Source organism: Notamacropus eugenii, chromosome 2 (assembly GCF_028372415.1).
Source record: "Notamacropus eugenii isolate mMacEug1 chromosome 2, mMacEug1.pri_v2, whole genome shotgun sequence".
In the NCBI taxonomy this organism is placed as follows: Eukaryota; Metazoa; Chordata; class Mammalia; order Diprotodontia; family Macropodidae; genus Notamacropus; species Notamacropus eugenii.
Window position 1 is genome coordinate 177,052,621 of NC_092873.1, and position 72,089 is coordinate 177,124,709.

At 37.9% G+C, this 72,089-nt stretch overlaps 1 protein-coding gene across 1 annotated transcript; it reads right to left on the bottom strand.

The window, feature by feature from the left end:
- Positions 1-14,839: 14,839 nt before the first annotated feature.
- Positions 14,840-42,275, bottom strand: MCHR2 (melanin concentrating hormone receptor 2). The gene is made up of 5 exons (XM_072638446.1): positions 42,068-42,275; positions 30,630-30,839; positions 20,323-20,517; positions 17,789-17,908; positions 14,840-15,688 (listed from the first exon to the last, which is right to left on the bottom strand). The coding sequence occupies exons 1-5, from the start codon at positions 42,247-42,249 to the stop codon at positions 15,364-15,366; spliced, it is 1,032 nt and encodes a 343-aa protein (XP_072494547.1). The 5' UTR covers positions 42,250-42,275; the 3' UTR covers positions 14,840-15,363.
- Between the last annotated feature and the right edge of the window lie 29,814 nt (positions 42,276-72,089).

Below are 72,089 nucleotides of genomic sequence, written 5' to 3' on the forward strand. Positions count from 1 at the left end.
TTATAATTCATTCATATAACTGGATTTCTAAACTTAAAGAATGGATTTGAAGTTCGTTGTTTAAAGTACAAATCTAGTAAAAAGATTTATAACAGAACTCTTTACATTCCTACATGGAAAGACAATATTTGTAACTCTTGAAAATATTCAGTATCTGGGTACTGGGTGGGATTACACACGCACACGCACATGCACACACACATAGAGACAGAGTTCACAGAGTGAATTGAAGAGGATGGGATCATATCTTTAAAAAATGAAATCAAGCAGTGAGAGAGAAATATATTGGGAGGAGAAAGGGAGAAATGGAATGGGGCAAATTATCTCTCATAAAAGAGGCAAGCAAAAGACTTATTAGTGGAGGGATAAAGAGGGGAGGTGAGAGAAAAACATGAAGTTTACTCTCATCACATCCCACTAAAGGAAGGAATAAAATGCACACTCATTTTGGTATGAAAACCTATCTTACAATACAGGAAAGTGGGGGATAAGGGGATAAGCAGGGTGGAGGGGATGATGGAAGGGAGGGCATGGGGAGGATGGAACAATTTGAGGTCGACACTCATGGGGAGGGACAGGATCAAAAGAGAGAAGAGAAGTAATGGGGGACAGGGTAGGATGGAGGGAAATATAGTTAGTCTTATACAACACGACTATTATGGAAGTCATTTGCAAAACTACACAGATTTGGCCTATCTTGAATTGTTTGCCTTCCTAAGGGAAGGGGTGGGGAGGGAGGGAGGAAAAGAAGTTGGAACTCAAAGTGTTAGGAACAACTGTGGAGTAATGTTCTTGCCACTAGGAAATAAGAAATACAGGTAATGGGGTATAGAAAGTTATCTGGCCCTACAGGACAAAAGAGAAGATGGAGACAAGGGCAGAGAGGGATGACAGAAGAGAGAACAGATTGGTGATAGGGGCAATTAGAATGCTCGGTGTTTTGGGGTGGGGGGAGGGGACAAAAAGGGAGAAAATGTGGAACCCAAAATTTTGTGAAAATGAATGTTAAAAGTTAAATAAATAAATATATAAATAAAAAAGATTTATAATATAATTTGAGGCAGCTAGAAGGCTCAGTGGATAGAATGCTGCCCTGGAGTCAGGAAGACATGAGTTCAAATGTAGCTTCAGACACTTACTAACTGTGTGGCCTTGGGAAAGTCACGTAACTTGTTTGCCTTAATCCATTGGAGAAGGAAATGACAACTTAGTATCTTTGCAAAAAACAAAAACCAACAGACATTGGTACATTAGTGTGTTATAGACCACCAAGGTCATGAAGAGTTAGACATGACCGAACAAGTATAGTTTGCAGTCGATCTTAGTGGTCTCTAAACTGTTTTAATCATGTACTCTATCAATAACAAGTTTTGAAATGCTTCCCCTATATGTGCATATTTATTTAGATATGGTATATTATCATATGCTAATGTATAATGTATGTTAAATGTGTAATTATACACATAATAAAACTTACATAAATAGAAATTTTAATGGGATGGAATATAGATAAGATATTTGATTTAAGGGCTATAGACAATCGCTGGAATTTATTGGGTAGAGGAGTGACAAGATTATATCTGTGCCTGTACATGAAGTAGGGGTTGAGGATGTCTGTGGTTAGAAAATCTTTCTCCTGGATCCCTAAACTCTGAAGGCAGTTTTCACACTTGATATGAGGGCAGAGTGCCATTGACTGGACCTTGTGGAAGAGGTATGTAGGTAGGAAGAGTGCATCCAGCAAAGGAGACACTAGGTGAAAGAAGCATGGAGAAGCTATCCTAAGCAGGAGACAGGACGGGGTTAGCGGTGGATAGGAATAACGGATGCTGAGTCCTAAGCTAGGGAAATATGTGTAAAGTGCTTTAAAAGCTTTAAAGTACTATTCAAATGTTGGGATTATCATAATGATGATGAAGGTGATGATTCCATTGCCTCTCAAAAACCTCTGTCATTCACTTTTGCCTCGGATACTCAGTACAGACTCCTAGGCTTGGCAGTTAGTTGGCAATTGACCTCTAAAGCCAGACTCTTACTTGTCTTTCCAGCTTTATTTTACTCTACTCCACCTCCTCTGTCCTCCCCTTCATTTTCAAGCGAATGAGGACTACTAACTCTCCTCTCATTTCTTTCCTCCACTCATTGTCCCACCTCCATGTTTTCATACAGGTAATCGCTATAGAACACTTGTGAATGGAAGGAAGTTAGTGAAGACTTCTCAGTGCTTAACAAAAGGCTTTTAGTAGATGGTTAGGCCTAAGTTTCGGTTTCCCAGAAATCGTGTGACTTTTGGGAACACAAAACTTTAAGTCCTCCCCCTCCTTGGGTTGCCACATCAGCATAACACAACTCCCTTGGGTTGTCATATCAACATAACACAATGCCCCTTGGGGTGCCACATCAACAATGCCTAACGTTATTTTAGCTTTCTAGTGGTTATTCCACTGCTTCCTTGTCCACTATTCACAAGGTAGACTGTCGCATTTAGATTGTGAGCCTGCTTCCCAGCCAATGGGAGTAAGAGGCCAGCAGGGGTGGGGTGGGGAGGGGCAGGATCTGCGTTAGGGCTGTATAATCTCTATTTTTGCCTTCTGTAATTGTCTCGCTCTCCTGACTACTCCTCAGAGAGAGGATGTCCTTTCTCACGAGATCGTAAGGTTTCTACCTAGAGAAGTCTCTGATTTTCATTTGAGTCTGTGGTCTCTGACTCACACACTTGTGCCTATTGAATGCCTTCTTTTTGAAGCCCCAGTATGGCACCATGTTCTTTCTAGCACCTTGTTTCACAAGGCATTTATGAAAGTATGGAACATCAGGAGTCCTCTAGAAGAAAACACAAAGCCCACAACAAGACAGTGAAGCAAACCACCTTTTTTGAGAGGACATTTAAAATATGAAGGTCAAGGTTTTTACAGGATTCTTTTCTGGATCAAGTAGGACCAGGCATTGGGGAAGGGTTCAAGAAACTGACCTGGGGACTAGTGCTGAACTGTTAGTGGGGAAACAGGGGGTGGGTGAGAAAAACTCCTGGAAATTGGCATATAATTTATATTTAAACTCTCTGGTACTGCGAAAGGGACTTTAGGTCATTATTGCTAGTCTACTCTGACAAGGTGATTCAGGAGTTTCGAGTTCTCTGCAGTTTCTTCATTTAGCAGAGTAGAGAGGCTGTTTAGGGTCATTATACAACCCTTCTAGGGGCATGTTCCTAATCTGCACTTACACTCTCATGCTGAATCCTCAGAGCATGACTGACTTTTTCTCCTCTCAAGGTTGCAGAGATAATGCTGAATATCTGGGCTTTCTAGTATTGTTATCCACAAGCCCAATATATGCTTCCCATTGACAATTATTAGTCAGCTACCTCGACTTTTAGAAAAGATGCGTGTGTGTGTATATGTTATATATGTGTACATATGTGTATATATATACATGCAACATACACACAAAACCCACACACATTGTAAAAACAGTTAATATAAAACAACCCCCCGCTTCCCCTCCTCTCCAATGTCCCCCAAGGGAGTGGACTCAAACTTACTAGCAACTTATATGTCTTGAAACTAGTGACTTATATGTCTAAAAATATAGCTGTGGGTGGCCAAAGGGTAAATGCTTGTCTCCTATTTACTGGAAGTCTTTTGTAGAATCCTTGGGAAATTTCTCTTAAGCATAGCTCTCTTCTGGGCTCTGAGGGTGAGTGTTTCTGTTGAGTTCACTGTTGGCATTTTTCTTTGTCATGAGGAAGCAGCACTCTCTAAAACTGTCACAATCCTCATGTGACTATCTTTTTACCTCGGTCTATAGGCACTTGATCTATTGCTGGCCACTCCCATTCCAGGCTCTGGTCACCTGAGGAATGAGCTAAGAAGCGCCTTTCTTCTCAGAGGCTTAGTTACAATTTCCACACTCCTAAACTGTCCTGCTTCTGGAATGCTAAATTGACTTGCACTCTTGTTTTTGTTTTGTTTTGTTTTGTTTTTTTAATATCCCCATGGGTCATCATTGATTCATTTAACCAACAACACGCTACTTTCCATGTGACCTCATATGTGCTTATCCAATGGCTTAAAGCCCTTATGATCTTTTCACATTGATTAAAGACTTATTCCCAACTAGCTCACTTTTAACTGATTTAATGAATATGTCTGGTCTTTCTCTGATTAGTTGGGGTTGGAGTAGACCCCTATCTTATACCTCTATAAAACTTTCTCTTTTGTTCCTAGTTGAAGGTTTTTCTACCTGTTCAAGTTTTCTGAAAGCATCTTCTTTGCCCTCCCCATACTCTATCTTATCTCACCCATATTTGTGATTATGCCATATGTGTCTTATTAGGCCATAAGCTTCTTGAAGGTAGGGATTATATACATTTTCATATTTTGGTCTCCAGTGCATGCTAGTCTTTGGAACATAAGAGTTATAATAGTAGCTGACATTTATACATTGCTTTAAGTATTACAAAGCATATAGACTTTCTCATGGGGAAGTTGTAAACTATTAAAATGTAAAACATGACTAAGACTTTTGGAATACCCTTTATACATTATCTCATTTGAGCTTTACAATAACCCTTTTGGGGATGAGTAGAACAGATATTATCATCCTCATTTAGGTATATGAAAGGACTTGCTTTGGTTACCCAGGTAGTAAGTTAATTTGGAGGTGAGATTTGAATCTAACTTTTCCTGACTCCAAGCCTAGCACACTCCAAGCCTATTCCATTCTGGTTTTTGCTGTTTACTTGATTTGAATTATTTCATTTTGTTCCTCCAAATGACACTTTCCCAAATTAGTACAAATTACTAAGGATTTACTCAATTCTACAGACTATCTGTAGGAAAACATACACACAAATACACATTCAAAGAAAGAAAGGAAGAAAAATAGTACTGTCCAAGAGAAGACCTGACTGATTCAGGAACCTGAAAAATGGACACTATATTCAACTTCAGCATTATTTTGAATCTCACCACTGACTTACTCTTATTGACTTACCTTTCTATAATTGTAATTCAAAACTTAAAGTAGTTGCAATCTCATTTGTGAGTAGTCCTTTCACAGACACAGATCACAACCCTTTGGTACCTTGTTATGCCATCTTTGGGAATTTTAACCAGAAATGTTCCTACCTCTGTTAAACTAAGTGATGAGCTTCCCAAAACTTAGTAGATGGGAAGCACAGCGATGCTCAGAAAATATTAATGGAATCATTAATCTGTTAGATAGATGTAGACATTTTTTTTAAAGGGTTGTGGCTACATCATGAAAATCATGGATTCATCGATGTATTCAGATTTCTCAGAATAATAGGTACTTGGAAAGAATGACAAGGAGACAGGTAGAACATTGTTTCACTGTGTGACACACAGTGCATGTTTAAAACCACTTTATGTTAAGTATGATAAAAAACACCAACCAGACTTACATTTCTCTAAGCATGCAAACTTTTATTAACATTATAATTACCATTAACCTTAGGAACAAACCATCAACTTGATTCCTAGAGGTTCCAAAAAATGTGTTTACAATGTTCCCTTTCTACCCAGCCACAATCTGTGGGCATCCCTCAGAGATGGCATTCTGACAGGTGCCCATCAAATGACACTCTTCTCGAGCAAACGTGAAATATTCAAATCTTCAAATGTGAGGACCCAGGAATCTATCCTATTTATGACTCAGGAACAGACTCATGGCTGGGGTTTCTGGGGTTTTGGCTAAGGGATATTTACAAATTACATATAAATTTTGATTGGTAATTGACCACCTAAGCTTACGATAAAAAGAAACTGTCAATCAGAGCTTGAGTTTCCCAATGTTGTCAGCAAACGTTTATCAGTTATTCAGCAAAATTAAGACACAAACATATACAGTTAACAATTGTTTACCAAATTTGGGGAACACACATTTATCACTAAGTTTTTTTAAACCAAATATGGGGAATACAAATTTCATTGCCAAAGTATACTACTCAAATCTGTACATTATAACAGAAAAAACAATTTACATAACAATATTAGTCACAAAATAGAGGCTTTAAAAGAAAATGGAGGTGCTCGTCTTAAGTTAATATACTTATGCTCACTACATGATGGAGGCGCATATCTGTGGAATTTAGGTGTCCTCAGATGTCTTTTCCTTTGTGTTTATTAGTCTATTTTCCTTGGGCTGTGAGTCTGCCCCTAGAGGGTCATTCTTCTCCATGTCATACTTCTAACTCTCCTAGACTTTCTTTACAATGCCCTAGAAACCTCTTCGCCTTGGAGTCTCAGTCTGGCCCTAGACTTCATAGATTGGAAGCACTCTCCATCCCTGAGACTTTCCTCTGATTGATTGGATCTTCCTAGAACTTTCATTTCAAGGAGGGTACCTGGACCCCCCACATCTTTATTCCTTTCCAGGCTGCATTCCTGACTCTCCTCCTGCACTTTTCTCTACAAAGCCTCCACCCTTCATATCTCCTTCATATCTTATCCTTCCACCCCAAACTTTTCAGCTTCCTTTTTTAATGTGTTGTCTCCCCCCATCCCACATTGGAATGTAAACTCTTTGAGGGGAGGGACTGTCTTTCTTTTTGCACATATTCCCAGAGCTTAGCACAGCATGTGACAAATAGTAAGCATTTACTAAATATTTGTAAATTTGACTCAGCCATGCAACTAAGCAGCCTCAAGTTCAGTTGTGCATCACGTCTCTGGGGAATGACTTTTGATGAATTCATGATGCAGGGTCATGAAAGGCTACATCTTTGATTTATTGCCTTTGAAATCACTTTCCCTTTTTAGTGTAGGGCATGACTGAGACATCTTAGAAGCTAAATAGCTGTGAGGTCAAGTAACTTGAAAATAATGAGAAAAATAGGCTTATCAGTTGGAGTATAAGGTACTTTACTAAAACTATTCATGCCAAATATTTCCCCTATGTAATTGTGTCACATTATAGAAAATTTCCTGAACATGAATTGGAAGGAACATTTAACCTTTAATTAGAAAAATAAGCATTTTCAGCTTTTTTTCTTATTGAAAAATGGATAAAATAACTTACTACATGAAATAAAAGATATATTTTTGAAACCTCATACCCATAGAAAGCCATAAATTTGTAAGGTAAAACTGCCCAACTAGGCTAAAATAAAGTTTCCTTTGTACATTGAAGTGATCTGATTTATGTTCTAGGTGTTGTTTGTTTGGAGTGATGACTTGATAGTCATTTACGCTTTTTTTGTGAAGCTGTACTTGAAAACAATCCAAGAAAATGAAATGAATAAAATTATTATTAATACAATTAATGGTTTGTAACATCCCTTCAAAAGCTGAAGTACTTAGGGCAACAATGGATCAGAGTAAGAAATTATGAAAGAGCTTAGATTAGTACAGGTAGAGGGATGAGTCACCCTTTTGAGGACTAGCTTGGTCTGGGAAGGTTTCAAGGAGGAAAAGAGGAGATTGAGTAAAATAGGAAAGACCAAGTTATACTTCAAAAAGGTCCTTTATGGTGCACTGGAAAGAGTGAGGTTGGAGGACAAGAGTTCAAACTTTAGCATTGCTATGTACTACCTTTAGTTTCCTCAACCTTTTAAAATGAGGGTGTTGGACTAGATGACATCAAAGATCCTTTCCACCTCTAACTCTGTCATTCTGCTCTTCTTCATTTTTACCTCAAGACTAAAATCTCCTCCTTTTCCCCTCTCTCATAGTTATTCAGAAAGAAAGAAAAAAATCCAATTCCTTTTGGAGGCAACATGCAGAATGGGTTAGGAGCAAGGTCTTCCCAGGTTAGGAAAGAGTTAAAATGTTTGGCAGACATGTAGGCTACTGGGGAAAATTCAGGTCACAGTTTTATAAGTAGTAATGAAGAGATGAAGCCCATGTTAGTTACCTGAAGACCATATTGTTGACCTTTGACTTCTATTCAGAAATAAGAAGGTATGGTATTCTCTGAGACAGAGACTCAGAAGGCCAGGCTCCTCTTGACAAATCAGCTGTTAGTCAATTTACTATTACAGACACTCTAGAGGATATCAAATTGTTGGCTCCTACCAAAAGGATTGATTGTTCTGTCCTATAGATAGGCCAGGTGAGTGCTTAGGTGGCACATTTCAGAAGTACAGAGAGGGCACTCTTTCACAATGGAAATACCCTCACTGGTTCACCAATGCATGAAATTAAGTAGACTGCCCCAGCAAACCAATGGAAACTTTGATACTTTAACTTAAGAATCTTATCTTTGTTGAAGCAATTTTGGGCACAAGTAATTTATACTTTAGCGTGAATGAATTTTATATCATTTCCATGGAAAGTGTGCTATATTTGGAGTCAGAGAACATGGATTTTAAATCCAGGTTCTGCCACTTACTAGCTATGTGATCTTGGGCAAATCATTTAATCTCTCTAGGCCTCAGTTTCTTCATCTATAAAATGAAAGTGTTGGATAGAGAAGGCCTCTAAGGCCCTTTCCAACTCTAAATCAATGATCCTATGATCCTGCAGGCAGCTTTTAATAGAGAGAGAAGAAACCAGCAGCGGAACTGATAAGCTTACATTTCCCATTTTTTATCAATAGTTAGAGCTTCTAGGTAATTGTGAATTTCGACCACTGCATCCTTAAGGCAAAGTCTCACCTTGAATAATGGCTGTCTCTGTCCCTCCAGATTTCTATCTCCTCATTTAGAAGGTGGTAAATGTCTTACCTTTCAGAAAAGTAGCCTATTACTTAAGTTAATAACTTCAAATGATGGTGGAGACATTATTTATTCAGGGAGGTTATTCATGTATTTTGTAATACCATGACAAGATACATGAAGCAGAGAAACTGAAATAAGTATTTTCTCAGCTGGATATCTTGGAACCTTTCAGGCAGAATGTTCTAAATGGAGTGTCAAAACCTTTCCACTCAGTGATTAAGATGACATTGAAGATTTCCAGTCAAAATGTTGCTCCGTACCTCTGGGATGCCTGCTTTTAAATCATCGGAAATGATCCATGCCTTTATGCTTTCCAAATAGAGGCCTCTGCCTACAGTTTGTAAAAGTGTTATAAATTCCTCAAATGAAAGATGTAAAAGAAGTGTAAAATGGTAATAAACCATTTATAATGTAGGGCTACAGTTCTACCTGAGGGGGGAGAAATACATGGCAAAGAGGACAAATAGTTATTGAACACCAACTACAGGCAAAATGCAGTGTGGGATACATAGTTGTATATAAAAGAGTCACTAATGTAATTGGGGAGATAAGGCATAAGCACAGAAAAAGCTATATGCAAGATTTAAATGAGCATACAATAAATCCAAAAGTTCAAGAGCTTCCACAAGACAGTACATGGTCATTGTACAGTATAGAGACTAGGGCTGTCAGGGTGGAGGAGGGGAGAGATTACTAGAATCCAGAAGGGTCTGGAAAGGCTTCTTGGGGGCTCATATGATAAGAGATCTAAAGCAAGAATGGACTTTAGAGATCATTGAGTCCAACCCCCTCACTTTCTGATGAGAAAATGAAGCCCCCCAAAGTTAAGTGACTTGCCCAATGTCACACAGCTAGTAAGTGACTGGAATGGAATTCAAACCAGTTCTTCCTGAATGCAAAAATAGAACTCTATTCAAAAGAGGAGTCTTAAAGGGTGTAAAAGATCTGGTTTCATGGGAAGGAAAAAAGAAATTATTCAAGCAAAGAAAATAAACTTCAGTAAAATCTACTTAAAATGCAAACTACAGGGTTTGTTGTTATTGTCATCTGTTTGTTGGTCACCCTGGCCTCTGGGGGTTTTAACTGTTGTTAAATTGTTTTTCAGTCATGTCTGGATCTTTGTGACCCCGTTTGGGTTTTGTTTGGCAGAGACACTGGAGTGGTTTGCTATTTCCTTCTCCAGTGTATTTTATATGTAACTGTAGCTGTTTTCCTCCCAGCCTGATGTCTTTTTTTTTTTTGGTCTCATTAAAGGGGCCATGCCCTGGCTACTTCTTAAACAGGCCTATTCAATGAATGGGTGTTGCCTCACCCTAAGTGAGGACCTACAAAGACCTTGGCCTAAAGGGACCAATGTTTCCCAGTGCATCCTGGGTCATCTCCAGTCATCCTGATGAATATCTGGTCACCTGATTCAGATGGCTCTGGAGAAGAAGTGAGGCTGGTGACCTGCCCAGCCCTCCCTCCCTCCCTCAAAACAAAGTCAAATGCAAGTCATATCATCATTTCTCTGATGGCATGGTTGTCTTCAGCAACAAAGGATGAACACAATTTTACAGATGAGAAAACCGAGGCAAGCAGATTAATATGATTTGCCAGGGTCACACCACTAGTAAATGTCTAAGGTCATATCTGAAATTGGGAGATGAATTTTCCTGAATCCAGGCCCAGAACTCTATCCACTAGAGCACCTAGCTGCCTCTGTGCTTACCTGATTGATTTATAAAATTGGTGTCCTAAATCTCTCTTCCCAAACTTTCTCTTCAATGCCCAGAAACCTTATCACACTGGAGGCTCATTCCAGCCCTGGACTTCACACAGTGAAAGCATCCTCTGCCCCTGAGGCCTCTGTTTCTGATTGACTGGTTCCTCCCAGAACTTGACTCTTCCCCTGGATTTTCTCTATAATGAAGCTCCACCCCTACTACAACCTCCTGGTACTTGCACCTCTCATTCCCCTATCCTGCCACTCCCACTTCAGCTGTCTTTCATGAGTTTTCTATTAGAATATAAATTCTTTGAGGGCAGGAACTATCTTTCTGCTTGTATTTGTAATTTAACACTTAGGAATTAGTGTGCAGCTTAATAAATACTGTTAACCTGTTGACTAACATCATTTTATTACCACCTCTTGGGGAATTTTTCTGAGGTCAAGAGAATATTTACATACAGCTGAGCAGGAAGTAAGAGCTTCAGTTCCAGGGCACTTGCAGAGCTTATTAGAGGTTCTATGAAGCTTAACTGAGGTGTTCAGTAGTAATCAGGCAGAAATGTCTCCAATGACTTAGGTGCCTGATTTCATCATGTGGTGACCACGACTGAAGCCTCCAGTAGGCCCTAACCCTTGATCTCAACACCTGTTAACTTGAATAAGTCCCATAACATTTCTGAGTCTCAGTTTCATCTGTAAAACGAGGGGTTTGGACTAGATGCCACCAAGATACTGGAAGGATCTATGATCTTATGAAACGAACACTTAGAGTAAAGGGGTTCCCTTTTCAAGCCATGAAGCTTTGTGGATTTTTCTTTGAAACATTTTTCAATCTGTCCCTTCTTCCCCATGCTCAGTGCCAATATGCTTATCTGGATAGATGCCTAGATTATTTTAATACCCTCCTAGCTGGCTTCCCTGCTTCCAGTCCCTCCTCCTTTCATTGCAAATGTTCATTGTCGGACCTTAAAATACTGCTTTCATTATGTTGTTCCCTGGCTCAAAAGCCAATCCAACCTCTTTAAAGTCCTATGTGACATATCTAAATTCCTTTGCTTGAGTTTTAAGATTATCTCTATAATGTGGCCCCACCATACACACCCAACTCTATTTCCTACTCTCCAAAGACCAAACCTCAGCTCCAGGAAGTCTCTTTCCTCACTGGCCCTCAAAGACACTACTTGTTTATTCCCAATAACTAGAAGAATGTTACAATAATCTAGGCAAGTGTTTAGACAAGTGTGGTACCACTAGGAATGGAGAAGAAAGGATGGCTACGAGAAGCATTCTTCATTTATACTGCCCTCCTCCTCTTCTTTTCATGCATCCAAATTCCATGACTAATCCCAGAGCAAATGTCATTTCTTTCATGAAGCCTCACTTCTATGCTTTTGTGGTTGCTCCAGTCTTCATCCATTTCCCCTTTCTTTGAACTATAGCACTTAGACTATCTACCACATAATTTAGCCCTCAATTATATATTGTCCTGTATTGGTCACCAGTTACTTCCTGTTTGATAGCTTTGGTTTTTTCAACCAGATCGTAAGCTCTTTGTTGGGAAAGCACTATGTCAAAAATCTATTTCCCCTCATGGTGCCTAATGCAATACAGGAAATGGTATCCACCAAGCTAGACAGAGGTTATAGATAGTCATAAAATAGAATGCCACAGTTTGAAGGGGACTTAGAAATCATCTAATGTTTTCATTTTGCAGATGAGAAAACTGAAACTTAGAAAAGAGGAATGACTTTCCTAATGTTACAGACTTCATTAGTGACAGAGCTGGGGCTTGAACCCATCTCCCAGTTCCCCATCCAGAACACTTTCCACATCTAGGCTGATGCTTTTCCAGAACAGATTATAAACTCTGTTAGAGAAGCAAACGATACTAGTGCTAGAGGACATCTGCTGAAAGTCTCAGTCTGCTAAAAGCAGAGCATCTCTTAAACTCTTGATTTACTTTAGTTAAGAATTTCATTTCTCAAAAGGTAGATGAAGCAATAAGAGTAAGTACTACTTTGTAAAAAATTCTGATAACAAAGAACTAGATGGTGATGTAGAAATTGTAGGAACCCAGGAAGAAAACGACTCATCCTGGAATTTGTATTATTGAAAGAATGGGAATGCTGTTCATAGTCAGATAAAGACATGACTTTAGTAAAGAAGTTTACCAAAATATTAAGAGAAAAAATATGATCATGTAAACAAAAACAAAAACAAAAAAGGCATTATTTCCCAGGAGCAATATGATTTAGAGGAAAATAAAATTCTTATAATGCAATCATGAATAATTCCAAATGGGAAAGAAACATATGTGACTGCACAGTGAGCTCTCTGATGAGCTCAGATTTTAAAAGAACATAAAAAAAGATGGAAGGAAGAACACATAACCCAGGAATTTGGAAGAGCTATAGAGAGCTATGAGCAGAAAGTTAATAAATTTACCTAACAGAGGGAAGGAGAGAAGGAAGAGGAAAAAAGAGAAAGATCAGAGAGGATGAAACCTGTAAAGGGATCAGGGTCAAGCCAAATGACGTTGATATATCCTGCTATGGCTCATGTGTTTTCACTGCTTCTGGTACTCAAAGGAACTTATCCTGACCAGGCTATAAATAGACACAAGTTGAGCTAAGCAAATTAAAATTTGGAATGGCTTAAACAAGACAAACTCAAAAGTGAAAACAGCGAAGTAAGCCACAGTGATAAGCAATTTCACATAGTTATAAGATTACTTGACATGATTTTTGAAAGTCCTAAAGAAAACCAATATCCCAAACATGAAATGACTCAACTAGATCTGAACATACATGGAGCGGGGTGGAGGGAGAATGCTAGCAGGAGCTCATAAGATAACTTGTAGTAAGAGGCAGCCTTGTGTGGTGGAAGGAGCTCTCAAGTCAAGAGAACTGAGTTTGGATCCTAATTCTGATATTTAGGAACTGCGTCACTTTGGTCACTTTACCTTCTCATTTGTAAAATGACATTAATAAAGTTACTCTAACAGGGTTGATATGGGGAAAGCACCATGCATATCTTAAAGTCCTATGGAAGAGTGAGTAATACAATGTTGATGTATTAATCAAATGTATAGAAATAGTCATTAATTTTACTTAGAATTATGCATAAATATGTTTTATGGGGAGAAACATATATTACATGAAGAAATTTTATCATCCTTGCATGGTTGCATACAAATGTGCTTGTCTATAGAAAAAAATATACAAAGGTACCAAAAAAAAATCACCTGCTTTATTCATACTTCATTAGCCACCATATTAATTTATAGGCAAAGAGAAGGGACTCTTTCCTCAGCCTATTAAGCATTATTTCATGTTTGATGTTTGCAATTATTTTAAGATAATTGAAAATATTGTTAGAAAAAAATTCATTTGTCAATAGCCTCCAAGCAGAGTTGAAAATTTTTATAAAACACCAGATTATTTAGTGCCAGTGTTTAAAAAAGACAATGACAATAAACCATAGTAAGTTGTTAAATTACAAAATCTCTATGTGATTGCTTGTATTAGGTCTTAGAGATTTCCGTGCTTGAGCACTAATAACCATACTCAGAGGGCTAAGAATGAAGGTTTGGAGAGCCACACCCCAAGGAATTTAACCAGCCTTTTTAAGTGCAAGATTTAGGCATTTGAGGCAAGTATAAATTTTACTGTGGTAGCTACAGTGCTAAAAGGAATGGGAGTGTAGTTCACCTCAGGTGGTTGCACCCACTTTGTTGGCACCATGCATACCTGAAATTAGACATTGCAATAGGAAAAAAAAGCCTAAAATTATTTTTAAATGGTTTTCTATTGCATCAAGCTTCAGTTCCAAGCACATTGTCTTTCAAGTACTGTCTGTATTTAATGTTTTACCAGTCTGATTCACTAGAGAGAATCTGAGCCCTAAGGGGAAGGTAGATTATTAGAATCTTTCCTGAAAGGCTGATTAAAGATTAGATCCAAATGCTGGTGATACAAATCATTTATGTGTTTCAGTAATAGAGATTATTTTATAGATTTCATTTGCCATTTGACACAAGCAGTACTTTTTGCTCTAAAAACCATTAATATTTCTTCAATTTATGCACATATGCACTATATATATAATATATGTATAATGTGTATCAAGAGGAAAATGGTCTGTAATGAATTCCTGCAATTTGAAAATGAAATACTTTTGACTGTTTATACAGGCATGCTCCTAAATATGAAGACTCGATGTCAGGTGTTGGATTGACAATCTGAAGGAAACACTGCAGCAACAACAACAAAAAACAATGACAATAAGCAATAGCAAGTTATTAAACTAGAACATATACTTGTGACCTCTTGTATTAGGTCTCAGTCTTAAAATACTAGGCTCTAGGCTCTAGACTTAGAGATTTCAATGCTAGACTTTTGAGCTAGATTCAGAACATAGAGGAGATAATCCTGTCTTTGCTTTGTTAGTTTTTTTCTCAATATTACAAAAAAAAGAGGGGAGGAAGTCAGAGCACCCTGGAGCCTCACTATGCACTAGGTGCTACAGTGAGGAAATGAGTGTGAGACCCCTTCTTAAAAGGGATTCAGATTCTTAAGTACTAACAGGACCTCACTGAAAGGCAGTCTGGTGGCAAGGACCTTGAGGACAGCTATGGGGAGGCCATAGTGTAGAAGGCTATGTGGCCAGGTGGCTTAGCTATCTGTGGTAGTGTGGTGCCACAGTTGCTAATAATAAGCACAAACTACTGAGAACTCCAGGTATTTTAATGTAATTCCTGCCTCCAAACAGAGAACAAAATCTTCTCTATAATGAACACACTGAACTAATTACATTTGACCTGTTTCATTAATGACTTATGACATTGCATCATATTTGCACAAGAATAAAGGCTACTACTACATTCTATTGGGCCCACTCTATATACCTCCAGTAATGGGCTTTATCTAGGCCAACATGTGTTTGAATGCCCTCAGCGAGCTAGTGACACCCACTAAAAGCTTGATTTCAGGGTGTTTTCAATATTGTTTATTTCCCTCTCAGTTGTCTTCCTTTGAATGTGGACGCACCGAGTCAGGCGTTTCCGGAAATTGCCACTCAGCAGGATGTAGAGAAAGGGGTTGATCCCACTGCTGGCATAGCTGAGGCAGATAGAGAGGTAATAGCTCACATAGAAAGTCAGTGTTGGCTGAGCCATCTGCAGGTTTACCAGCTGGATCACATGATAAGGTGTGGCACTCAGGACAAATACCCCGACCAGCACCAGGACCATTCTTGTCAACTTCAGAACCCTTTGTCTGGGAATACTAGGGTTATAGCTGCAAAGGATATGTTAGGAGAGAAGTGAACATATAGACCAGGATCACAGGAAATGAGAAGAAAATGATTTCTTAGAAATATTGGTATGGCTTCTAATGATTTTTCAGTGGAATGTACATCTTTAAAAAACTTACCAGGCACATAATATGAATTCACTATTAAACACTCAATAATTTATATTTTGACAGAGCCTAAGTAGCATGGATCAAATAGAGTTTTCTCCCAGGATGCTAACAGTCAGGATGCAGGAGCATGTTCTGTCACCTGGAAGGCATGTTTTTCCCTATAGTTACTACTATCCCAATGCCTCACCTAATGGTCTTTCCATGCTACATCTGGCAAAACTACTTCCAGGTCATTCCTTACTTCTTGGCTGGGGTGCCCTTTTCTTGAGGCTCACTTTTCCTCTCAGCTCCTTTTGGGGGAAGAGAGAACCATTCCCTTCCTTGCGGTAACTGAAGTCTTAGTCATATTGTCAGTGCTACTACTGCCTACCACCCCTACTTCCACAAATGATTTTGCCTTAGGTGAAAATACTCCTAGTTATAGCTCTGCATTTAGATACTCAATCGAAAATTTCTCCAAGTGGACCATACTGATAACTAGTCTTGAGAGCACTGGTCTATTATTTGGAGATTATAGTTTTAAAATATTGCATCTTCCTACTGCTTTAGCCAATATACCATACTACCATATATATGAGTGTGTGCATATACATCCGTACATATAAGTACACACATACATATATATACATAGGCACAACATATACAATACATAATATAATATATAAGACTGGAGGCACATAGACACAAGTGTATACACACATGCACATACATGTATACATATACATACATACACTACACACATAAACTCATGTATGCAGATCCTAAAAGTCTTAGTGTAGTGTTAAGCTATTAACAGTTTTGAGCTTTAATAGTTTGAAATGGTACTGCTTTTTGAAACATTTTTATGTTTGTGTGTGAGTGTGTATGAGTGTGTGTGTGTGTGTGTGTGTGTGTGTGTGTGTGTGTGTGTAGAGAGAGGGGAAGAGAGAGAGAGAACTTGACTTCCTGGGTAAGTAAATTTCTTCTGTCAACGTAGGCTGCCAACCTCTCCACAATGTATAATTTATAGCTTTAGAGGGTTTCTTAGAAAGCATTGTATTGATAATGCATTTTTGCTTATTGTTCATATAATTTTGATTCTTAATGGGAAGACCTTTCCCACCCATTAAGGGGAGTTTGATTAAGGGCTGTAGGAAGACTTACACCTTTTGTTAATTTTCTAATAAGGCATTAGTTCTCAAGGGTTGTGATGCCCTCTGGCTCTGAAAAATGTATAAGCACTCTGAAGTGAGGTTTTACTTTGGGGCTTAGTTTTTAGAAGAAGGTTTGTGTGCCAGATGAGACTCTGGGAAGCCACTAAGCAGCCCCTCAGCTTTAAAAACCCAGATGTTGGTGCTTCTCTCTCTGGTAACTATGTATATATGGTCAGACAATTATCTGTCTGTTGATTTGTGATGTATGTATTGCTTACTGTCAGACAGCTAGAAATTCTGTCTATTGATTTTGATTTCTCTGTATTTTCTCTGAAGTTCAAGGTGCTGACTTTTCCCCTTGAACTAAGTGAATGCTACATATGCTTGATTAAAGTGATTGTTGATCCCCTCAAAAGCTGCCTTTCCTTTTAGAAAAGCAGATCAAAGAATCTGTATACAGCAGGCCTTCCTCTGTCTGTCAGTGTCCTTGCTTTTACAGGCAGTGAGAAATTAAATGACTTACCTATGGTCATATAGCCAGTATGTATTAGAAGCAGAACTGGAACACAGGTCTTCTTAGCTTCCAGGTCAGTTTTCTATTCACTATGGACTACTTGTCCCTCCCTTCCTCCCTCCTTCTCATCTTCTCTCTGTCTCTCTGTCTGTCTCTGTCTCTTTCCCACCTCTTGCATATATAGACATGTAATATATGTACTCATATCCTCATACATATTATACATGCACATATACACTCATTTAAAATATTTATATAGCTATGTTGCAGGTCTATTAGGATACATGAAGATTCATTAACCAAAAAGATAATGAAATAGACTCTTACCATCCTGCTTTCTTGTTTTGTTGGTACATCTCCCAGGTGTAACATAGAATTAAAACATAGCACACCAGAATCAAAGGCAAAGGGAAAAAAAATGTTGTTATAGTCAGATAAAGTGTGTACCTGTAAAGCAAAAAAAAAAAATAAAAAGAATGGATACCACACTGTGACATCAGACTGAGAATTTACTGAATAGCATATAGCACATCCTAATGTTTCTTCAGATTTGGGAAAAACTATGAATGGATTGACTAAGAGGCTTCATGTGTGTTCCAACATGAACAGACCTAGGGACATCTTCCAAGTATCAGCTGAACAAGATGAACAAGGGTTCTTAATCTTCTGTATGTCTTGAACCTCTTTGGCAGCCTGCTGATCCCTTTTCAAAATGTTTTTAAATGCATTAAAGAAAATACATAGAATTACAAAAGAAGCCAGAGTTCTGTTACAATAAAGATATAATTTCTACCCCACCCCGTGCCCCTCATTCAAGTTTATGGACAGACTGAAATCTGTCTAAGAACCTAGTAAAGAATCCCTTTTCAATATAGCATTTGCCCTCTCTTTGCACCTCTTCAATGATGACAGTGGCCCAACTAGAGATACATAGAGTATGAAAAGGAGTTAATTACTTAGGGTGATTTTTACTGTTAGTTCAGTTCAGATTATTTCATATTTCTCCAGAGTGAGGAAGGACACTTGAACTGTGAGTTTTTTTTCCATATGTACCAACACATGAGGCAGTTAAATGGCTCAGTGGATGGAGCACTGGGCCTGGAGTCAGGAAGACCTGAGTTTAAATCCATCCTCAGACACTAGCTGAGACTCTTACCTTGGGTAAGTGACAACCTCTGTTTGCCTTAACCCACTGGAGAAGGAAATAGCAAACCACTCCAGGATCTCTGCCATGAAAAATCTATGGAGAGTATAGTCCACGGGGTCATAAAGAGTTAGATACCACCGAATGACCAAGCAACAATATCAGTTTCTTGTCCTCTCTAGAAGACAGTGTCTGGCAAATAGAAGGCACTTAATGTCTATTGCTTGATTGATCATTGGGGGAAAATGGTTGCATCATATTGAAGGACAAGTTTGTAAATGACAAGTTTTCACCTTCTCTCTCTGCTCAGGAGGTTGCTTGGTTTGTTTTCTCCTGGGATCAAGCCATGGTATAAGGTCCTATTGCCAGAGTGAAAGGAACAGACAGGAATAGAAACACAAGTAGCTATTTTCCATCCTCATTTCTTCCTTTTATCAAACTCATGGCCTGCCTTTGTTAAACTTCTCCTATTCTTGCTGTCTTTTAGGAGGTTTTAGAAATTATCCTTTGGTAATTATAATCTCTGTGTGTAACTGGGATTAAGGCAGAAGTAAGTGATGGACAGAATTTCTTTTGATACAGCACATCTTTGCAGATTTGTTTATTTGTAGCCATGGCTTCAATTGTAGAACCCAGGACTCAGTCACTCTCAGTCTTTGTCTATCTAATACTAAAATAAGTGATTAATTTGGTGCATTCAGTTAAAAGTAGTTTGATCGAGTGGGGAAAAATCAACCAGGTAGTTTATTTTGTATTCTATAGGTAAAAAAAACTCTACCTGGTTGTTTTGATCAGTACTTTTCAAATAGCTAAAAAGAGTATAGATTTAGAACTAGAAGGGATGTTAAATGTCATCTATTCCCACTCTCACTTTGCAGAGGGTGTGGGGTAGTTATTTACAGACAAAGAATAGTCATAGAGGCAGCTAGATGGCACAGTGGATAAAGTGCCAGGTCTGAAGTCAGGAAGACTCATCTTCATGAGTTAAAATTTGGCCTCAGACACTTACTAGTTGGGTGACCCTGGGCAAGTCACTTAGCCCTGTTTGCCTTGGTTCTTCATCTATAAAAGGAGCTGGAGAAGGAAATGGCAAGCTACGTCATTATCTTTGCCAAGAAAACCCCAGTTTGTGGAAGGCAAAATAGTTTAGAAATAATTTTAATTAGCCAGCACTTGATCTCTTTGCCAAGAAAGAAAAACGACAGCCAAATACAATGGCAATTAGAGGGAGAGAGGAACAAATCTACAGAAAGCTAGTCGTGACATAAGTAATCCACTGAACTGGACATGACTAAAATGACTGAATAACAACAACAAAAATGGTGACATATCTTAGAGGCAGAATTCAAATCCCAGTCTTGAGTCAGTGTGATCTAGATATAGACTTAGAATCAAAGCAGCCCACTAGTGCTCTCCTGATCTTGATTGCTGCATGCCAGTCTGGCTAATCTTATGTGTTGCTTTAAACCAAACATTTTAATAGATTCAAAATCATTTTGGTACCATCTTAAATCCAGGCTCCTTTATAAATGTGTGAGCCCTCCTCCACCCCAAATGAAAGTATCCAATTGATTGTGGAAAGCAAGAAGATGAGAGGAGAGGAGTGTACTGAGTACCTTGAGAGGAGGCTCTCCAATGCTGCTCACTCACAGACAAGTGGGATGAAATGCTTGACAACTTAATTCAACTTTATTTTCTCTAAGTTTTAACAACTTACCAAAGCACATCATCAGGAGATGCTAAATCAAAAGCACAACTTTCAAAACCATCTTTGAATTTGATGACTTTCGAGTAGATCCAGACAGGCAGCATGAGAACAAATGAAGCTACCCAAAGGCACAAATTGATGCGGATGGTCTTCGACCTTGTTCTCAAACTGGTAAGCCTAAATGGCTGGACGAGAGCCAAGTACCTGTAAAACCAGTTGAGAAGTGTTTGTGAACAATCAATAAAAGTCTGAGCTCTAAGGATGAAAGGTTCATGACAAGAGTAAATTATTAGTATTATTATTTTCCCTGAAGTGCAACTCTATCATGGTCAAGGAAAGTAATACTTTCTGAAAGATGGGATGCACCTTTAGAGAAAACACTTTTCAGTGTCTGGAGGTCTGAATAAACCACTCCAACAAATAACTGCCACTACAAGTAAGAGTGATAATGATAAAAAAAATCTTTTGACTGAACTTTACCTTTACAATGTTGCCCTTTATAGATATTCTCTAAAAATTAGATTCTGATCAGGGATTTCCTTCTGGAGGAAGTATCCCTCCTATATTCAAGAGGATTCACTTCTGAGCACAATTACATTAGTGGAGAGAGTTGCCATTTTTTTGGTTTTGTTTTTGTTTTTTGGAGAAGGGTATTGGAAAATGCCATGAAAGTATGAACAGTTATGTTTAACTTCATGATTTCCTTTATTCATAGAATCACAGAATTTGAGAGTTGGAACTTTAGGGACCATTGAGCTTTTTCCATACCTGGAAAATATCTCTGATTCATAGCATCTATCCCTTGCTTGAGTACAATCAGTGAGGGGAGATCCACTCCCTCTCCTTTTTTGGATAGGTAATTTTTGAGACGTCTCACTATGTAGATAATTGCAGCTTAGAGAGGTTGCACAGTTTGTGGAGGGCAAAATAGTGTAGACATCACTTTAGCTAGGAAGCATGTGATCTTGCCAAGAAAAAGACATGACAGTCAAATACAATGTCAATTAGAGGGAGGGGGAAACAAGTCTATGGATAGCTAGACATATGATGTAATTAATCCAGATAAAACTAAAAACACTTACAGATACAACTAGAAGTAAGAAAACAAATAGATTCAAAATGTACCAGATTTGCTGGAATTTCTACAGTGATCTGGTCTCATCATTGATGTCAAAGGAACCAAAAGATTTGTACTCTAAAACCTCAGTACCATATGTGCTATGTAAAGAAGTGGTAATGCTCTTAGGAATATGAATTTGGGAACAACATCCATCTGACCAGATACATACAGAAGAAATTCCATGCTGGAGTTGAGTCAGTCTTAAAGACACTTTGGGATAGATTGTCAAGATATTTCAAGGGGAGGAGGAAGAGTCCAAACTAATGAGAAAACTTTTAAAAGGTAACTGAGAAGTAGCAACTACTAACATATTTACTTTCTTTATCTATAAGAGGTTTTTAAGATTATTTTGCAAACATATAGATCTCTTTGAATATAATATGCAAAAGAAACAAAAAAGCTTTTGCAGATGATTTCCCATATCAGATCATATTTTCAGAGCAACAGAACTGAATGAGTATAGGGAATGCAAAATCTCACTGTCTATCCTTGATAGAAGCCATTGTAGTAATAATTTTATTTACTGTTTTTTCCATTACCATTGTTAAGTGAGGCATGAAACAAGAAGGCATATACTTGCCAGAGGTGTTTGCTGATATCATGAACGGCAGAGTACAAATGGAAGAAGAATTTTCTTTAGATGGGGAAGTAATATAGATGATCCTCTTAGTGGATGACATTGTGTTATTTGTATTAAGCCTTGAAGTACACCATCATATACCCACTTTACTGATGTCATGAGCTCTGGGTCCAGTAATGCCTTCCCTTTGCCAGGTGTTATCTTTTTTCCATGCAAAGACTATGGAAGGTTCAGAAAATATTGATTTTTATAAATAGCATGAGCTTGAGATCACTGAAGCATTGTACAAGTTCCCAAGTAGCTTGCTTTTCTGTTCAATTACTGGTCCAGCTCATAATCCTTCTGTGGTATCTGTTCAAGATATATGTGGTGATGGACTAATTCATCTAGCAGCATGACCTAATTTGGGCAATATACTTTCTTCATCTACTTTCTTTTTCCTACATAAATTACTAGGCTAATCTCTTTTGCATGGTCATGGATTTCACTGAAAAGACTTGTTTGAGTATGCTTGGAAAAGAGAAACAGCTGTATGTGAGAAACAGGAGGCACATGTAGTTGATCACGGTTGTTTATCATCTATTTTGATGGATTATTAATGCAGGTGTTAGAAAAGAAATGGAAGCAAAAACAAATCTCATTTGCGTGAAATTGGCATATAGGGCAATTTATGCATGGTTGTCAAGTCAAGAGGAATGAGTTGAAACAATCCAGAATGTCAGGAGGACTGAATTGAGAGAGAGAGAGAGAGAGAGAGAGAGAGAGAGAGAGAGAGAGAGAGAGAGAGAGAGAGAGAGAGAGAGACAGAGACAGAGACAGAGACAGAGACACAGAGACAGAGACAGACACACACACAGACAGACAGAGAGACACACAGAGACAGAGGCAGAGACAGACAGAGACAGACAGAGAGATGGAGAGGCAGACAGAGAGAGACAGAGAGACAGAGACAGACAGAGAGACAGAGAGAAGCAGGGACAGAGAGAGACAGAGACATAGAGAGAGACAAAGAGGCAGACAGAGAGAGACAGACACAGAGAGGCAGAGACAGAGACAGAGAGAATTCTGAAATTCTGGGAGACAGATATGATTGCCAAAGCAAACATGTAGGCTGACACACTTTGGCTCTGATAACATCTAAATTAAGTAGGACCGCTTGTGGGGATGTGGAGCTTGGGAATTAGTGAATTTCTAAATAGTGATACTAGTTTCAGAGATTCAAAGTTGCAAAGGAACGTGTTCCTGGTTCAAGATCCTTCAGTCTTACTTCTTATCATCTTAAGAGTTTGATCCTAAAAATAAATCTTGTGACTAAAGTGGTCATAGGACCATAGATTTAGAGTTTTAGACCTCAAGTCTCTGTCTATTCCACATAGTTGTCAAAATGATTTTCTTGGATTCACTTGTTCTGCCCCTCTCTCTTCTCCTTTCCCTCCCTCTCCCACTGAATAAACTCAGAGGGTGTCTTATAACCTCTTGTTATAAGACCTCTTATAACCTCTTGATCAGATACAAACTTCTACGGTTATCATTTAAAACTCTTCACAGCACATTAACCCCCTCCATGTGCTCTCTGGAATAGCCATACTGTTGTGCTTACTGTTCTTACTGTACATACATGACATTTTCTTCTATCTATACACATTTTCACTGACTTTCTTAATGCTTCGAATACATTCTATTCATTTGCACCTTTAGATTCCCTAGTTCACTTCAAAGCTTATCTCAAGTGCCAACTTTTAAATGATGATATTCCACATTCCCCCATCTTCTAATATCTTTCTGTCATGGGAGCTAAAAATCTTCCCCGCCCATTGATAGGCCTCAGGTGGGGCTATTGAGGGAGGCTTAATTAGAGGATGCTTGTTTCCTATGAAGGCCCACACCTTTTGCTGATTGCTAATGAGGCCCTGGGTCACTGAGGTGTTGTGTCCTCTGCCTCTGAAAAGGGTATACGTACTCTGAGGGGAGATTTTGCTTTGGGGCTTAGTTTTGGAAGAAGGTTTGTGTGCCAGATGAGACTCTGGGAAGCCTTAAGCAGCCCCCTGACTTTGAAAACTCAGATGTTGGTGGTTCCCTCTCTAATAGCCATATATATAATGGTCAGACAATTGGAAGCCTTTCCATTGATTTTTATTTCTCTGTTTGTTGAATAGATAGGAGACTTGGTAGCTTTGGAAATGTAAAAGATAAAATGGTTTGTCTGGAAGTATTTGGTTGATACACCTTTCTCGCCCAAATATCTTGTATTCATTCTGCATATGTAGTATGGCCAGGGCAAGTGGTATCTCTTTTCTTGGGTGCTGTCTCTCTCTGCAATCGTTTATTCACACTAGTTAAAAAAACTGGGTCTGATGGTGGTTCCAGAGGGTAAGCCTTAATGCAATAAGTTACTTTCAGGTTTTGATGTAGAAGAGTTATATATTTACTACACAACTGAGCTCCCATTGGTATACAAAAATTTAGAGAAAGCCTAGAATGGAGGCATATGAGTAGGGAAATCCATGTTCCCAGTACAACTTAATTCTGAACTGTAATCCTTCATGTTCTTGATAGGAAATAGTCTCTACTATATATCATATGCTGGGCACAGGTATTCTTCTTCTGGGTTTCTTCTGCATCCTTCTGGTCCAGAGCCACTTCTCCATTGACTAGTACTCTTAAGCCAGTCCAAGCAGTTTGAAGCTCTTTTAGTGAAAGCAGAAACCTTAAGCTTGGGGTCTTCAGGGCTATTCAGATATGAAGGAGCATTAGTTCTTTTAGGATCCTCTAACAAGTCCAGTGCTTTCTCTCATGTATCACACTACCTCTTTAGAATAGGCCTTTGACTAAAAGAAGTAGGTAATATTGCATATTCTGATTCTGCTAGACAAATATACAGTATCAGATTTTGATGTGGCTCATCACCCTGTTGGAAATGCCACAGCATCAAGGGAAAACAGATGCAAGTCCTATGATCAATTAGTCTGGGCTCTGAGATCTGTTAGTGGCCATCAGCTGGTTTGGGATCCTTGTTCCAAAGAATGTTTGCCTTAGGCTATGGCTTCAGATGTTCCAGATAACTTATTCACAAAGACTGCCTTTGCTGAAAAGCCTGGCTGCACATTTTATTTTCCTTTCAAATGGCCTGGAGGCAAATAAGATGAAAATTGGGATGTCAAAACTTTGGAAGCTATGCTACAGTACAGTGGCTTCTGCTTATTATTGAAATATTTGACATTGGCAGCCATGGGCTTGTCCCTAATCACGGAAAGAAAAATTAAAGAACTACTTGAAACACTTGAGTTTTATGATTCATTAAATTGACAGCCATCAGTGGTTTAAATATATAATTGAAAAGGTTTACTGATCACATTAGTGAAGCTATTAAAAACCAATCATCAAGAGCTTAGTAATTTACATAGAAACTACTATTTCTCTTTCAAAAATACAGGAGAGAATAGGTATTTCTTTATATATTTTTGGGAAATTTGGAAGCCTATTAAAGGTAGGGGTCCTTAACTTGGGTTTGTCAATTTATTTATAAAGATATTTTGATAGCCATATGTCAATATAATTGGTTTCCTTTATAATCCTATATGTTTTATTTTATGCGTTTAAAAACATGATTCTGAGAAGGGGTCCATGAGTTCTTCCAGACTACCAAAGAGATCTATGATAAGAATCCCCAGTATATGGAATAAATTGATAGACATGGAATCAGGAAGTTATGGGTTTAAATTCTGCCTTAAATACTTACTAGATGTGTAATCATGAGCAAATAACTTAATCCCTCTCAGTTTTTTCATTTGTAAAATTAAGAGGGTGGACTCAGTGGACTCTAATGTCCTATTGGCTCAAAATCTGTGATCCTTTAATCATCAGGGGCTCCTTTCCAACCTGGGGAAAAAGTGGCTTGAGAAGTTAAATTTTCAACGTACTCTTAGAGAAGAAAGATTAATCTCTTTATTTTATTTCTAGTGTGCATGTGCATCATGAACACTTTAAGTTGTTTTCTTTCATATTGGATGGGGGTAATGGGAAGTTTACTGAAAACCAGGGAATGTAGGGGACAAAAAAGGTTGAGAAACCTTAATCTATGATAATTTACAATCCATAGAGTCATGGGTTAACCTTAAACAATTTGGGTTAAAAAATACCAATTTGACTTATACAGATGGGAACATTAAAGGGTCTAATGGTCTTACCTACAGATTAAGTAAATTCTTGCTCCAATTTATAACAAGAGCGAGAGAACAGAAAACCATTTCGTATTAAGAACTGGGCTCAGAAAGACCGTTGTTCCAGTCTTTCTGGAAAACAAAAATGGACATACGTCCCTGAAATTGGTAAAATGTGCAAAGATCTTGTACTCTGTTTTTTCTAGAATATATTAAATATTACTGGCTACTGGACTTTATTTTGGAAGCTGTGAACATCAAACAAATGGCTTGTTAAAACAAATGTCCTTTTCTAGGAGACTGCAATCTGTATCTGGTACTCCTTAGATGTTAGAGAGAAGGGCAACTGAATTCCTTCTTGTGTAAGAAAAGGACTCACATTTTAATTGGATAAAGAGAAGCACTGGAAGCAATCAGGGGAGCTCTCACTGACCAGTTCTGGCTACAGTACACCCATAGAACTACATGAGGATGGACCTGTAAGGGCCACTGCATGCAGCGTGCACAGAGCTCAAGCCCTCTTGAACACTTGGGGTGACATACGTGGCTCAGTGTTGAAGGAATTGCACTTGATGTTACTGAAACAATCTTCTAACTGGTCCTTTGGTTCATGTTGCTGCCGTGCAAGGGGAGGAAAAAGGCTCTGTTGAAGAGAATTGACCATGGAGCTACCACTCACATACTTTGAAGGGCAGGACAATTTCTCCTCTTCCTTACTTTTTCCTCTCCCCTGAACTTGTAGTTCGACTGCTCTCTATTCTGCTCTCTCTGTGATGAGGAGGGAGGCTCCCTGGTAGTTATTTTAGCTACTCACAAAAATGTTCACTTGATTGACTTCTGAGACTAAATTTCAAAGCCACAGCTGAGTTCAGTTTTTGTTGTTGTTTTTCCCTGAGCACAAGTGATCACATAGTAGCACTGAGATGGACATTTCCATGCCTGGAAATTTCCTGGTAAACTAAAGTTTTTGGAACCATTGAGAGCTCCAGGTGACTGGTAGCAGAAGGTGCCCCCTTTAAACTCTAAATTATTTCTTGAAAGACAAGATTACCTCTAACCCAAGAATTAGCCATGTTTTGACTTGTCAGAAGATATAGACCTTGAGGGAGTTGTTGAGATAGTGCTGAGCCAAAGTGAAGGTGAAATGCGTGTTTAAAGGTCTTACAACGTCTTTCATGTTTCAATATTTTACGAAAGTAAAATAAAAGCTGTGGGTTATTTTTTGATGTTTTAAATCTTTGTCGATGTAAGCTTGAGTCTTTTGTGTTTTAAGCATTTCTTTCGTGTAAAGGAAATAAACAGCTGTCCTATATCAGATCTACCATGTATATTAAATATCTTTCTAGTAAGGGTTCTGATCATTTCTTTTGGGAGACCCTAGGCATGAGTCAAATATAAACTTCAAGAGATTTTTTCCCCCGGGCTCCAAGGAGGGGGGCATAAAGATCCTGAGAATATGAGAGAAAGATATTGATCCCTGCTACGGAAGTCAGACTCTCCTTGGGCTGAAGCTAGAGCTGAGAATCCTATAGTAGGAAAAGGAAGAGACTACTTGGACCCAGCAGGTGTTGCTAAAGAAGTTTTTGGGAAGCAGACAAATTGTCTTTCCCAAGATAGGTTAACACAATTCCTTCCTCCCTGTTCCTAGTAACAATAAGGTGTTCTTAAATAATGATGCTATAAAAAGATTCGTGTAGCACTTCAGTGTCTATGAAGCACTTTACATTAATTACATTATAATACATTATTTGTATAGGCAGTTAGGTGGCACAGTAGAAAGAGAGCTAGACCTGGAGTCATGAAGACTTATCTTCATGAATTCAAATCTGGCCTCAAACACTTACTGTGTGACCCCGGGCAAGTCATTTAACCTGTTTTGCCTCAGTTCCTCACCTGTAAAATGAATTGGAGAAGGAAATGACGAACCACTCCTATATCTTTCCCAAGAAAACAACAAATGGGGTCACAAAGAGTCAGATACTACTGAAATGACTGAACAGCAACCACATTATTTAAACCTTATAACCACCTTGCGAAGTCAGTACTACAGATATTATCGCCTGCATTTTAGAGATGTGGCTTACAAACAGGTAGTGTGTGACGTAGGTTTTGAACCCAGATCTTCACTTCGAGAACAGTATTCAACTGGAAAATTGGTGATACTGAGTCCCCATTACCTGGAACTATTTTGCTAGTAGTGGTGATGGACTATATTTATACTATCAACCATCCTCAATTATTTGGAAACACTGGCTTATTTGAGGCATTCTGGATCTCAACTGGAAGAGTCCTGTTCCACATTTACTTATATTTTTATGTAGCCAAAAGGATTTAGGGGAACCCTTTAGTGCAAATGTCCCTGAATATCACCCTGGAAGCATTGAGTCCACTACATTCTCTCATCATGTCCACTTTGTGACTGAAAATACAATTTGCAGGTCTGGGTTACAGTCTATGACCTTGGAATAAGAGAAAGCTAGCTGGCCTGCATCAGGTTTGGACCCATGATCTTGGCTGCATTAGCTCTGTACTCAAATGAGCAAATTAGATATAGATACAAGAGTACTAATTACTACATAGGTTATTAAATTATGGAGAAAGATACATATTTTGCATTTTGGGAATTTTTTTTCAGAAATGTGGTAAGAGATCAAATATTTGATGTTAAGATATCTGAACATGTGACACCTCCAATTAACTCCCCATTACCTGTAGGACCAATATAAAACCATCTGGTTTTTAAAGCCCTTCATAACTAGATTCCTTCCTATATAGAGTCTTTTTGTTTCTACATTACTTACCTGCTTGTACTCTATGATCTGGTAACCCTTGTCTCTTAGCTGTTTCTCAGACACTACATCCTATCTTTCAACACCATATATTTTCCCTGGCCATTCCTCATGGCTGCAATGTTTATTTTCCTCATCTCTGTCTTCTGGCTTCCCTGACTTCCGCAGGTCCCAGATAAAATCCTATTTTCTGCAAGAAGCCTTTCCAGATTCCCCTTCATTTTGATGTCTTCTCTCTGTTGATTAGCTCTAGTTTTTTCCGATAACATCTTGTTTGTACAGAGTTATCCCCCCCTCCCCATTAGACTGTGAGCTCCTTGTGAGAAAGGATTATTTTTACTTTTCCTTGTATTCCCAGAACTTAACATGCTATGTGGTGGCACATAGTAGGCACTTACTAAAAGCTTGTGGATTTGACTTATCGCTAGGGTAAATGACGTATGCTGACCTTGCTGGTTACCAGATCACACATCGGTACAATTGCTCACCATTTCTCCACCTCACGGACATGCTCAGGAAGATAAATGCTAAGATACTCACAATTTCATTCAATTCTCATAAAATACTTGAAGTATCATTGAAGTTATGAGAGCCGTAACAAAGTGTTCTACTTTGATCCAGTGGATTCACTAATGGACTGACATTTTGTTTATTGTTGAGGTTGTTTTTTCTGTCCTTTCTATGGGAATAGCCATTAAGACTTTGACGACAAAATCTTTCTCAGTGGTTTCTGGCATGTTGTCCCAGTGGTTCCTGGCATGTGCATGTGTGGTTAGAGCAATGGCTGATCCTGTTAGGACAGAGGTGACTGTTTTGATTATGCACCAGATTAAATGCCTTGGAATAAGACTCTACGTTGCTATTGGTTTCTGTAGAATAAATTTCTAATAGTGTAAAGAGGCATCATTTTTACTGACAATGAAATTCTTGGGTCTATAGCAGGGCTATCAAACTCAAAAATGGATCTTTGCTGATATATATTGACTTAGAAACCCACAAATTAACACGTTATATTTTATATTTATTTATTTTGTTAAACTTTCCAATTACATTTTAATCTGGTTCTAGCCTCACTCTGGATTTTTGCCTGCTGTTTTGACACTTCTGGTCCACAGGACCAAAGATAATCTCCATGGGAGACCCAGGGTTCCTATAAATGTGCTAGTAAACAGGTATCATTGTTACAATATTAGGCAGGACTATGTGAATGGCTGAGGAGTCAGGAAGAAGTCTAGTTATTTTTCCACCTCAGTTCTAGGCATTGCTTCCTAGATTCCTTCTGGGCAAAAGTCGGTTCTCTTGTGAGGAGGAAGAGACAGAATTGCTGGGAGAATATACAAGGGAAGTAAATGAGAATCCAGGAAATAAATATGATATAAAAACAAAAGACATCAATAAAACAATTTTAAAAAACTAAATTAAAAAATTTAATATGAAATTAAATTATGTGATTATGAGACCCGAAAAAAAATCCCCTTAACTAGGCAAGCTTCCTCCCTCAATCAGTTGATATTATAGTGAAGAACAAAAAGAAAACAGCCCTGCAGTTGAGAAACTAGCACATTTTGCCTATATTTGAAAATCTCTGCTCAATGTTGTAAAGCCAAATTCAAGTTTCCCTTATTTTTCAGCCATTTAATGAGGTATTTCAAAGCACATCTGCCTACCTGTCCAAACTCATTACAGTCATGATAGCACTGCATGCAAATTGGTTGCAGGTGTCCAGTGAGGTAATGATGGTGCAGAGAGGACTCCCAAATACCCATTCTCCTCCTCGGGCCCATTGATGAATAAGAAAAGGCATTCCAATTATGTGGACCAAATCAGCCACGGCCAGGTTACAGATATATATGTCTGGGATAGTTTTTTTCCTAGACCTAAAACAAATAGAGAAAGATTGATGACTAATCAAAAATGCTATCTCCTCTCAAACCCATGATACCAGGGAAAAACCATCATTATCCTAGAGAATATTAAAATAGTGTACTTATCTTTAAACAGATAAAAGAAAAAATAACTTGCATCATTTTTATTTTATTCAAAAATCTTAAAATTGGTTTAGCCATGCCACTATTTGTCATTTCCCCCCAACTCCCTCCTCCCCCATTCAGTCTGAATCTGTGATTTCTTGGGCATATATATATATATATATAATGTATACACACATATTAATAACTATTTTGTGGTGTAGTAGATAAAAAACTGAACTTGTAGTCATGAACATCTAAACTCTATCTCTGATGTAGTTACATATCTCTGGGCAAGTCACTGGACCTCACTTTCCTCTTCTCTAAAAAGAGCTGGTTATGAAGAGATCATGAAAAAGGGAAAAGGATCCATATGTACAAAAATATTTATAGCAGCTCTTTTGGTGGTGGCCAAGAATTGAAATTGAGGGGATGCCCATCAATTGGGGAACAGCTGAACAAGTTTTGATATATGAATATAATGGAATATTGTTTCATAAGAAATGGTTAGCAGGCAGATTTCAGAAAAAACCTGGGAAGACTTACATGACCTGATGCTGAGTGAAATGAGAAGAACCAGGAGAACACTATAACAGTAACAAGAACATTGTGCAACGACCAACTTTGTTAGATTTAGCTCTTCTCAGCAATGCAATGATGTATGACAATTACAAAAGACTCATGATGAATAATGCTATTCACATCCAGAGAAAGAACTATGGAATCTGAATGTAGATTGAAAAACACCATTTTCTTTTTTTTTCTTTCTTTCTTGTGGTTTTCCTTTTTTATTCTGATTCTTCTTTTACAACATGACTAATATGGAAATATGTTTAATATGATTGTGCATGTATAGCCTATATCAGACTTCATGCTATCTTGGGGAGGGAAGAGAGGAAGGAAAATTTATAACTCAAAATATTATAAAAGCACATGCTGAAAACTAAAACTTAAATAAAAACAATAGAATGAGCGGTTTGACTAGATGGCTCCTATGTTCCTTCCAACTCTCCATTTGTGATCTTATGAAAGAGAGATATGGAAAAGAGTCTCCAGTCCTGGAATAAAAAACAAGAAGGATCTTTAGAAGTCATCTATTCAAAATCCCTCATTTTACAGGATAGGAAACTGAAGACCAGAGCAGCTTTTCTGAGCTCACGTAGATGGTAAGTTACAGTTATACTTGAACCTGGGTAGGTCCTCTGACTTTAAGTCTAGAACATTGAGAATAACTTGCCTGTGGACAAACACTCAGAGTATGTCAAAGGCAGAACTTGATCCTCAGTCTTCATGACTACTGGGACTGACCATATGGCACAGACACCTAAGTTTAGAATTGTTGTTGTAGTTCGGTCATTTTTAGTCCAACGCTTTGTGCCCTCATTTTGGGGTTTCCTAGAAAGGATACCGGAATGGTTTGCCATTTTCTTCTCCAGCTCATTTTATAAATGAGGAAACTGAGGCAAAGAGGTTAATTTACTTGCTTAGGGTCATATGGTTAATAATGGTCTGAGATCAGATTTGAACTCAGGAAGAGGAGTTTTCTTGACTACAGGCCTGGCACTTTAATCTACTGAGCCACCTAACTCCCAGTAAGCTTAGAATGCTGCATCTAGCTAACCTTATGAGCTAATGATGTCAATTTCATGCTCCCTCAGGTCAGGAATTATATCTTTCCTTATCTCAGAGTCCTTAGTAATAGCTCCCATTAATACTAGGTATCCTATGACTATCTGTAAACAATAAATTATGAATTATTTGCATTTACATTTGCCACTGGTGTGGAAGATTTATAAATTATTCACCTCTTCCTCCACCCTGCTCCACTGCAGGGCTAAGATCATTCCTGTCGATGGTCACTCTTAAAAATGAATAACTTTTCCCTGACAAAGTAGCAAGTCTTTGACAATAAGCATAGAAACATAGGAAGGGAGTAAAGGTTTCTCATGAATATGATGTGGGCAGCCAACTTTACTTTTGTAGTATAGCTATTAATGAGTTCTCAGGGTGCTTACAGTCACCTGTGGGTTGATGAAAGACAAGTATACATGATGTGGTTTGAGAGGTTCAGGGACCCCCCAAAGACTGGATTACTGGACAGGGTTGCCTGGAATGAATTCACAGACTCAAGCATTCTTTAAGTCAAGGTGGCAAAGATTTACTGTAAGGCCAGTAAGGCAGGCATCACTCCTTGGGGAACTTGAGTGGATTATCTGGCAGTTATGCTAATTAGTGAAAACTTACAACCTTAGTCACTAGCGTCATTCACTACTAGAAACTAGAGGAAGGGGTTTCTCAGGGGTGTATTTTTGGTCTGTTATGTCTGTAGCAAGATAACTTTGAAAGCTGATGCCTATAGCTTGACCACTGGATTGAATATGATAACTTTGGGACTCAATAAATGAGAATTCTGTGGATACAAGATAGTTCTGTTTTTACAAGAAAATTTCTTCAGAGGTCAGCTTGTTCTTGTGATGGGAAAAGATAGTTTGTTTTACTGGGGCCCACTCATGAGTGGGCATAGTATCCTTGGGCTGGGGAGAAAACTGTCAGGCATAGTGTTTTGAAGCTAGAGAGAAATGTAATCTTGGAATTGGGGTCCAAGCTCAGGGACCCAAGCACCCCATCATTACCTCTTTAAACAAATGGGATCCAAAATCTTTTGGGGTAAGGAATTAAGGGGTCTAAGTACAAGCACCCAGGCATCCCATCACACAGGTGAGTATGATACAAGGTAGAGTAAAATAGGGTAAATGAGTGATCCAGGAAAAATGTCTTAGGACATTCTAGGAGGGAGAGATCCCTATCATCTAGGGGAGCCAGGGAAAGCTTAATGGAGGACATATAATTTCAATTAATCAGTCAAAAAGCATTTATTAAAAGCTTACAATGTGTCAGGCACTGAGCTAAATACTGCGGATATAAAGAAAGTAAAAATAAAATGTCCTGATCTCAAGGATCTCATTTTCTAATGCCGGAGACAATGGGCAAATGATGAGATATGTGTAAGACAGCTACAGAATAATGGAAGATGGTCTTATAGGGAAGGCACTAGAAGCTGGGGGATTAATTAGGGGAGGCAGGAGAGCCAGGGAAAAGTCTTCTGAAGAGGGTGGGACTTGAGCTATCTTGAAGGAAACTGGGGAAGCTAAGCTGGTGAAAAGTCACGGAATTGGGAGATGCTGTATTATATACAAGGAATAGCCCACTATTCTGAGATAGCGCTCAAAGGAATGGAAGATGGGAATGTGGAAAGAAGGTCTGGAGAGTGGCATGAGCAAATGGCAACTATTCTAGCAAAGGCACAGAGATGAAAGAAGGTGGAGCAGTTCAGTTTGACAAAAAGGTAGAGTATGTGATAAACAGATGTGATAAGCCCTGTGTGACAGAAGACTGAAAAGGTAGATGGTGTGGAGAAAGTATTCCCACTGAAAACCTCACAACCCTGGAACATGATTCCTACTTAGGAGTAATGGATCACATTCATATAGCACTTTAAGGTTGGCAAAGTGCTTTACATATATTTACATATATTACTTCACTTGAGCCTCACAACACACCTATGGGGAAGTATAATAATAATAATAATGATGATGACATAACAATGGTAATGATAATAACAAAAATAGTAAAAATGCCCATTGTACAGAAATGTAGAGTAGAAACTGAGGCTGAAGCAATCTATGAGACCTGCCCAAGGGCATTCATCTACTAAGGGTCTGATGCAGGACACAAATTCAGGTGTTCCTTATTATGTACTATGCAGCTCTTTGACTGTCCAACTATTATCTCTCCTCCTTCAAGTCCTTGCTTGGATGTCAACTCTCCTATGAAAACGTCTCCACTATGTAGATTCTCTGCCCACTATATAGAAAGTGACTTCTCCCTCCTCAGTTTTTTTAGAGCATCATGTCTGGACTTCTCTTTTGCCTCTGTCATATTCTACTTTGTATACTATTTATCTGTACATTACTAAAGCCCATTCCCTAATATTAAGACTAAGGGCTCCCTAAGGTCCGAGGATTTAGAACACTACCCATCTTTGAAATATTATGAATTCATATTCCGATAGCAATTTAAGCAAAGCACTTCCCTTACAACACAAGGAAGTAAATATTACAAGTATAACAATCCCCATTTTACAGATGAGGAAACTGAGACTCTGAGGTATAGTGATCTGACCAGTTCACACAATTAGTGTCTGTGACGGGAATAAAATCCATTTCTCCTGAATGTATACTCTCTCTATATATTCCACTCCACTGGCTTCATTTTTTCATCTTTATTATTTAACATAATGTTTTTTTCACATATTAGATGCTTTATGAATCTGTGTTTACTTATCATTGAATTATTATTATTTATTATTAATGAATTATTATTAAAAATTTCACTATCTTAATAATTAATAATACCACTCTCTTAAGCACTCTTAAGACTCAGTACCATCAAAATAGGTCTGGCTCCTGCCTTATGGTCCTGGGTAGGTGTAGACATTTTGTACATTTTCTTTTGGTCTAGACCTGTGATTTTGTACGTATGGAGACCTCCCTATGTGGAAATATCCTCTATCCATTTTCTTTGGCACCTGGTCTGTAACTTATAGTCTCATAAGACAACTAAGTGGGGTAGTGGATAGAGTTCTGGGTCTGGAGTCATGAAGACCTAAATTCAAATTCAGCCTCAGACACTTATTAACTGTGTGATCCTGGACAAGTCAATTAACCTGTTTGTCTCAGTTTCTTGAACTGTAAAATGGGGATAATGATAGCACCTTCCTTGAAGTGTTGCTATGAAAATTATAAAAGATAATATCTGTGTTTAGCATAATGCCTGGCACATAGTAGCCTTTCCTTTCCTTTCCTTTCCTTTCCTTTCCTTTCCTTTCCTTTCCTTTCCTTTCCTTTCCTTTCCTTTCCTTTCCTTTCCTTTCCTTTCCTTTCCTTTCCTTTCCTTTCCTTTCCTTTCCTTTCCTTTCCTTTCCTTTCCTTTCCTTTCCTTTCCTTTCCTTTCCTTTCCTTTCCTTTCTTGTTGGTGGCAGGGGGGAGCAGGGTAGGGATGGCCTGAGAAATTAAGTGACTTGTCCAGGTTCACAAAACTAGTTGTACGGCAGAGGCAGAATAGAAGTCTAACCTGAACTTAGCTTTTCCTAACTCTGATACTAATTTATACTAATTTGACTGAAGGAATAATTATAGCCCATAAATGTGGTCTGAAACCTGAGGACCAAATAATGTCCTAAATAAAATTAAGTTCTGCTCCAAAGTAGAATGACTGATGAAGGAAAGGAGTAGGTTGGAGAAATATTTGCGTTTTATACCCAATGGTTCCTGATTTAGTTTTCTACGACTCCCATAGCATGATCTCTGCTGACAGTGGGAGGAAAGCAATCGGTAGAGATGAGACAGAGGTAACCAGGAAGGAAGGAGGACTGGAGGATCGTAAAACTCGGAAATAATGGCATGAGTTTTACTATATATTATCTTTTATCTGGTCCTTATTCAAAGTTTTTCTAACTTAGTAGGACTTAGCACTTTGTACTTGACGGCCACAGCCTTCAGGGGACCAGCTTTATCATCCTCTGTAATGGTATACAAGTGTTAAGTATAGTGGGACAGTGGTAGGTAGCATCATGTTCTGTAAAGAATAATGTATTCACATTTAAATTAAAATGTAAACTTTTAGTGATTATGTTCTAATTATTGCTAATGAGATCACTGTTGTCTTTCCTCTATAGTGGAAAGGCTGCTGGTTTTGGAGTCAGTGGAGGTGGGTTCAAATCCTGACTGACACTTAATAGCTGTGTCACCTTGAGAAAGTCACTAGCCTTCTCTGAGTCTCAGTTTCTTCATCTGTAAAATGAAGGTATTGGGCTAGATGGCCCCTAACATCCTTTTCAGCTCTAAATCTAGGATCCTGTTGTATGTGGCAAGAGTTATTTTCTTAAATAACCTTATTTTTGTTTAAAAGAAGAAAAACACCAAACAATGTAGTGAACATAGAAGAAACCCTGAATTCTGACCCTGAGAACAAAAAAAGATGCTTCCTTAGGGATGTAGCAGCTCAGAGATGCCTGGGCAATAAATGCAAGGGAATCCATTCATTAACTATTTTGTGATTGCGATGACACATGCAAAGCGAAAGCAATAGAAAAACAAATCCTCGAACCTGCTATTTACGTGTGACACACTGTTATCACCCTGCTTTCATTTCCCAAGAGTTCCTGCGTCTTTTACATTTTGAGCACCTGCTCATTGTTGCTGGTGAAAAGAGATTCTGAGGTGTGTGTGTGTGCACGTGTGTTTGTGTGTGTATGATAAACTGCAATCAGTTTGAAGGGATTATCCAATAGGACCCAGAATCTAAATCTACATGTTGATTTATTTTTCCCAATTTTCATATTTCTTGCTGTCAGGCTTCAATAGATAGCTTTCTTGCACAGCCCAAGGGTTTAAGGGACAAATGAAGAAAAATGGTTTTGGTTTCTAAAGTTGGAATTACAATCTAAATGTGTCCCATACTTGACTCTCCATTTATCATTTTTAGTAGGAGTCAAGTTGAAGACTCTTGAGTGTTACTACAGATCTGAAAATCTCTCCCAAGTTTGACTCCCAAAAGTTGATTTTTGTGACTTAAATGATAAAGATCTATAATTTCATTGGTATATTTTGACCACCTGAAGCGAGATTTGAGTTCAGGTCTTTCTGGCTCCTCCTCTCTGTGCCTTGGTTTCTTCATCTGAATCCAGTTCTCTATCTGCTGCCTCTGGATACGTAGCATGGCATACTGGATGGAGTGCTGGGCTTAGTGTCAGAAGACTTGGGTTCAAACCCCTGCCTTGGATACTTACTAGCTGTGCAACCCTGAACAAGTCACTTGATCTCTCACAGCCTCTCAGTTTCCTCATCTGTAACATAACTGAGCTCAGGGGCCTCTAAGGACCCTTCTAGCTGTAATTTATAATCCTATGATCCTTCAGTTTATCATTATTTCAGCCTAATTCTCCATACGTATTTCTTCTTTTGATAAACACCGACATCTGTTCACAGCTTATCAATTTTTCATCTGATGTTAGGGTCTATTGTTTTTCATCTCTCTAACATAATTATATAAATATATGTAAATTTGAAATTTCTTTTCCCTTGTATAGATAGATTTAATATTTTTAAATTCAGAGACAAGAATGACTAACAAGAAAAGCTAAGAAGAATGCCTTAAAAGTATAATAGAGCACTTTGTAAAAATACAGTCTTAGCTAAATACCTAGCAATAAAAGATGAGCATTAAGTTGCTCTCAAGCGCTACCGGAAGATTAAAGCGTTCATTTAAAAAGCTGCATTAATATTCCTTTAGCTAAAAAGGCTTGCTTTTTTCTCATGAATCCTCCATCAACTGAGGATGAGGTGAAGAAAGGAGAGATTTTAACAGGCATAATAACGATCAATATTTGGGTTCAGGTATTCTCTTAGCTAAGCAATTCTTTACTGCATTTGGAGTCATCATGCTTCTAGGTGCCATTAGTTCAAGATTGATTTTTATTAGAGATTCACTTTCTGTATTCATTGCCTTCTTCCAACCATATTTTTAGAGCCAGTTTAAGGGTAGGAAGAATAGGGAGCTACTTAATCCTGGTGGGAAAGAATGTGTCAGAAGAGCCCCCTTGGTCAAAAGTACCAGCCCATCAGTCTGCCATGGTGGCAAATTCTCTCATTAGACAGTTAGTCATTCCTTTAATCTTTGCGGTATTTAAGACACATGTATTAAAATTGTAAATACTACTGAGAGAGGTAGGCCATGTGTGAATTGGCTGAGATACAGGATATTGTGTGTTTAAGAGAGGAGAAGAGATGCAAACTTACTCATTGCATGACCCTGGAAAATCACTTTACCTCAGTTTCTTCTATAAAATAAAGGCACTAAGGTTTCTTCTAGTTCTAAATGCATGACCATATCTATGGCCATGTAGAAGAATACTGAAGACAGAATCTGACTTCAGCTTTGCTCTAACTGGCCCTATTTATTTCTTACTATATCTCAAAATTTGACTCAGAAAAACATGAATTCAAATTAGGCCCCAGGCACTTACTAGTAGTATAATCTTGAGCAAGTCTGTTTGTCTTAATCCTCTGGAGAAGGAAATGGCAAACCACTCCAATATCTTTGCAAAGGAAACCACGTGGACAGGGGAGTCATGAAGAGCTGGAGATGTCTGAATGACTGAACAGTAAATACCCCCAAATACGCGCTCTGCTCAGTTCAGGTTGTTCATCCAATAATCAGTCCCTATACACCAAGCTGATTCCTACCTTCATGTATTTGCTTATACCGTTACTCAGTCTGGAATGTTCTAAAATGTTTTCCTCTCTCCTTTCCATCTAGATATCCTTCAAGGCCCATCTCAAATCTTAGCTCATTCTACCTTGCATACTATCTCTGTCCTGACTTCCCATTATAATATCCCCACCATTTGTTTTGCACTTGGTTATTTTCTCTTTTGAATTGTTCTCTGATTACTTCATGTATGTAAATCTTGACTTTCCAAATGGATTGTGAGCTTTATACTGATACTCAAATTCTGTTTTTTCCCCACATAATAGTTACTTAACAAAATACACAGCTTGCAGTAGGCACTTAATAATTATTGAACTGATTACGTATCTGTTTTTAGAAATGATTTCTTTCCTTCACTTGGCATTTTGACAATAGGAAGATGGATCTTTAGTTAGTACTTCAGGTGCTATGTATGATAAGATCCTTTATAAGGAAATTTCTCAGGTCTTTCAATCATTGATGGCTAAATACTACATAAAAATTCTAATGGGGCAGGTTCTCTTAACAGAGGTAATAAATACACTCTGGCAGTCACAGCAGAACTGGGGACCCCTAGTTCTAATTTAAATGTAAGTCATTGCAAAAGTAGAGTTTGATTTTTGAAATGTCACTTTATGGGCACAACTTCAGAAAGCATCTATAGTGAATTTGGAGTACTAGCAGTTTTTGGATATCTCATGTGTTCATTTTCAGATGTGACTAAAAATTCTGAATGTCTAGAGAAACCACTTTCTAAGTAACAGCAACATTAATACTGCAGAGAAAGCAGCAGTATGAGCTTATAAGGCATTCTGAGTGAGAGAGACAGACTGGAGAAGTGAAATCTTAGGCTATTTCCATGTAATTGATTGACTCAGTCAAGGCAATTGGTGTGGAGAAGCTTTCAGTAAATGTCTGTTAATGGCCCACTGCTACATAATTAGCTGCACAGCAATCCAAATCAGAGGTTAAAAGGAACCATATCATCATTTAGATAGATCTATGGTCTAAACATTTAAACATGGACAAAGATCTGAAGGGAATAGTAGGATGGTTGTTGTAGCAGGTCCAGATCATACCTATGGGAGAGTTAAAAGAAAATCATTCATAGGTTCATAGATTTATAGCTGGAAGGGACATTCAAAGTCAGGGTCCAGCTCCTTCAGTTTTATAGATGAGAAAACTCAGGCTCAGAGAAATTAAGCATTTTGCCTGGGATCACAAAGCTAGTAAGTATTAGGTTTTCCTGATTCTCAAAGTCTAGAATCCTATCCACTATACCACACTGCTTTTCTCATCTCCTGCTTTGGCTAAAGTCCAGTGAAACTAAGAAGGATGGGATGAGATAGATAGAATAGGATGGAGTGGGATAGAAAGGAATGGTATATGGTTAGATAAGATAGAGATTTTAGAGTTTGGAGAAACTTAGCAATCAACTGGTATAGTCCCTTCAATTTGCAAATTAAAGAAATGGAGGGACAGCTAGATATATAGATCCTAGGTCTAGAGTTCAGATTTGACCTCAGACACTTAACTAGCTGTGTGACCCTGGGCAAGTCACTTAACCCAGTGTGACTCAGTTTCCTTGTCTGTAAAATAAGCCGAAGAAGGAAATGGCAAATCACTCCAGTATCTCTGTCAAGAAAATTCCAAGTTGGGTCAGGAAGAGTCAGACACGCCTGAAAAATGACTCAACAACAGCTACAAAAAAAAGAAATGGAAAACTAACTGAGTTTAAGCTTGTTTATAGTTACACGGCTAGAAAGTGGCAAAACTAGGTTCTTGATAAGAGATGCTAATTAATTGCAGAGCATAAGTGAACTTTAAGCTTATAAATCCATTGGGGTAGGGATGTTGCTTTTCTGCAAACTAAAAACAATTTATAACTATATATCTTTGGCCAAATTTTGAGCTGAAAGGGATAAAGAGAGAGCCAAATGTAGTTTGTGGGTTTGTGAATATGATGAGAAGTTAGTTTAATAGTTGCAGGAGATTTTCAGTTTGGCATAGATGGAGATAATTCCTACTAAAAGGGAGAGCCAACCATCTGGTTGTCTTGTATCCTCTGGAGATCAGAAGGCATCTGTCTATTTTCAGGGTATAGAGCTGATAGATCTGCTCAGTTTTCTGATCTACAACTCAGATGAAGATTTCTTAGAGGGAACAATTCTCTGATGACCCATCTTTAAAATCTGTTAGGTTTTATGTGCTTCTGGGATCATCATTGCGAGAACTTCCTCCTTGAAATCTCTCTTCATTGCCTTAGGTGGTTTTTAGGGCTGGAAAATACTTCACTCTGCAGCCAACCTTTCAGTAATGAATTTCTTCAAACTTGTGTTGGTCTGCAGATTCCTACATGCAATCTGTCACCTGGCCCATACTCAAAGACCTCTCATCTTAGCAATAGTATTTGCCAGTTTGCAGTTGGCTACCATAGCCCTTTTAGAGCCCCAGCTTGAGTTTCTTGCTGGAATGAGGTCCAAGAGTCAGACTTAAATGTAAATCATATAACGTTTCAAGTTAGCAATTTGATAATGCATAAAAGATGCTTCAACTTTAACCCTTTTAAAAATTCACCAACATACCAGCAGACACTGATTGTGATTTTGCTGTCCTAAGATATATATGAGAATCCACTATTGTCTTAGTTGCCGTACTTATCTGATAAGACTTTTTTGCCTGAAAAGTTCACCAGGTATTTTAGGAAGTATTATAAAAATTTAAACATGCAAAGTACAATATTGTGGGAGGAAAGTCTTGCTTTGAAATCACAGCTTAACAGGATTCAGAAAGAAAGGAAAAATGAGTTTTAAAATTCATTCTTATACCTTATTATAGTGAACACAATGAGAATATTGCCTACTAGGCCTGTGGAACAGAGAATTCCAATCAAAGAAGGAAGGATGATGGTCTCTGCTGTACTGAAGCTCTGGTAAGAGAACTCTCTGCTTTGGGATAGATTCAAAGGGCTGGAGGTGGCATTCCAAAAGGAGGGCTGAAATGAATTCATCCTTCATGAGCTTCCAGCAGCTAAAGCTGTAACAGCAACAGAACAGTGAATTACTTACTGAACCTTATAATGTGAATATTTCACTTTTTAATATTGAATGCTTAAAAAGCAAAGCTGAGAGTTAAAAATTAATTTACAGATAGATTCTGACACATATACACCCATTGCACATATACACATATACACAGGGTGGAGAAGAGATAAGTAAGGAACACTTGGAAAACATTTTCTTCACCAAATTTGGATAAAATAAAAAAAATTCAGTCCATTGTCTGGATATTGGTGTCAGACAACCTAAATTTCCATTCATATCTTTCTTTCTTTTTTCCTCCTATTAATTTCCTTTTTGTAAACTCAGATTAATTGCTTTAAAATTTTAAGGTCCCCCTCACTTCGAAACACTTTTTTGACTTATGGTAGTCATTGATTATGATAACCTTAATCTGATTGGACTTTGTGATGCCGAAACACACCGATTTAGGTAATATTTCATTCAAATCTGTTGTGTAGCATTGCAAGGACAAAGCAGCACTTGGATAATGGATAGACTTCTTGTCCAAATTGACCGAAGACTCTGGCATTGACGTAACTCAGTCACAAAGATGATGGTTCAAAGAATTACGTGGCTATTTGAAATCACCCATATGACTAATTAAAAAAAAAACCCTCTCTCTTTGTTTGGCACCACATTGACTAAGCTATTAACGAGAAGTTGTGGGCACAAAATTGCAGTTAAAGAGCACACTTTTTAAACATTTGCATAATAACTCAAAGTGAGATATACACCAGTAATCAGAAACAATATTTCTAAAAGCTCTTTATTAATTCTGAGTTTAAACTAATCAATCAGTAAGCATTTATTAACAATCTACTATATGCCAGGCACTATGATGGCTGCTAAATAAAGACTTCAGTCAAAATATTATTTAGGAGTGACTTTTGTGTGTGGCATATTATTATATATTCTTAGAAATGACAACTTAAATAAGGAAACATCCAAATTTTCCTAAAGAATTTTGTATGGACATTTTAATTACCCCCCCATCCCATCATTATGTAATCTAGAACCTCAGCTTTCCCTAAATATAGCCTACAGATATGTGATTCTGTAAGACTTTGCTGAATACAGTCTCATTAAAAATGAAATGCAAGCTTTGGGTTTAAGACTTTAAAGTTCAATCCATTTTGTTACATGCTAATAATTTCCTTCTAACAAAATGAAAAATTTTGCAAGACAAATTCCTCCTCTTCTATAGTTCTTGTGGTCTATAGCATCTGTTTCAATTTAATCTAACCCAAATTAACTCAGCAATTAAGTACTTGATGTTCAAGACACTGTGTTTCTGGCATACAAAGACAAAATGAAGGTCCCTTCCCTTAGGGGCCTTACCTTTTGACACAGCATGTCCACAGGTAAGCAAATTCAAAATATATACAAGGGAATTTCAAGAGAGACAGAGGGTTGATAAGTAGTGGTAACAAGAAGGCCATTGTCTAGCAGGCAGCATTTGAGTTATACTTTAAAGGAATAATTTTAAACCTTTTGTGTGTGTCTCTTGGACACCATTAGTCATCTAGTGAAGTCCATGGACACCTCTTCAGAATAATGTTTGGTTTTTTTAAAAATTCTTAATGGAAGGATATGCTAAATTTCAGTTAGAGTTAGTGAAAATGAAGATATAATACTTTTCCCCACCAAGTTCATGAATTTCTTGAAATTTAGCCATAGAATCCTTAGGACATGAACCCCAGTTTAAGAACTCCTGGTTTTAAGGAAGATGAAGGTAAGGAAGAAATGAATTCCAGAGATCAGAGACCATTTGTTCAAAGGTGCAGATGAGTGAGATGGGATTCCATGTATGGGGTATAGGTGGCAGGTCAGTTTGACTGGAAAGGAGAGTGCAACAAAGGGAGAAATATGAAAAAATCTGGAAAGACATGTGGGATTCAGATTGTAGAAGGCATTAAATGCCAAAACACAGAAATTTGTTTTATTTTAGAAACAATCAGAAGCCATTGGAGGTGAGTTTTTTTTTGAGGCTGTAGTGTCAGATCTGTCATGTAGAAATATCAATTTGGTAGCTGGATTGGAAAATTTGGAAAAATGGATTAGAGAGGAGAGAAAATGGAATTAGAGAAACAAAGTGGGTGGCTACTGCAATAGTCCAGGTGAGAGGTGATGAGGACATGAGCTACAGCAGAAACTATGTAAGTGAACAGATGTAAGATTGGGACTAATGAGATCTGACAGGAGGTTAAGAAAGAGGGAAGAATCAGTAATGACATCAAGAGGATCACTAAAAGGATGACACTGCCATAAGCCAGAAGAAGGAAACAGAAGAGGGATGAATTTTGGGAAAAATACTGGACCGTAAATGTCTGCACTGAACATTTTGTGGTACTTCTCCATTCGAAAATGCTTAGGTTCCATGTGAAATTTCTTCTACCTCCAGCCCTCAAATCAATTATATTGTAATAAATCTTACAACCATTCTTAGAGTCCCATTGGGGAAAAAAATGACTGTATATATCACTCCTTGTTCTACTCGCCTTCCATTACCTTGTTCCTCAGCCTAGACAAAGGCTCACCATATTGGTGCTAGAGGGGTGGGGAACAGGTGGCCTTGAGGTCACATGAGGGACATGCCTAGAAAGGAAGCTGGGATGGGCCAGAGAATAAAAGGGGAAGAAAACCCTCAAGTAATATTTTTATATGTGGAACAGGAAAAAGAAGGGTGCATTCCTTTAAGTTAATAAAAATCCTACAGAACATGGGTCCTTGTCCTCTGAATGTGACATTCTTTCTGTTTACCTTGGAACCAATGAAAACCTGTGGTTGGAAATTGCTTGTTAAGGTCACCCTTCCTCTAGTTTCTGAAAGTGCACAAGTGCAGAACTCCCTTTCCTTGTAGCCAAGTTTTGATCTTTATTTTACAGTATGTTCCCCTTCCCCTAAAACTGTTCTTAAATAGTTTCTAATTCCTCCTTTTTGGAGGATTCAAAAAAAAAGCAACTCTCCCTAAAGAAGGAAATTTATGCTTGTGCGTTTAGTACTTAAGGAAGAAGACTGACAGTGTCATTTTAATGTATTCTGATTCACATCAGTCATCTGTATACACTGACATCTTCCTACATTAAAAATACATTTTTTTGTGACTAGGACCAGCAAAACGAGGAATGAATTTAAAGGGAATTTTTTTGTTTTTTTTTTTTAAAGAAAAGTGTTAAGAATTTATAGGCCAAAGGGCAATATAAGATAGAGAATAAATCACAGGAGAAGGCAAATGCTCAGTTTATTTTTGTTACAGTGACAATTTCACACATTTCTTAATGTTTTAAAATAATTAGTAGGTGAATAATCCTTTTTTCCCCTATAAACTGCCACTAATGATGTCAGGATTCTTAATCAACCAAAATAACTTTACAGAAGTTTCTAATATAATCATATATAATATTATGTAAAACGTAGGTTTTTGGTTTTGCTTTTGAACTTGCACAAGCTGGAAGTTCAGTGGTAGCTCACAGCCTGGCACCACTGTTGATCATCAAGGCAGCTTTGACCTAGTCTGTTTCCAGCCTAGTTTGGTTTGCAGCATTGAAGTAGCCTAATGGCTCCCCTTTCTTAAGGGCTCACTGTACTGGTGTGAAAGGGGTGAGGAAACTGTGGCCTCCTTCCCCCTCCCTGTAGCTAGACAGTGCAGACACCCAGCTGGTTTTAGCTCTACTGAAGCTTGAAACTCCTGATTTAGTTGGTCCACTAGCCTCAGCTTCCCTGGTAGTAGGGACTACAGGTATGCACTGCCACTTCTGTCATAAAATACAGTCTTGAAAGAGAACTGATTGTTTACAATTAGGATTACATAAGGCTAAGTAATCAAATTGTTCCTGATAACTAAAGTGTATGTAAGGAGGATTTTGTTATCCTTTTAGAGTTTAGTTTCTCAGGATCCATGGCCATCAGAATGTCTAGTTTCTAGGTATTAGGTAATAACTCCCAGAGTAATCTCAAGAATCCTAGATAGTATTTCCCAAAATCATAGTGACAGACAGTCCTACTGAGGCTATGCCAATGAGATAAGGAGTGACATAATGTAATATTTACTATGCTTGCACAGAATGACGATATTTCTAAAGTTAACTTGTGAGTTTAATGCTGGCAAGGTACCTTCTTTGTCTGTTGCCTTATAAAGCAGGTAGGCACTGGCCAATGAGTGGGGAAAAACCATGGAGAATTCCTAGGGGTAAACCATGGCAAACTCATAGGGAAATCTGTGTATGCCTCAATTGGCCCCCAATGAGGCTTGAGGGGATTTAGAGAAGAGCACAAGTGTGCCTGTCTTGATTGACCCCATTAAGACGTAGGGGTAGTTGTCCCTCCTTTTTGCTGGCCTTTGCAAGAAGAGTGATTAGGGAATGCTGTAGGAGCAGGTTCTCCCAGCAACCTCCAAAGGTGTCTGACTGACCAGATCAAGAGTGAACCTGTTAGAGCCCGGAGACTGAAACCTCCAATGTCTCCTGTGTGTTATCTGAGAAACATAAGGACCCTGATATTTTAATTTAATAATGACATCTATAATGTGCTTTAAGATGTATAAAAACTTCTTTTTTCAACATGGCTAATATGAAATATGTTTTGCATGACTTCACATGTGTAATTGATATTATATTGCTTGCCTCCTCAGAGAGTGGGGGAGGGGCAGGAGAATTTGGAACTCAAAATTTTGAAAAAACTCAAAATTCTAAAACACAATTGGGAAATATTTAATAAAATAAATATATTTAAAATAAAATTAAAATTAAAAAAAATTATAAAAAATTCTTTTAACAGAACAAACCTGTGAGGTAAGTAGCAGAAGCATTATTTTTCTCTACTATGTAGAGAGGAAAACTGAGTCTTAGAGAAGTGCTTTTGCCAAGATTGCAATGTTAGTAAATGACAGAGCTCGGGAATTGAATGCAGACAACAATTCCAAGTCTAGTGCATTTTTATTTATATGATATAGTAGTCTAATATACTTTCACAAACAGTTGGTAGTGGTAAGTCTGGATGAACTGAGTGAAAGGGCAGAGGTGAATCATATGCTGCTAAATGTTAAACAGAAGTGTGGGGAGGGAAAGGCAGAAATGTAATTAGTACCTACTTTTGAGTTTAATCTGTATTACTAATACTCTTAAATCTAGACAATCACCAAAACAATAAATTAACCCTGATTTGTAACTTGCTAGGTTAAATTAAATGTAGGTATACATTTGTAGGTATAAATTAAATAATTGATCACCCTTTGGTGCCTGCTGGTCATAGTACAATCCTGGCTGTGGTGCAAGGAACCAGGCCAAAGTATCTTTCAGAGCTGGGAAAGGAACATCTCAGGTGACAAGGGAATTGCTCTCTGACAATCGGGAGACTATGAAAAAAAGAGTAAATTCAAATTGCCCTAAAAATAGGATACTGCCCATCAGTGGTTGGAAAGGCAAAAAACAAGCAAACAAAGCAGATATCTAGCTGGTTAGCAGCTAGTTTGGTTAGCAAAGGGATACCTTGAGAATTTTATCAAACTTATCATTTAATTTTGGTCTCTGCTCAGTATTGACTGACTCATTACTAATGGATCCTAATCAACAGTCAGCTGTATATTTAGTCTTATCTTGTGGACAGGTAATTACTTAAAACACACTAAACTGTCTTCATCTTGTTTTATGTTTTGCTTTTAGAAGTAGCTTGAGAGAGGATAATCTTTACTTGAGAGAGACATAAATACTTTTTCCTCAGACCAGTTGGAGAAAGAGTGGAGATGAGATAACATTCACCACTCTTTGGTTTTTCTCAAGCTGATATGGTTGTATAATTTTGCGTTGAGAAGCTATGCAATAGTACAGTTTGGGGCTAAAATGTAGAGTTAAGTTGAATTACATTAATAAAAAATGTACTAAATGCCTACTGACATACAAGGCTAGGCACTAAGGGAGGCCATGAAAAAAAAAATAGTCCTTACCCTGAAATGACTTCATAGCAGGAGTGGAGCTGGAGGTGTAATGCCAGTGAGATACCCCTAGCAGCCACTATGAACATGCACGTATATTTCCAGGGTAAATTCACAAAATATAAATAACGCACTTCCTCAAAGGCAAAACATTTATTCAGATATCTGAAAAGCTAATTCCACCATGGTAACAAAGAAGCTTATACACATCACCAATCCATGGAGCACTGACATCAAGATGTCTCTCTACTGGGCCTCCCCACAAACAAGCTCCCTTAGCCAAAATCTTCCCTCTCTCACTTATGCTAGCTGCCCTCCCTCAGCTCTGCCTCACTCTCACTTCGTGCTCAACCTGTTTGCCAAGCCCCTCTCACCATGCCATGTGACTCAGGCTCTGTGTGGCTCAGGCTCCATCACAGTGGTCAGCTGGGTCTGAGCTCAAAGCAGATCACATAGGTCTCTTAATGGGCAGGAAAGATCTTCCCATTCCATGAACATTACAGGTACTTTATATTATGTAGATGTACACATGTAGAGAAATTCAAGATAATTTGAGGAGAAATAAATTAGTAACAATAGAGGGGATCATGAAGTGTTTTGTGTAATAAAGACTACTTTTGCTATAACTTGAAAGAAGTTAAAGCTTCTGTGAGTCAGAAGGAAAGCGGGAGCATGCTTGAAGCTTGGAGGATGGGAATACAGGAGGGAACAGTAAATGTTGAGCTTTGAAAACTACCAAGAGGACATTTTGTCTGGAAAGTAGAATGTGCGAAGGAGATTAAAATGAAACATCTGGAAAGGTAGGTAAGTCAGAATCTGATTATGGAGGGATTTAAATGTCAGACTAAGGAAGGTTATTCTAGCGGTAATGGAAAGGCATTGAAAGTTTTTGAGCAAGGGAATGACTTGGTCAGACATATTTTAGAAAAATTTGTTTCACAGTTGTGTGGAGGATAGATAGAAAAGGGGAGGGACTAGAAGCAAGGAGTCCCAATAGAAGACTATTGTCCTAGGAAAAAGGAAATGAAAATTTGAATTAGGCCCATGTCAGTTTAGGAAGAGATGGAGATGTGAAAGGTGTGGTGGAAGTAGATAAAACAAGACTAACCAACTGCGTGGATACAGGGGCAAGGAGAGGGGAAAGTAAACGATAGTGCCAAGGTTATGAATCTAGGCTTTTAGATGGATAGTTGTACCATTAATACAAATGGGGAAGTTTTGAGGAGTTACTTTTGTATTTTTTCAGCTTGTGATGCTTATGAGACATCTAGGTGGTATTATTCAGTAAACAACTGGTGATAAGGAGATTAAGAGCTATTAGTTATGAGATATTAGATTTGGAATTCAACTTAATGGAGATGAAAATTGAACCCATGGACATTGATGAGATCAGAGAGAGAAGAGGACTCATGACAGAGCCTTAGTGGGCAAGACATGGATGATGATCCAGCAAAGGAAACAAAGAGGGCTAGGTTAATAAACTGTCACAGAGGAGGAGCAGAGTTAAGAGGGTGGAGTGAAATCAGTATTTTTCTGAGCTCTAGAGATACATCCCTTCCTAAAAATGCTTTAAATTAGAAATTTAAATTTCTAGGCAAGAAAGCCAACTAAAAGTTATAAATAAGCCATTTTTCTAATTTGGAGAAGCTTAGAAATACACACACACACACGTATATATATATATATATTTTAGATATCATCCCCTTCCTACTCAACTTGCTGTGTGCCCTCTGTCTATAAATATATATGTGTGTGTATATATATATATATAAAATCCCTCCAACTACCCAAATACTGAGAAAAGTCTCAAGAGTTACAAATATTATCTTTCCATGTAGGAATGTAAACAGTTCAACTTTAGTAAGCCCCTTATGGTTTCTCTTTCCTGTTTACCTTTTCATGTTTCTCTTGATTCTTGTGTTTGAAAGTCAGATTTTCTAATTCAGCTCTGGTCTTTTCATCAAGAATGCTTGAAATTTCTCTATTTCATTGAACAACTATTTTTTCCCCTAAAGTATCATACTCAGTTTTTCTGGGTACGTGATTCTTGGTTTTAATCCCAGTTCCTTTGACTTCTGTAATATATCCCAAGCCCTTCGATCCCTTAATGCAGAAGCTGCTAGATCTTGTGTTATCCTGATTGTATTTCCACAATACTCAAATTGTTTCTTTCCAGCTGCTTGCAATATTTTCTCCTTGACCTGAGAACTCTGGAATTTGGCTACAATATTCCTAGGAGTTTTCCTTTTGGGATCTCTTTCAGGAGGTGATTGGTGTATTCTTTCAATATTTATTTTGCCCTCTGGTTCTAGAATATGAGGGCAGTTTTCCTTGATAATTTCATGAAAGATGATGTTTAGGTTCTTTTATTTGATCATGACTTTCAGGTAGTCCCATAATTTTAAAATTTCTCTCCTGGATCTATTTTCCAGGTCAGTTGTTTTTCCAATGAGATATATCACATTGCTATTTTTTCATTCCTTCGATTTTGTTTTATAACTTCTTGATTTTTCATAAAGTCATTAGCTTCCATCTGCTCAATTCTAATCTTTAAGGAATTATTTTCTTCAGTGAGCTTTTGGACCTCCTTTTACATCTGGCCAATTCTGCTTTTTAGGGCACTCTTCTCTTCATTGGCTTTTTGGATCTCTTTTGCCATTTGGATTAGTCTATTTTTTAAAGTGTTATTTCCTTCAGCATTTTTTGGGTCTCCTTTAGCAAACTGTTGACTAGTTTTTTATGATTTTCTTGCATCATTCTCATTTTTCTTCCCAATTTTTTCCTCCATCTCTCTTACTTGATTTTCAAAATCCCCTTTTGAGCTCTTCCATGGCCTGAGACCATTGTATATTTTTTTTGGAGGCTTTAGATGTAGAAGCCTTGACTTTGATGTCTTCTTCTGATGGTATGTTTTGTTCTTCCTCATCCAAACAGATGGAAGAAAATACCTTTTTGCCAAGAAAGTAACCTACTATAGTCTTGGTTTTTTCCCCCTTTTTTGGGCGTTTACTTGAATTTTGAGTCCTTTGTCAAGTGAAGGGTGTACTCTAGGGACCTATAAGTTCTTAGTTCCTCCAAGGTGGCACAATCAAGGGAGAGGAGTTTACTCCTCTCCTGGCCTACACACTGGTTGTGGAGCAACCACAAGCTTTTCTGCCTAGGATCTGCAAGTAGGATTCTGTCTCTAGAGCCTCCACCAACTGCACCATGCCAGTGCTCCTCCTCACCCCAGGACTCCACTCAAAACTGAGACCCAGATCTGCTGCTGGATTCCCCCAGGGTCTTTAAGCCCAGCTGCTGCTGCTGCAGTGGTGGTTGCTGCCCTGGGCCTGGGGCTGTGGCCGAACCCTGTTCCCTTCTTACCCACGTAAAAGAGCTTTCTCATTGAACTTTGAAGCTGTCTTTGATGTTTGTGGGTTGAGTAATCTGGGAACCACAGCTACTACCTGTGATTCCACACCCTGAAGCTTGCTCCAGTCCTGCTGTGCCTCATGGCCAAGGCTGGGCTATGCTCTCCTCTGAGCCTAGTGAAATTGACCTTTTCTGTTGGCCTTCCTGGCTGTCTTGGACTGGAAATCTCTTTCATTGTGTTATTTTGTGGCTTCTGCTGCTCTAGAATTTGTTTAGAGTAAGTTTTTACAGATATTTTATGGGCTATGGGGGTAGAGCTAGAGCAGGTCCAACCTTCTACTCTGCTATCTTGGCTCTGCCCCCCAGAAGCTTAGAAATATCAAAAGGGAGATCTGCAGATATTGGGGTGGAGGTTGACCAGAAACCTGTAGTGGGGCAGAAGCAGCACCGGTCATAGTGGCAACCCTGGGTTATGACAGAGGCAGGAGAAGTAGAGAGCAGCCCAACACCCAAGGATAGTAAGGGATTATACACCTGGTGAGAAAGAGATCCCAAGGGACTTCCAGAAGAAGGAAGAATTGCAGCTGGCAGCTCTGTCACCCATTACTCAGTTCTAGATCTCAGTTCCAGGGCAAAGAGAAAAGTAGTCAAGATTATAAGGGAGCAGAGGCCCTACCAGAGTAAGGATCAGGGCATAGACCAGAAGGCCAGTGACTAGATCTCTTCCCAGGTCACATCATGTTGGAAGTACCAAAAACTTAAACCCCTCATCCCCTCATTGAATTGTAAAAGCAGCAGAAGGGCACAAAAGACAAAGTCTTAGATCAGATATTCCTCCTACCCTAAGAGGTGAGCTGGTCCCAACTCTAACATAAAGTCAAAAGTCAAGAAATAAGCTGGAAAAATGATTTTTAAAAACCCCAACAAAAAAGTAACCTTACCATAAAAAGTTACTGCAGCAACAGGGAAACTCAACACAAACTCAAAAGAAGATAACGACTTAAAAACATCTATAAGCAAAGCCACAAAGAAAGATACAGATTAGACACAAGCACAACAACAATTCCCAGAAGATCTAAAGAAAGAGAAAAAAAGAGCAAAAGATTCTAAAAATCACATAAGAGCAGTGAAGGAAAAATTGGGAAAAGAAATGAGAGCCATGCAAGAAAATTATGAAAAGAGCTTGGTAAATAGTTTGGTAAAAGAGGCACAAAACTACTGAAAAAAACCCAATTCCTTAACCATCAGAATTGTTCAAATTGTAAAAGAGGTACAATATACACACATGCACATGCACATACACACACACAGTGTTCCTGAAGCCAAGAGAAGAGTATATTCTGGAAGAGGGATTAGTCAACAAAGTCAATGACCACAGAGAGGTCAAGAAGGATTCTAAAAGAGATCCAGGAGTTAAGAGATTAATTGTAAACTCAGAGATAACAATTTCAGTTGAATGGTGGCTGTTTCCAACTCTAAGCATCAATGTCTTAGTTATATACTTGACTCCTTTTTACTTTTTCAATGATAAATTTGATTTTTATATTATTTTTTTCCAGATATTCTAGCACTGTTCCCTACCTTCCTCCATCATCAGCATTTCTTTGCACCAACAAAGGAAGTTAAAAATAATTGACTAACCCAGGAATCATATCTAACAGTATATGAATATTTAGTATCCATAATGCCCCACCTCTTCAAGAAAAGCACAGAGATAGATTTTCTCATCTCATCTACAGGGTAAAGATTGTATAATTTGCAGTATTCAGTTCTATTTTAGTGTTCTCTTCATTGCATTATTTAATCATCATAAACACTGGCTTCTAATTTCTGAGTTCCTTGATGCAAAGACCTTCTGGTCCTGGTGATATTTTGAAGATGAAATCTCTGATGAATCTGCTCAGGATCTCAGGTGGAGAGGGGTTCTTTTCAGTACATGCTTTCTAGTTCCTTTGACTCCCTAAAGCTTGACAATCCAGATGTGGAGAGAATGTTCTTAAATACACAACTGTGACATCTGCATCATAAGTGAAGTTGTTCATATTTCTAATTTGTACTCATTTAAAACTATTCAAATGGCAATACAAAAAAGAAAGCATACAACTTTAGTCATTGTTTTTCACTATGCATTGTAGAGGACATAATTCACACTTTCCAAAGTGTCATTAGTATTTAACATAATAGTCAATGAGAAGCCTGGAGATAATCAAGTGAGGTCCATTTTCCTAACAACCTAGAACAACTTCATTTCAAAGAAATAATGGGGAAAGTATTCAAATCAATTAATGGTTATTTGGCAGCCCTCAGGTAAAAGTTGACCTCTTCCTGACAAAGCCTAAACTCTTTCACAATACAAACAATTGCCTTAAAGGAAGATTTTTAGGGGAAAGGATAAATGGTTCACATTTTTAGTTATAGCCCTATTCACAGGATTTTTTATGTAAGCATTGACTTTCCCTTGCTTGACAATCAATCAAAGCTATTTATTGAACACCTATGCCCAAGATGCTTTGGTTTTGTTCATTACCTGCTATAAAAAGGGACATAACTTGACATTGCTTACCTGACATATTAGAAATGAAAACTACTGAGTTCTATTGGAGTCTGAGGCTGCTTTCTCAAGAGTCATAGAATTATAAGTAATAAGCTCTCTGTCACTGGAGATATTCAAGACAAAGATGGACAACCACTAGCCAACAAATTTCTAGAAAGGATTCATGCTTTGAACAGGGAACTGAAGTATATGATAGTCCAAGACCTTTCTAACACCAAACCACAAGTACTTTACAATTTAATCTCATAGATAGCTATTTACCCAGTACTTGGACCCTCCCTACATTTCCATTCTTCTAACATGATCTGGCTATGTTGCCTGCTTGCAGTTCCTCAAATATAACACTAAGAACATGATATCACTTAAGATTATTGGGAGCATCACATGTGATAACATATGCTAAGGGCTTTGTAAACCTTAAAGTGCCATATAAAGGTATTTTAGAATGTAAGCCACTTGAGGGAAGGGTTGTATTTATATCTCCAGATCTATTACTAGACACTAGTATACAGTGTCTAGTACTAGACTAGAAAGACCAGACCTGTCAGGCATTATTAAATTCAAGTCCTTCCATTTACATTTGCTTATGAATTTAATTTGAATTAAGACAGGATTATGTATCTAGAGTTAGAAGGGACCTCGGAAGCCATCTCATCTATCCCTACTCAATTTACAAATGAGGAAACTGAGGCCCAGAGAAGTTGAATGATTTGCCTAAAGTCATACAGGTAGTTAAGTGTCAGAGGCTGGATAAGAACCATGGTTTTCTGATATCTAAGTTAGTGATCTTCCTACATCCCTCTGTGAAGCCTGTCCTTGGAGCCTTTCAAGCTTGGTAGGCACATGTGATCTACTGGTTTGTTTTTGAGAGCCCAGGTGACATGCTCTGGTTACATAGCATGTTGGGGAATTGGACTTAGACTTTGGTGGTACTTCTGTGTAGTACCTCATTCAAGAAGTTACATATTTGTCTTTTGAGGTTGTGACATTTAAAAAGTTTGACAGGTATAATTTCTGGGTAATTAATCATATTATTACTCATGCTGGCATATAATTAGCAAAAGGGATCAGTGACACTCTTGAATGCCAAAGCCCCCTCACAGAACGCACTCAACACTTATACACCCTTTAGAAGACTGGGTTTTCCTGAGGGTGGCAACTGACACCCTGATTGGTTAACATGCAATAAAAGAAAATGAATATTATAATGAAAAGTGGACCTATTCTAATAAGAGGTTGGGGGCTGTGACTTTGATCATGTCATTTACTTTAAAACACCCTCAGATTTGGGAATCTAATCAAAGCATTTATCCCTACCCAAACCTGAGTCGGATATAATGGGTTTCCCAAATGGGGTCTGAACAAGATTGAGGAGAAAGTTAACACAAGTTCATTATCAGCTCTGTCTTTCAGATGCTGGCTTGGCCTAAAAAAGAATAAGGTGTCAGGAAGGAATAAATACTGTGTGTCCCCAATATTAACAATTGGTTATTTAATAATCATTTCTCTCAAGGCAATGTTTCCCAGCTGTCCAAAGCTTCATTATCTCAATTGAATTTGTGCCTCTGTGTCTCTTCCAAGGGCCTCCAAGCCACTTTGCCTCCCCTCATTCGCTATCTGGCTACTGCTTTAGAATATTTCACACTTTTGCAGTCCAGGAGAACTGCTGTGTATTGTAATTGACTGGATTCTAGTATCTGCTATTTGTAATCTTGCCTTACCACTTAAGGAAGGGTGTTCAGGTTTAGGGCTAATGTTTTCTGCTCTATTGAGGTGGCCCCTCAACTCCCTGCTTGCCTTTCTATCTGACATCTCAAACATTTGCAACATGAAAAGCATCCCTAAAGCTTGGAGACACCATCATGCTAATACTTCATTAATTTGCTTTGTGGTTTTATAGCATGGGAATGTCATCACATTAATGCTTTATTAATTTGTTTTTCAATTGACCTCTCAGCTTACTGTAAAATTATTTTTTCCTCTAGTTTATCTGGTTCAATATTATCAAATGCTTAGTTTTTCAAAGCATATTTAGCATTTGGATACCATTAATGTGACAGTGACATCATTACCTATCAATGAATAAGTGTAGGAAATGATGAATAAAAATACGTGTTCCTCCATCCCAGCAACATTTGACATTTTAATTAGCACATTCAAAGCTCGTTGACACAGGTCTGCATTGTGTGAAAGGGAATGTTCCCTGTGAATTACACCTTAGGTAAAGGAGTCAGGTTCAAATGTTTTACCTTTTCCTTTCCTAAAGAAATCTCTGGGATTCTTAGAGGGACTCGCAGAGAATTATGGCTCACCACATAGTCTCTGAGACTTTTCCCAGGGATGACAAAGGAAAAGTGAGTGTGGATAAACACTTCAAACTGTTGGGATAGAGACTGATAGAAGTACCTGTTCAATTGTACAGATTAAGAGATGGCTCTCTTTGCCCAGAATTATGGTGGGTCCATCCAGCAGTTTGATTGGCCAAAGGAGACCAGAGTTATGATTCGGTCCAATGATGCCTCAGTAAATTATTCTCTAAATCTAAACACTATTATCTCTCTTCTCTATCCAAAACACTCCTACCTGGCCACCACACCCCTGCATATATTTTATCTAGAGACTTTTTTGCTGGCTTTTTTTGTATCCTCAGGGCTTCACATAGTGTCTGACACATAGCAAGTGTGTAATTCACGATTTTTCATTCATTCATGATCTCATTTTACTTACACCTGTGGACATATGGCAGATATAATAAACTCACAATATGACACTACTGAAAATTTAGGGGAAAAAATGAACCACATTACATAAAGACAGTGTTATTGGCTATTAATCCAAACATGAGAACAAGTATTAGTTATTAAGAACATGATTAGATAATAGACAAGTAGATCACTTTAAAATTTATTGCTTCATTTGATCCAATCAACAACTCTGAGAGATAGAGGTATTGGGTTCAGATCTAGGTTTTTTATCAATGTAAGGTACTCCCAGTATGGAAATTCTCTTTACCACCAATACAAAGCTGCAATTCTCTTGGAATCTTATAGTCTTAAAGGATAGTGGAGTGCATTGAAAAATTAAAGTGATTTGCCCGTAGTCACAGAGTTAGTATGTGACACAGGCAGGACTGATTGCAAGGTCAGTCTTCTATACCAGATTGCCACTAAAGGTAGATATCATTATCTCCATTTCACAGAGGAGGAACTTGAAATTCAAAAATATTAAGTCAAGTCAAGTCAATAAGCATTTATTAAGTGCCTACTGTTTGTCAGCCATTGTGCTAAGTTCTGGGATATAGAGAAACATAAAAAATTGTAAGATATAACATGCAAAATCTATGTACAAATTATAAGGAGGATAAATTGGGAATAATCTCAGAATGAAATCATAAGATTATGAAGAACTGGAAAAGACTTCTTGTAGAAGATAGAATTTTAGCTGAGCCTTGACAGAAGCCAGGGAAGCCAGGAGGTAGATATGACCCAGGAGAATATTCCAGGCATGAGTTCAACCAGCGAAAAAACCCAGAGTTAGGAGACAAAGTGTTTTGTTTGAGAAATAACATGAAGGTTAGTGTCACTGGATCAGAATGGGGGGGGGGGAATAAAGTTTTTAATACAGGATCCATAATTAGAGATAAGACTTAAAAAACTAAGAGTCCCTCAAAAGGTAATGATAATAATAATAATGAACAACAATACCTAAGATCAACATAAAGATTTGCAAAGTGCTTTGCACACCTATAACACAGATATAGAATTTCAGAGCTGGAGTGGATTTCAAAAGCATTCTAATATAATAGACACCCCTGTCCATGGAGCCCCTTTCCAACATCCAGCTTTGACTTGAAGTATCCACCACTTCCTGAGGCAGTCCATTCTACTCTAGAAAACATCTAATTCTTAGGAATTGTTTTTCAAATATGCTTACTGAAATTGCTTTCTTTGGCTTTTAGTTCTTCCCTCAGGGACCCAGTAGAATTCACGTTCCATCTGACCACATGAGTTGTGACTTTTTGGAGGTGATTCATAAGCAGTTAGAAAAAGGAAGAACCTGGATTCAAACTCAGAAATTTTCCTTCCAACTCCTATGCTCTTTCCATTTCATTATACTGATTAACCAGTTGTATGATTAAATCAGCTCATGACTCTTAAGCTCAGTTTCACCATCTTCCAATAAGAGGAAGAGAGCTTTTGTCAAACAGTCTCATGAAATGCAGGTAGACTCCATCTATAACATTATTGCTTTGGGCTACTTGAAATTGAACATATGACTTTCCATTGTTCTTTTGTGACATTTATATAATTTCAATTCACAGCAACATAACATAGCTAGGACAATATCAGTCTGAATAAGGGTTATGTTAAGATACAATAAGAATTGAAAAAGAGCTTGCAATAAATCAAATGTGTCTTGGGTGGTTTTTATATCTAGCATTTGTAAGGATATAAGAGAAGATGAAAGCTTGAGATAGTTTGTGCCCACAGGGAGTTTATTCATTTACCTAGACTAATTTGATTTTCTTTTTTTAAAAAATATGTAAAATTATCGAGGCCTGAGAATTTGTAAAGGAACTATTTTAGTGGCTGGGGTTATTTTAATGACCCAGAGAAATATCGATCATTTCCCAGGTGACCTGCGTAGTAAATTGCATTTTTCAGGCTGTCCTCCATCCTTGGAATGGTCTTCCTCCTTACCTATCTTTCTTTAAAGTTCACCTCAAATACTCTGATAGGCCTTTTTGTAATGCCCCACCTGCTGGTGCCTCCCTCCAGCTCAAAAAAAAAATTCTCTTAAACTTACCTTGTATTTACTCTGTAAGTATTTTTTCATCTACTTATATACATATATGTTGTTTTCCACATAAAATCTAAGTTTCTTGAGGTGTAGGGAATGTCTGGATTTAGTTTTTTTTTTTTTTGGCTTTATATTTCCACCACCAAGCACATAACAGAACAATTATGCTGATTATCAAGTTTATTGATTATTTGGTTGATTTTGTTTTTGTCTGATGAAGAAAAGGATGAAGAAGTGACTGGTCACTCCTGGTTATTCTGCCTGGGAGAATGGAATCTTGGGAATTTGGTCAGTTAGCTTGGTAGAGATATGCCAAACTTCTTGCTTCCAAGAAGAGTTGGTTTAAATAGCATTCATCTGGATGAAGAATTTAGATTTTATTTTCGTGAGAAACTGAAGAAATTTGTTTGATAATTTATTCTAGTCATGAATTCCATGTTACATGCAACTTGTTGGTAATGGGATATCTATTATGAATATGATACTAAATGAAATGTTCAGGATCACAGAAGGAAAACTCTGAAAGTTTCTACATTCTGTTTATAGAAATAACCAAGTAGAAAACAGAAAACAAAGTTGGTAGTCAATGGCCAAACCTGGAGTCAGGAAGAGTCATCTTTATGAGTTTAAATCTGGCCTCTGACACTTACTAGCTGTGTGACTTTGTGACTTAATCCTGTTTGCCTCAGTTTTCTCAATGGACTGGAGAAGGGAATGGCAAACCACTCTAATACCTTTACCAAGAAAATGCCAAATGGGGTCACAAAGAGTTGGACGTGACTGAAAAATGATTGGACAACAAAAATATCTGACATGCACATTGTTATTATAATAAGAAGAAAGTTATATTTTGTAATGAATTTCAATTATGTGAGTTATTATCGTATGAATAAGGATCAGTAACTACATGTTTTGCACAAATATTTGTAACCTTTGATCATTCTGGTTTATTAATTGATAATTTTGTTATATCACTTTAGCTTCAAATAGTGAGTCAGCACTAGATTTTTTTTAAGAGTCAGAAAAAATCTTAGATATCATCTAACCTGATTTCAAGGCAGCTAGGTGGCAAAGTGAATAAAATGTTGGACTAAGAGTCATGAAGACCTAAGTTCCAATCCTGCCTCAGACACTTTATTCATTCTGTCGCTCTGGGTTAGTCACTTGGTCTCTCTGTCTTACTTTCCTTATCTGTAAAATGGGAATAATGTTGAGGGAGAACACAATTTACTACACTAGTGAAACAATAGTGATTGTGTTCACACACACACACACACAGACACAAAAGAAATAGGATCCTTGAAGCATTTTTTAAATGGAATAGAAAGAAGTTCAGAAGGAATCACAGGCAAGGATAGATTTGAAAGTTATTTGGTGGATTTACATACTTGTTTCTTTAAAGCAAGCTAGGAATTAGAGATTCAAGGTTTTGTATATAATTATTTTTCTTGTTTTTACTTTATTTTTCTTTCTTTTCCTTTTTCTTTTTTACTGTAATATCCTTTTTGGCATTTCTAAAGTTGAGAATTTTAAAAACAAAATAAAAATAAATAAAATGGGGGAAATAACTAGCATATATTTGACAATGTTGTTGAGAGGATCTAATGAGACATTTGTAAAGATATTTGCAAATCTTAAAAGTATCATATAAATTGCAGCTATCATCATCATCATCACCATCGTCATTGTCAATAACATTAGACAGATTAGGAAAGAGAAGCTCAGTGAGGTTAAGCAGTTTCCTCAAGGTCACATCACTAAAACCAGAGAGTGCCTCCAGCAATCCTTCTATTGCTAATGCTCAGTGGGTTATAGTGAGGAAAGAACCTTGAGATCCTTAAAGTATTCATAAAAAGTCACTATGTCACACTACCAGTGCACTGAAAGAGCAAAGATTAAGAAACAAAAAAATTTTTTCCAGTTAACTTCAAGCACCCAGCAAATCTGGGGTTACCAACTTTAACTCTTAGAAAAGCCAGAGACTTTTCCTTGCAGTCTTGGGTTGACGTGGTGAAGGTCTGACAACATAAATTTAATATATTCCATTATATTCTGGAATTACAGACTCCCTAGAGTCATAAACAACCCCCAGAGCGGGGCTCATTTCCAACACTGCTCTACAGCTTTGATTTAGACTGGAGCAGGCTGTCTTTCCCCATCTTCAATCACTTTATCCATTAATTCCTTCTGTATTGTCTACCAACATGACCAGATCTCCCCCTGCTTTTTCTAGGAGTTGTCCTGAAAGGAAGAATAAACTAGAATGATAGTCTGAGGGGATGGTAGGATCAAATGAAGAGTTTTTTTAATCTTGTTTTTTGTTTTTTAAGGTTTTTCTCTCAGCAGTTAGTAAGAGAGAACCAGAAGACAGTAGTGTCATGGAAACCTAGAGAAAAAAGAGTATCAAGGTGCAAAGTGAAGTGAGCAGAACTTGGAGGACATTGTCCACAGTAATGACAATATTGTGTGATGAAGAACTATGAATGACTTAGCTGTTCTCAGCAATACAATGATCCAAGACAATCCCAAAGGACTCACAATGAAATAGACTTTCTGCCTCCAGAGAAAGAACTGATATTGTCTGAATACAAACTGAACCATACTATTTTTCTTTCTTTTCTTTGTTACCTTCCTTCCTTCCCTCCCTCCCTCCTTCCTTTCTTTTTCTTTGTTCCTTCCTTCTTCCCTTTCTTAAATCTTCTTGTACAAAATGACTAATATGGAAATGTTTTACATAATTGCACACATATAACCTATATCAGATTGCTTATTATCTCTGGGGGAGGGAGGAGAGGGAGGTATAGAAGTAAGGTCAAAAGTTTAAAAAAAATCCCAAATTTAAAAAAATTTTGGTTTTACATGTAATTGGGGGTAAAATATTAGTAAAAAAACAGTATCTAGGTCAGGGATGTATAACCTCTTTGGTATCATAGACCACCTTGGCAGTCTGGTAAAGCCTATGGGTCTCTTCTCAGAATCATGTTTTTAAATGCATAAAATAAAATACTTAGGATTTCAATGGAGACCAGTTAGAAAAATGGTTACCAAAATATAAAATACCAAAAATTCATGGACCCCAGATTAAGAACCCTAGACTAAATAGATAGTTTGCAAGTCAGAATCATGAGGATCATTAGTGGACCATGGGATACCATATCATTCTCCCCTTTCCATTAGCAATAGTAACATTAATTTGATCTGAGCAAGATATGGAAAACTGATGGTAGGGGTTGGGAGGAGATATATATGAGTTGGTGGCAAGGCAGATGGCAAGATGTCTTTTCTAGCTGGGCTCTTTTAGTGAGTGGGATTGCTTTATAGGATGAAGCTATACATCCTGTAACCTGTGTGAACTAGAGGCCTAATGAGAGTAAAGATGCAGATTCAATTCTTTGTCTACTAATGGCAGAGAACTACCATGTGAAACCAAATTCAATAAACTAACCCAAAAATAAGTTTAAAAATACATAAAAAAGCCAAGGAGAGATGTACTTCATCTCTGAAGCAAAAGATTACATAACACATTTAGCATTCATCTCTGCTGCATATTTTATGATGAAAATTTATATTTGAAAAGATGGCAAGGCCAGGTTATGGGTTCTGCACAATAAACCTTCCAATGATTTATCTTTCTCCAGAGGGATCAGTTGTTCATGAAATAGGAGCTAGGTTTTTGGGTTGGAAACAGCAAACAACATTGGCAAACTGCATGGTCTCCAAAGGATGAACCTGTTTCTAACCTCCAGTTCTGCTTATATAGGCACAATGGTCGGTATTTAATTCCTTTTATTTATTTTGAATAATACATATGGGTCTAGAGCTTCTGGGAAAGTGGTTGAAATACAAATCCAATACTTCCTACATCGAACACACCCTTTTGTAATTTAAGGTAGAGGAGGAGAGGAGTAGAAGTTGGTAAAAGTTGGAAAACTGGCATTTTGTGTCAAGAACATCTCTCTGGAGGAATGACACCAAGAGAATGAGGGAAGGGGTGACTAAAAGCACATAACCTTCCTGCTCCTTAGCAGTTTTCTTCTCATTCTTCTCTGACCTTTCCATTGTCCCTCCAGATCTGGTCTGCTACTACAGTTATCTACTTTGAAGGCTTTCTGAAAACCCTTACTGCTGAACCACTATTCCTGTAGCCATTTTATTGTTATTATCATTGAATTGATTCCATACCTTCACCCAAGATTCTTCTCACATGTAATGGAAATCATTCTCATGATATCTATGAAATTCCTTCTCTTTCTTTCAGAGTGCTATTCAATCCTTACCTTCTAAATTAAGCCTTCATTGGGCTTGGAGTCAGGAAAACCTGAGTTCAAATATGACCTCAGACACTTACCAGCTGAGTGACCATGGGCAAGTCACTCAACCATGTTTGGTTCAGGTTTTTCATCTCTAAAATGATCTGAAGAAGGAAATGGCAAACCACTCCAACATCTCTGCCAAGAAAAAGCCAAATAGGGTCACAAAGAGTTGGACACGACTGAACAACAACAAATAATGGAGCCTCCACTTTTATGCAGTTATTTTACTTTCTAATGGGGAAAACAACATGTATACAGAATGTTCACATTTAGTGAATCACAGGAGAATGATAATCTAGCAAGTGAATAATCAGAATAGTATAAAAAGAGTCATGATGAAGCAGTGCCACAAAAGTCCAATGAGGAGAGAGTGTCTAGGAAGGCGCTGAATGGTTGAATGTCAAAATTACATAAAGGTCAGACACTGTGAGACTGAGAAAAGGCCATGGAATTTAACCGAACAGAACTTTGGAGAAAGCAGTTTTAGTCAAACGTTGGAGTCCAAAACTAGACCACAAAAGACTGAGAAGTGATTGGAAAGTATAGAAATTGAGACTGTTTGGATTTGACCCTCTCTCATTTAGGTGAGATAGGAAGAGGAGACAAAGGACAGTAGTTGGAAGAAATGCCAGGGTCTAGGGAGGGTTCTTTTTTAAAATTTTTTTAAAAAGAATTTAAGAGACCTAGACATGTTTGTAGACAGTGGTGAAGAAGCGAACAGATGAGACACTGAATGTGAGGAAAAAAAGGGATGTGATTACAAGGTCAAAGTATTAGGGGAGATGGGAAGGAGCAGGATTGAGTGCAAGTGAAGGGGGCTGTCTTGGTCAGGTAGAAGCTCATCTCTTAATCAGATAAATGGGGGATTGTGAAAGATTTTTGAAGTGTGATGTAGGAAAGAAGAGAATTTCACAACAGTGACCTCTATTTTCTCAGGAAAATAATAGGTAAGGTCTTCTGCCAAAAGGGAGAGGAAAGATGACAGTATTGGAGAGCTAGTCACTGTGAAGTATGTGGGAACAATTCAATTTAATAAGGATGAAAGGACTGCCAATCAATTACAGCTATTTCTGCAATAGCTACATCCTCTTCTCCTACCTGGCATCCCTTCCCACTGTCCTGCCCTGTTCTAGGAACTCCATATACAGAATTTTCCTTACTGGAAACTTTCAGCTGCCTAACCAATTGTCCCCTATTGCCTATGATACCAGAAATAGAAAATCATTGAGAGGGGCTTGAATGAGATCCCTACCAATGAATACCCACCTAATCATTTGTATTAACTTCTATAAAGACAGAATTATGATTACACTGCTGCTGTGTGATATAGTAGTCAGATATCTGGTCTCAGAATTAGGAACACCTCGGTTTAAGTCCTTCTTCTTACATACACTGGCTGTGTGACCCTGGAGTGACCCTGGACAAGTCAAATTAACCATTAATTAATTTAATTAATTGCTTCATAAGCAACTCAAAAGAGATTCTGATTTGCATTGGGAGGAGGTAATGGGTATAGTCAAAATATGTCTTCAGTGTATCTTGATAAAACTATTGCTGTATGGCATGCATTTTGTAGTTAATTTTGAATAGGATTGTTCTTTTTATAATTCTTTCCTATTTTTTATTATTTTTATATTGAAATGCTAAGGATTTTATAAGTTTATTCTGAATCCTTTTACTTTCCTGAAGCTATTAATTGCCTCAATTAGGTTTTTTTAGTTATTCTTTGGGGTTTTCAAAGTAAGCCATCATTCTACTTTCAAATTGATATAATCTTATTTCTTTGCTGATTCTCATGGCTTTAATTTTTTCCTCTTATCTTATTGTTATCACTAGCATTTCTAGTGTTTAGTCAAACAATAGTGGAGAGAGAGGATATCTTTTCCTTTACCTCTGTAATTATTGGGAAACCTAGTATTTTGGCATTGCAAATAATTCTAACTCTTGGCCTTGGAGATAAAGGATTATAGATGAATAGAATCACAGATTTGAAACTGGATGGGACCTTAGAAGCTATTTTATTCAATTCAGACACTTAACAGATAAGGAACCAAGGTTCTTTCCTTTTAATTTGATTAAAATGGACCTTTTTTCCTATAATTTTTAGGAGTTTTAGCATAAATTAATGTTATATCTTTGAAGTATTTCCTACCTGCCTCTGTTGTTGCATATTTTGGGTTGTTTCTGTTTTTAATATGATTATTTATGTCTCCAATGTCGTCATCTTTGCATTCTTGGTAGAAATCTAACTTTATAACTGTGAATAATTTTTATGATAGCATATTAGTTTTATATTATTTTATATTTTTTAATCTATTGTTTTCTTTCTCTGCTTTATCTTTCCATGGTTTAGGCACTAGGAAGCTATTTATGTAATAAAAACAAGTTTTTTGGAGTTATTTCTTTCTCAAGAAACAAGGTATATTCACACACAACAGAGGAACAATAAAAGTAATTATCAGAATTTGTTAAACACAATTAGAACAGACTTCACCAGACTGTCAGTGGGGTCCATGAAGCAAAAAAGGTTAAAATCTCCTACTCTAAACTTTTGATATTACATGTTTACTAACAGAGCATTTTCACCACATAGTTGGCTTACATTTTCTGGTCATACTTCATTTTAATGGCATCCTTTATGTAAATGATAATAATAAAAAGAAAAGATGAACAAGCTAAAAAATACCTTGAAAATTTAATGGAAATTGTTGAGTGACTACAACCTTCCCCTCCCTCTACTGATTAACAAAACATGAGACAGAGATCATAAAAAACTCAGTTTCAAAAAAAAAAAAGAAAGAAAAGAAAAAGAAACAGTACAAACAATCTAGTCCAGACAGATCCACAGGTAAATTGTGTAAAATGAATGAAAAATAATATCTATTATACACACACACACACACACAGTAATTGAATAAGAGCCTGGCATCATCTGGGCATCATGTCCAGAAGATGCTTCTTGCCTAAAGCATAAAACCCTTTTTTCCTCCTGCTGAATCTCAAGTTCATCATATCCAAAGCTTAGATACTGCTATCTTTCCTCTTGGAGATCCCATCTGTGACCCTGAGGTAGTCTTGCTCTCTCTTCCTTTGTTCCCTTCCTATTCCTTCATCTCCCCTACACCTACAATTTAACCTTGGATGAGATAAAATGTGCCTGTAGTAAAGTTTTTTTGTTTTGTTTTAGCATTCTTGCTTCTTCTTTAGAAGACTATGAGCCACTAAAAGACAGCTGAAATGTACTAGGGAAGGCTCTGAGTAGAACAAGAGAAAAGCAGCTTAGATTGCTTTTTATATATTACAGCATGCTTTTAATGACCCCAAACTTCTCAGAGAAGCAAAGGTCCATCTTTTGAACATTGATATTCTTTTATGGATTCCATAGTTGGATTCCATACTCCTTTGGGTTATGGAATATCACAGACTCCAAAAAACTTAAATTTCAGACAACCAAAGCACATTGGAGAAGTACATGGGATGGCAAAGCCAGAATGTAATGCATTACCAACAAAGAAGTGCAGAGAGGTAGCATAAAATATATCATTAGAATGAAGGATAATTGGAAAATATGGTGGACTGGTCATGCGGTAAGATGCTCCATTAGTATCTATGCAATGTCAGAAGCTCTAGACTAGTGGTTCTTAACCTTTTTTGTGTGTGTCATGGACCCCTTTGGCAGTCTGGCAAAGCCTATGGACCCCTTTTGAGAACAATGATTGTAAACACATGCAATAAAATATACAGGAAGAGAAAGAAAATCAATTACACTAAATACAATTTTTTTAAAAATCAAGTTCACAGATCCCAGGTTAAGAGCTCCCAATCCAGAGGAGCACCCCCACCTCCACCCCAACATATGAGGTGAAAAATAACCCATGAAAGATTTACAAGAAGACTTGGACCAGATTTACAAAGAATGAAGGTACAGATGGGCTTCAATCTGCATTAGAAGAAGTATGCACATCAGTGGGATCACAGATCCACCAAGTAACAGAGAAGAGTAATATTTTGACAGTAAAACCACTTGAAGAGGTATTAGATATGTATGTAGTTATTGTTGTTGTGGTGTTTGTTCTTTGTTCTCGAAGAGGACCATGACATCAAGATGATGACATGACTTGCAGTTGACTTTGATTTGAGTGAGGGAGGGCTGTGAGAGGTCACCAGCGAGGTCATCAGCCTCACTTTCTTCTCCTGAGCCATCTGGGTCCAGTGGCCAGGTATTCATCAGGATGACTGGAGATGGCCCAGGATGCAATAGGAGACCCTGGCCCTTTCAAGCTAAGGTCTTATCACATACTCACTTTGTATGAGGCTTCTAATGTATCTTTTCATTGGGAGAATATTTGCCTTTTAATTTTATTTCAGAATAATTTTATTTGGAAAAAAATTAAAAATTACAGATAATCCAAAGTTATGGAAAGATAAATGGGAGTGTATATAGTCCATAGCTCATTACTACTTGTGGAAAGGAAAGGGCAAAAATACATCATTGAAGATATGTATGTAGCTAGGTGGCACAGTGGCTAGAGTACCAGGCCTGGAGTCAGGAAGACCTGAGTTCAAATCCAGTCTAAGACCCTTACTAACAAGTTATCTAACCCTGTTTACCTCAGTTTCCTCATCTATAAAATGAGATGGAGAGGGAAATGGCAAACCAGTATCTTTGCCAAGAAAACCCCCAAAGCGGTTATGAAGATTCAGATATGACTGTAAAATGACTAAATAACAATGGCATGCCTGGAAAAGGCAGTGGTGGATCTGTCATAAGTGAGAATGAAAAACAACAGATGGACAGCTTGAGTAGTATATTGGTACCCTGGAAAAACCGAAAGAGTGAGAAACAGGAGTCTAGCACATTACTTGGAGGATTTATGGAAGGACATGGACATGAAGTACACAGGCTAAGGAGGCATGAGGGGTTATAATGTGCAGTGGGATAGGGATTATCCAAATTAATGAAATAGCAGCGACCCCATAATATCTAAGTAAGAGAGTTTGTGATACTTTTATTCTTATATTTTCTAAACAAAATGACACTTCTTACAAAATGAAGCTTCTAGCTTATTATGAAAATTAAATTCCATTTCAGTGGCATGTTCCCATAAAATAAATACTAAATACCATTAATTCTAAATATCATAAAATAAATATCTAGCCCAACTCTAGTTTGGAAGCTGCCTAAAAAGAAGAGATCTGGAAGAAAATCAGTAAGAATCAAATGTGTTTTTACCACTTGAGTTCCACAGAACTTAATTTATACATTCTTCAAAATAGGGATGAACAGTTTTCAGTTAGAGCTTAGCTCAGAATTTCATGGAGCATCTAAAGTGCTGGGCCTGGAGTCAGGAAGATGTGAGTTCAAATCTGGTGTCAGACACTTATTAGCTGTGTGATCCTTGGCAAGTCACTTAACCCTGTTTGCTTCAGTTTTCTCATCTATAAAATGAGATGGAGAAGGAAACGGCAAACTACTCCAGTATCTTTGCCAAGAAAACCCCAAATGGGATCATGAAGACACAACTGAAAAATAACTGAGCAACAACAAAAGAATAGAAAGGTTGCCATTTGGTCATTTCTCACTCTCACCATGAGACCAGACTACTGATTATATATTACTCTGATGATATTTTATGTTTGCTCTAACACTTCAAAATTGTGAGCAGGGAGAAATCTGAGAAGACAGAGCATATAATCAAATAAAACTCGCAACAATGTTAATATGATATATTTAATGACATACATAATTAATCCTCTACTAACTACATAATGGGCATAAATGGAAGGTAATTCACCTAAATAACTGGATTTAATATTGCTTTTACATGGAACAGAGTTTCTCTTTCCCCATCTCAGTTAATCTAGTTGCAGAAAAATGTCACATATGATAATTTTTTAGATATGTAAATGAGTCTGTGCCCTGACAGATGCAAATTCTTCTCTAAATTGAGTCAAGAAGGGAAAAATGCTATGCCTGGGCAAATAAGCAAGCCACACCTCTTGGAAGTGTTAAATAGCTAGAATAAATTTCAGAAGTTTACCTTTCAGAGTTGGAGGCAATTGTGGAAGATGACCTATGAACTTGTATCAGAGGGCAGGAAGGGTGGGGGGATGGAATTTTCTCTCCCCCATCTCGTATCATATCAGCCATGCCACTAGAGCTAGCTGGATTCGTTGGGGTCGCTGCATTTGCAAACAAGCAGAGACTTAAATTCCAAACAGACATAGTTATAGAGAGATAGTCACTTTATGGAGGCAGCAGCTTCAAAGATCACAGCCCTTAGAAATGGAGAGTCAGGCTATGGAGAGGAGTAATCCCTGGAAACCTCATTGTAAGGACTCTATAAAGAGAGAATGGACATCTAAGCTTGGGAAATCCACCTAGTACAGATACTGCTTCTAAAAGGAACTGTGTATGGATTCTACAATGGGAGAAAGAACTTTCAGTCCCTGTAGTACCAGGAGATGTGAGATGCTTTTACCATGCATGCATTCTGCTCCTATGACACACTGCCATTGTACTCTAAGCTTGCTCTTTCCATGGACTTTATGTATACTTGTATGAGACTCCACTTCTTATTGTTGGGGGAAATATTTTGTACTTATTTTTATTATGATGTCATTTGAGCAAATACCTTTGCTAAGAGATAGTTGTGTTTAATGGCTGACTGTCAATGGGAATTGCATAGATTGGGGCTCATGAGTTAAAGTAGTAGGACTAACCCATCACAAGGTAAGATGAAGTAGCAGTCATCTTCTGGGGACACTGCTCTCTCGTGGTTCTTCTGTTTACTCCTTCTTAGCCTCCTTTACTGGATCTTCACCCAGATCATGTCTACTAATCATGAGTGTTCCCCTGATCTCTAATCTGGGGCCGCCTCCTTTCTCCCTCTATACTATCTTACTTGATGATCTCATCAGTTCTCATGAATTCAATTATCATCCCTAAGCAGATGATTTCTCACATCTATAAATCTAACCCTAATCTGTCTCCTAAATTCTAATCCCATATCACCAACTTCATCTTGGACATCTCAAATTGAATGTGCAATAGGTTTCTTAAACTCAACATGTCGAAAACAGAATTCATGAATATTTATGTATCAATCAATCAACAAATATTGATTAAGTACCTATTAACGTACCAGGCACTGGAAATACAAGGATAAATGTGAACTTATAGGAGTGTGGGACTGTAGTTGTGTGAGACAACATCTATATCTGTCTATTCATCTCCCTTCTTTTCCTTTCCTTTCCTTCCTTCCTTCCTTCCTTCCTTCCTTCCTTCCTTCCTTCCTTCCTTCCTTCCCTCCTTCCTCTCTTCCTCTATTTCTTTTTTTCTCTCTGTCTCATCTGTATCTCTTTCTGTGTTCATCCTTCGTTTGCAAAGTAGACCATGACATCAGAGAAATGGTGACATGACTTGCACTTGACTTTATTTTGAGGGAGGGAGGGCTGTGAAAGGTCACCACCCTCACTTTCCTTTCCTGAGTGAGCAGATATTCATCAGGATGACTGGAGAAGGCCCAGGATGCAATGGGAGACCTTGGCCTATTCAGTTACTCACTTAGAGTGAGATTAGGCCATTCAGTGAATAAGGCTCTGTAAGAAGTAATTAGGGAATGGCCCCTTTAATGAGCAAAAGAAAAAAATAAGTAAACTAAGCTGGGAGGGAAAGGGCAACAGTTAGTATTGATAATCAATCTGAAGCCAGGAGGGTGCAGAAAACATCCATGAAGTGGAGTTTGGGCAGGGATGTATTGTGAAATCTGTGAATTTCAGAGTGGACAGGGTTTAAGGTTTTGGGAAAGGAAAGAGAGAGAGAGAGAGAGAGACAGAGAGAGAGAGAGAGAGAGAGAGAGAGAGAGAGAGAGAGAGAGAGAGAGAGAGAGAGAGAGACAGAGAGACAGAGAGACACAGAGAGAGACAGAGAGACAGAGACAGAGAGAGAGACAGAGACAGAGAGAGAGACGGAGACAGACAGACAGACAGAGACAGAAAGAGAGAGAGAGAGAGAGAGAGAGAGAGAGAGAGAGAGAGAGAGAGAGAGAGAGAGAGAGAGAGAAAGAGAGAGAGAAGTCCAGGCAGGGAACCTCAAGTGAACTCTGGCCATCCAAAGTTACCTTCCTTTCATAGCCATAGCTATATCTACCTACAAAATAGATGTAAAGTGATTTTAAGAGGGAGTCATTAGCTGCTGGGGTGACCAGAAATGTTTCACACAGAAGGTGGCACTTGAAGGAAACTAACGGAGTGGGGGGAGGACACACATACACACACAGACACCGACACACAGAAATAGGCAGGGAGAGCAGGGAGGAAGGAGAAACGAATACATTTCAGGCATGAGGAGTAGGTAGTAGAAGGACACAGCAGTAAGACATGAAGTGTTGTATAAAACAAAACAAAAACCAGAAAGCAAAAAGGTCAGTTTGGCTGGACATGATGTTTGTGGAGACAGCAATGTGTAATAAGGATTAGAAACGAAAGTCCAAACCATATTTGACTCTAGAGATAATCAAGTTTAACGGGGAAGGTTTCATGGTCAGTTCTGCAATTTAGGCTACTCACTTTAGCAGCTGTGTGGAGGATAGACTGGAATAGGGACAGATTCGAGGCAGGCGATCAATTAGGAAACTAATTTATCAGTGAAGGCAAGAGGTGATAAGGGTAAGGACTGACTTTGCAGATAAAGAGAAGGGGACAAATTGAAGAGTATAGTGTTAGAAACGACAATATTTAGCAACTGAGTGCATATGTTGGGGTAAGTAAAGGACATTGTGGTAGAGTAAACATGGTGCTGAAAGACAGCTTAAATCTCACCTCTGGTACTTACTCGTA

Bases quoted from the DNA above. Each gene is read 5' to 3' on its own strand.
- MCHR2 (XM_072638446.1), bottom strand. From the start codon at position 42,249: ATGAATTCATTTCAGCCCTCCTTTTGGAATGCCACCTCCAGCCCTTTG. The intron at 30,840-42,067 runs GTATAAGAATGA...TATTTGTTTTAG, and splicing joins ATTGTGTTCACTATAATAAG to GTCTAGGAAAAAAACTATCC. The intron at 15,689-17,788 runs GTAAGAGTCTAT...TATCCTTTGCAG, and splicing joins CAAAACAAGAAAGCAGGATG to CTATAACCCTAGTATTCCCA.